Source organism: Mytilus edulis, chromosome 12, assembly GCF_963676685.1.
Source record: "Mytilus edulis chromosome 12, xbMytEdul2.2, whole genome shotgun sequence".
Classification (NCBI taxonomy): domain Eukaryota; kingdom Metazoa; phylum Mollusca; class Bivalvia; order Mytilida; family Mytilidae; genus Mytilus; species Mytilus edulis.
In genome coordinates, this window is record NC_092355.1 from 17,314,364 (window position 1) to 17,386,452 (window position 72,089).

Consider the following 72,089-nt stretch of genomic DNA (forward strand, 5'->3'; position numbering starts at 1 on the left):
AGAAAATTATGTTAAACTTGGTATAAATTGTCCGTCGATGAGATTAAATTCCAACGAGAGGTCAAATAGTTACCGAGAAATGCATAAACCATGCACCTGTCCTAAGCCAGGAATCTTATTTTCAGTATTTGTCGTTTGTTGCTTTTGTTCATGAAGTTTCTCGTTTCTCGTTTTTTCATTGATTGGAGCGTTGGTTATCCAGTAAAGATGGTTTTACACAAGTCATTTATAGTTTGCTGTTCGGTGTTTGACCTATAATGATTTACTTTTGCATGTTGAAACTGGGATTGAGATGGATTTACTTATAGATTTAGATTCAATATCTGATCATATCTCGGATATGTCTGTTTAAATTTTAAATTAATCTCATTCAACTGTTTACTTTTTTATATAACTTAATGTATATTATGTCTTTCTTGATCCTGACTTTGATTATAGAAAATCTCCTAACTGCAAGTAATATTATGGGAATAAAACTTCGTCTAATCATTTCACGAACGATCAAGTTCGTGTATTTCTTTTACAATGATCAGCTGTACTATAAATTTTCTCTCTTATATAGCAGTAGATTTGTAAGAAATCCCAGTCCAATTTTAACATCAATTGATCACAGGACGTAAGTTTTCATGATCTGAGGCACGTCATATCGGAATTGAAATATCAAATTCTAGGTTGACTAGTAGATTGAAATCTGTACGTCAGAGATCTATTGCTACTGTTAACTGTTAAAAAAATCATACAAGTTGTAGATATTAATTCGTGATATAAATAGGTCATACTGACCTTGAATTTTTTCTTAGAGTTCTAGATGTTATTTCATATGACATTCAAAACGAAGCGGAATAAACTTTTTAAAGCTGACGATCCTACTTTCTTACCCAAGACTCTATAAGTTTGAAATTATTTTAATGACAATATTGGTACTAAATTAATCAGTTAGCCGTTATAGCCATCTATAGTAGGTTTTTTTTGTAAGATCAACCATTTGTCTTGCTCTATGTTGGATCAGTTCGACGTTTATAATTAACTTTTATGCGTCTGTTATTCCAATCACGTCTAGGTGTGTTGTTCTGTGATTATGTATTTTAAAAGCTGAACAAGGCGAAAGTTAACTCTGTCCTTGTACAGAGATGAACGCGACAGAAGACTTGGACTTTTGTAGAAATGAGATTAAAATAGATGTAATCATCTGATGATTAAGCCTTTTTCAACTGGTGTTTATAGTTTTTCTTATACTGTACTGTAACATCACAGTTCTTGTCCATTCGTTTTTGATGCGTTTTGTTATTTGATTTTGCCATGTGATTATGGACTTTCCGAATTGATTTTCCTCTGAGTTCAGTATTTTTGTGATTTTACTTTTTTCCATGTTAGGGGAGAGTTGAAAGCCCTCTAACATGTTTAATACCGTCACATTATGTACTTGCATGTCCGAAGTCAGAGACCTGTAATTAAATGGTTGTTCTTTACTGCTGTTTAACATATTGGTTTTGTTCATTATTTGTACATACATTAGGTTTCCTCGTTTACATTTGTCATTTCGGAGCCTTTTATAGCGGACTTTATGGGTTTTGTTCATTGTTGAAGGCCGTATAGTGAACTTTTTTTGAAAATTCGATTTCATTTACATATACAGAAATAATACAGGGTCAACAGTATAAAACCTGATTTCCAAATAGGTGAGAAATTATTATAATGTAAAAATAATTTTACAATACAAGGTGCGCAACTCTATTTGTATGTGCTACGGTTTCAGACATCTTGTTAAATGACAGACTTGCACAGTGATTAGTACAGAGGTCGATTGCATGGGTGTTCAAATCGCTCGTTCGACTATATAAGACAAAATTTATAACAAAGTCCAAGCGCATAGAAAACAAAAAAAATCCTGTCTATAGGTCATCTTTCCAAAGGGTAAGAAAACACGTATATGGGATACATGTGTGAGGTTAAGATAGCTATAAAACCAGGTTCAATCCACCATTTTCGACATACGAAAATGCCTGTACCAAGTCAGGAATATGACAGTTCGTTTGATCTTTTGATTTTGCCATTTGATTAGGGACTTTCCGTTTTGAATTTTTCTCGGAGTTCAATATATTTATGAATTTACTTTTGATACTTAATAGTTTTAACATTTCATGAATCGTGAATTTACAGAAACTAATTACACTTACAAAATATGTACATACTACGGGTTACCCTCCGAGACGAAACGTCAGCCAGCAGTGGCTTCGCCCATGTAGTTCTTAAAACCGTCATCAAAGATACCTGACCAAGTTTATCAGTTAAGCAATGCAAGCGCCCATTTGTACTAAATATATAAAACTTATCGGTGATGGTAATACACAAATATCTTAACTAGATAGGAGCATGTGCCTGGGAATAGAAAAACTTTATAAAATTGAACATGTCAGCATTCATTTGTATTGATTTTGAATATACTTATTCATTATTGTATTGTATTGATTCATATATACATATTTTATCATTCATACATGTAAGATGTAAATTGATATCATTATGCCTTTAATATTTAGACAATAATAAAATATTGTATTAGTTGATAACCGTGTTGAAACCTAGAGCACGCACAAATGGCGCTATTGTTCTCAAGATTTAACATTCTTAATGAATTAAAATCTTTTCATCGGACTCTATTCATTGCATTGACATGGATGTTATAAATTAACCGATAAACTCTGTAATGAAATAAAATTTAACTAAATGGACGTGTAGCCATATCTAGTATACATTGTAACGTGCAGTTTAATATTATACTAGTGGTTAAACTTACCGAGACGTTTTGTGTTTACGTTACGATTTATTCATCAGAACTCTGACTATACATTTAGTTATATTGTGTAAGATTAGAAATATTTACTTAGTCAGCTTGTCATATATCATTATTTTTGGGTAGACTTAAATCTTTTTGGCACCGTTATTTCATCATTACAAATGCCAGCGCAACTTAATGAGCGGAGTTTTAGCGCGAGACTTAATTCAGATTTGTCTTACTGCAGAATTACCGGGATTGAGGTTTTGGATGATGGGAGAGTACTAATTTGTGACAACCATAACAACAAAGTAAAACTGTTCCGATACGACGGAACTTTTTTGTCGAGTTTCTTCGTGGAAGGTTTTCCACTTGATTTGCGAATGATAGGGCCGCATTCATTTGTTGTAACAAATGACTTAGGCAACAAACTAGTTGTGTTAATTATTGTTGGAGATGTCATTATGCATGGAAGGGATATTCTAATCAAACCAAATGCGGTCGGAGTTTGTTTTATGGACGGATACATCTACCTGACATATCCTTGGGGTAATCCGCCGGAAGTGGTCAAAATAGATACAGACGGCAAAGTCATTCAAACGATTAAGCGAAATGCAAAAAGAAAACCTATATTTTCCGAACGTCCAGTCAGTATTTGTGCATTTAGTGGCTTGATCTATGTAAGCTGTATGTCAATTGATGGCAAAAAAGACAAAATATACAAATTTTCGAAAGAAGGCAATATTCTTGCAATTCACGAACACCCTCAGCTTCAGGAAGCCAGGTATTTAAGCAAAGACATGTTTGGAAATATCTACGTTTGCGGTATGATAAATTCCAAGATAATTCGTTTTGACAGATCCGGACAAATAAGTCGAATTGTTATGTCCCAGAGTGATGGTCTGCGGGATCCATGTTCTATCGGTATTTTAGATCAAACTCTATTCATTGCACAGGATGGGCTGGATATTATCAAAGTTTTAACAATGGAATGTTTTAGTGAAACGGATGATGTTGGAAAGCTAGATAGAAAACGTGTATCTTTTTCTTAACAATAAAAATACTGTGAAATTGTATTGCATTGCTTTGTCACTGACATGTCGTTGCCTTATATGCTACTCCAAGTGCAGACGGCATTGGTTATGGGAGACCACTTTTTAAATCAGTAACGAAATGTATGTATACAGAATAAAAATAACTTGTTTTTTATGGAGGTTAAAAATAGATTGATAAAAACGTGAAAAATACAATCTGAAACGTGTCTTTAACATTTAGGGGTTTTACCCATTATACTGCTGCGGTAATGTTAACTTTTTTGTTGATGTTATGTTGTTTTGTGTTGTTATATTATATCAATGTTTTGTATTTGATGTCGCTGGGGTGTTTTTAATTACATTTTCCACAATATAAAAAAGATGTGGTATGATTGCCAATAAGATAACTCTCCACAAGAGAACAAAATGACGCAGACAATTAACAAGTATAGGTCACTGTACGGCCTTTAACAATGAGCAAAGCCCATGCCGCATAGTCAACTATAAAAGACACCGAAATGACAATGTAAAACAATTCAAACGAGAAAACTAACGGCCTAATTTATGTACAAAACTAGAGGCTCTTTAGAGCCTGTGTCGCTCACCTTGGTCTATGTGAATATTAAAGGAAGCAGATGGATTCATGACAAAATTGTGTTTTGGTGATGGTGATGTGTTTGTACATCTTACTTTACTGAACATTCTTGCTGCTTAAAATTATCTCTATCTATAATGCACTTGGCCCATTAGTTTCAGTGGAAAATGTTAGTAAAACTTTACAAATTTTATGAAAATGTTAAAAATTGACTATAAAGAACAATAACTCCTAAGGGGGTCAGTTGACCATTTCGGTGATGTTGACTTATTTGTAAATCTTACTTTGCTGAACATTATTGTTGTTTACAGTTTATCTCTATCAATAATAATATTCAAGATAATGACCAAAAACAGCAAAATTTCCTTAAAACTAACAATTCAGGGTCAGCAACCCAACAACGGGTTGTCCGATTCATCTAAAAAATTCAGAGCAGATAAATGTTGACCTGATAAACAATTTTACCCCAGGTCAGATTTGCTCTAAATGCTTTGGGTTTTGAGTTATAAGCGAAAAACTGCATTTTATCCCATGTTCTATTTTTAGCCATGGCGGCCATCTTGGTTGGATGGCCGGGTCACCAGACACATTTTTTAAACTACTTACCCAAAAGATGATTGTGACCAAGTAGTTTCAGAGGAAAAGATTTTTGTAAAAGATTACTAAGATTTACGAAAAATGGTTAAAAATTGACTATAAAGGGCAATAACTCCTAAAGGGGTCAACTGACCATTTCAGTCATGTTGACTTATCTGTAAATCTTACTTTGGTGAACATTATTGCTGTTTATAGTTTATCTCTATCTATAATAATATTCAAGATAAAAACCAAAAAGAGCAAAATTTCCTTAAAATTAATAATTCAGGGCCAGCAACCCAACAACGGGTTGTCCGATTCATCTGAAAATTTCAGGGCAGATAGATCTTGAACTGATAAACAATTTTACCCCTGTCAGATTTGCTCTATATGCTTTGGGTTTTGAGTTATAAGCCAAAAACTGCATTTTACCCCATGTTCTATTTGTAGCCATGGCGGCCATCTTGGTTGGATGGCCGGGTCACCGGACACATTTTTCAAACTATTATCCCAAAAGATGATTGTGGCAAAGTTTGGATTAATTTGGCCCAGTAGTTTCAGAGGAGAAGATTTTTGTAAAATATTACTAAGATTTACGAAAAATGGTTAAAAATTGACTATAAAGGGCAATAACTCCTAAAGGGGTCAACTGACCATTTCAGTCATGTTGACTTATTTGTAAATCTTACTTTGCTGAACATTATTGCTGTTTACTGTTTATCTCTATCTATAATAATATTCAAGATAATAACCAAAAACAGCAAAATTTTCTTAAAATTACTAATTCAGGGGCAGCAACCCAACAACGGGTTATCCGATTCATCTGAAAATTTCAGGGCTGATAGATCTTCACCTATTAACTATTCTACCCCATGTCAGATTTGCTCTAAATGCTTTGGTTTTTGAGTTATAAGCCAAAAACTGCATTTTACCCCTATATTCTATTTTTAGCCATGGCGTCCATTTTGGATGGTTGGCCGGGTCACCGGACACATTATTTAAACTAGATACCCTAATGATGATTGTGGCCAAGTTTGGTTTAATTTGGCCCAGTAGTTTCAGAGGAGAAGATTTTTGTAAAAGTTAACGACGACGACGGACGACGGACGACGACGGACGCCGGACGACGACGGACGCCGGACGACGACGGACGCCGGACGCCAAGTGATGAGAAAAGCTCACTTGGCCTTTTAGGCCAGGTGAGCTAAAAATGAACGAAAAGCAAATATGTAACACATAAACAAACGACAACCACTGAGGCTCCTGAAAATGTTTGTTTAATTTCGGACATGATATGACAAAGTTAATGTATTCCTAGTCAGTCAGCATGCAAAAAAGAGGTTTGACTGTTGGTCAACTTCTTTTTTTATAAATTTCTCGTATTTGCTATACATACCTTTCTCAATAGTCATACACAGCTACTTTTGCATAGGTATTATTTCTGTACTAAAAATATGTAGTACTGGAAATTTACTTTTAATATTTTAAATTAGTACTATTTCTTTACTTTAAAATTATTGTAATATTTAGGTACTTGTTATTTAAAAGTACTTGATTTGTACTAAATATTTTGGTACAGAAATAATACAATATTCCGTGTTTGAAAATCATGATTTTAAGAGATTTGAAATAGAAAAACTTTCAAAATGCTGAAAATGTAACGGTAGTAACCAAAAATCTGTAGTACCTAAATTTCAAGTACAAATTAAGTACTGTAAAATACAGGTACCTAAATATAACAATAATTTTAAAGTAACAAAATAGTACTGAATATTAAAAGTAAATTTCCAGTACTTCAGATTTTTAGTACAGAAATAGTACCTATGCAAAAGTAGCTGTGTAACATAAACTGTCAATTACCAATCAGTATAATTATATCAAGATATTGTTTTTATTATTTGATATCATATTCTATTTCGCGTACCTTTTTTTTATTTCTAAGAGTTCGTATTTAATGCAAGATTATCAAGTTCTTTCTCCACCTGTTCAACATAAGCCGGGAAACTTGGATCAGACAGACATAGCTTCAGTAAGACACCAATGTCATTTGTATCTGTAGGCATATTGTTATACACAGAAGGCAACTGGTTCTTACTTGTCCCGGTAACAACCTGTTTAATCAAAGTAAAAATCTAAAGATTATGCTGATACCAAGTATTAAAGGTTATGCTGATACCAAGTATTAAAGGTTATGTTGATACCAAGTATTAAAGGTTATGTTGATACCAAGTATTAAAGGTTATGTTGACACCAAGTATTAAAGGATACCAAGTATTAAAGTTATGCTGATACCAAGTATTAAAGGTTATGTTGATACCAAGTATTAAAGGTTATGTTGATACCAAGTATTAAAGGCTATGTTGACACCAAGTATTAAAGGTTATGTTGATACCAAGTATTAAAGGTTATGATGACACCAAGTATTAAAGGTTATGTTGATACCAAGTATTAAAGGTTATGATGACACCAAGTATTAAAGGTTATGTTGATACCAAGTATTCAAATGATCTGATAAATTGTCTTAGAAATGAAAGGTAAAACACATCTTTGTAGGACTATATAATTATGTAAAACAATTACAAGCACGTTGTAAATTTATGTTAAGGGTCCAGCTGCAAGGATTCTCCCGCTGTATTCAAGATCCATTGGTGGCCTTCCACTTTTTTCTGCTCTTTTGTTAGGTTGTTGTTTGTTTGACACATTCCCAATTTATATTCTAAATTTTATCAAGGGGCCTTGGTTCTGTATCACTAGCTTTAGCCTGTCAAAACTGATGTGTTGAGTTCAAATTCCGTATGTGGCAGTTGCGATCGACTCTTAATCTTAATTTACTAGGATTGTCAGTTTTCCTAATAACGTTCGGTGGTTCTCTCCAGGCACTTCTGTTTTCTCTAACAACAAACACAAACCGCTGCGACTTAGCACAACAATTTGAAAGTGGCGTTAAACAGCAAATAATCAGTCTATGAATTAACGTGTATGCGACATATGAATGTTTCTTCTTTTTTACATAACTCAGACTGCTGATTTTCTCGTCGGAATTGTTTAACTTTTTTTTTTGGGGAGGGGGGCGATTTCATAGCTTGCTATACGGTATGATTTTTTGTTCATTGTTGAAAGTCACACGCTGACCTATTGTTGCTAACGTCTACATGTTAAATCTGGAGAAAAGTGGTCTCATTGGCAATCATAATACATCTCCTTATTTAAAAAAAATAAGATAAGTGTGTCTGACAGTCAATTAACAGTGCAGTGGTTGTTTTACACAAAGAACACCGTATAAACATCAAACAATTTGTGTGTTTCCTATTTCCCTGTCTACACTATATTTCAAGCTTAGAAATAGCATACCCTTAAAGATTTTTTGTCATTTTGCAATAAGCGCTGTTTAATAAAGTCAGTAATTCTCTCCCGTAGACTTAATTTGTAAAAACATTCGTAAATATATAATATTCCCTACCTACCTACCTACCTTTGGCCTTAGATATTGAATATATGTTCTATTTTCTTTTAATCTTCCTTGATAGATCAATGTCTTATGAACAGTGGCAAATATTATATGTGTATAAAGAAAACCTCGACAGGATAATTCGTTTGAATGAGAACCCAGCTAAGCACTTTGTATCACACAAAGTAAGTGTACAAGGTACATGTAACAGTCTGTCTGAAAAAAAATCAAGTCAACAAACGGATCGAACTCACGATTTTACGCGCTTAAAGGTGAGCAACTTTGTGACTAAAAAGATTGATTGATTTATCGTTTGTTTAACGTCCAGTGGCAAATATTGCATGCATGTTGAGCGTACGTCAATGAGACAGCACTCCAACAACAAAACCGAAACAAGACCATTCAAAAAGCAATATAGTCTTCAAGAACAGAAAGTTGTCCATACAATGAAGCTGGCTTAAAATATTTCCAAGTCTTTTAAGTTATAAGATTATAAATATTAACAAGATCAATGAATGTTATGCTTATAACCTACAATTATCGGCATGGTGTTTTTTCACGTTTTTCTTTAGTAAGATGAGCACAGGCACTTGTTTCTATCCATTGGAAGACCCACTATCAACGCCACGGTATATTTACGTAAATATACGTTGATAGTGGGTCTTCCAATGGATAGAAACAAGTGCCTGTGAAGATGAGCTTGATATTCATTATACTTACATTTGCTAAATCTGATAGTGTTACCTCTCCGCGTAATGTGGTTTTATCTGATGGGTTTTCCAGGTTTACAGCCTGAAATATGAATTTATGAAATGAGATTCGAAGCTCTAATTGAGGTCTAAACATGAGTGTGTCAAAGTTACAACCTTGCTGGATGTCATACATATATTTGGTCGTACAATGTTGGATTTCTGTAAACATTCTAATACTGTCCATAGCTATGCTTTTTTGAGTATTTTAAACCCGTAGAACTTTACTGTGCTAGGAAGCGTAATTGTTTTAAACGCATCAAATGACAATCCTTTGTTTGGCTTACCTTATTTTTTGGATGAAATTATATATTCTGATAAAATCCATTTTAACTATCCATGCACATACTAAAAAATGGTTTGTTTTATAAACTTTTCGAATAATAATTAATACAAATGCCAAATACAACAAGCATTTCAAAAACGAAAGTGAAACCAACCCGTATCTCTGGAAACTGTCAGATATGTTTATAAATATCATATAATAAGCTAACCCGGCGGTTACAGATAAGAAAAATTAAGGTGTGTTTTGCCAGGTTCAATTCACAGAATAATGTAAAACATGAATACTGTAAAAGAACTTTAATTTAAAACCAAAGAGAAATAACTCTTTATTATTTCTGTGTATCATCGTAAATATTTAACTGGCAACATTGTTTTGAATTTTTTTTTCTTTCTTATTTTAAAGAAAATTAACTGTGCATGTTCACACACTATGACTCAGGAATTCAAACAAAGAGAAATAGAGGACCCAAAGCTAAGACCTTGTCACGTTTTATAGACATTGTTTTGTAGCCTAATTTTGCAACATTGACTGAGCTATTATATATAAACTGTCCGCATCGTGTACATTGTATATTCGAGTGTCTCTATTTTACACTCCCTATCTGAATTTGAAATAAGAAGAGCCTGAACGAAAGAAGAAAGCAACACATATTGATTATTCAAATTTGATTTTACCTCCGTCGTTACTATGGCTTTGACTGGAAAATATTTAGCCATTTTCTCTGCACACTCTCGGCAAACTTCGTGGCTAGTCTTTAATTCTGAGGCTGCAAACTTTATCCGAAATCTATGGCTCACGTCCTAATTATCCATATTCATATAAAATATTAGTTCAAAGTTAAAGATATAAAATAGCAAGCATACCGTGAGAAAACAAATAACATTTTTGGTTTGAAGCGCATAAACAATTTATTTGTTCTTTTCCAAGTTTTGTAATTCTATTTACCACTGTATTGTTGTTTTTGGTACAAACCCCTTTTGTTTGAAGTGTGATATGACATTAATGTTCCTCATGAATGTTCATGTAATAATATAAAATATTACTTAAAATTTTGATAATGTCTGAAAGACAGAAAAATAAGTTTTTCAACCAACAAATAAACACGAAGATAACTCGCAATAATTAGTATAACAATAACGTAAATGTATTCAAATGTTTTTTTCAATAATGCAAGCACATATTTTTCAATATACAGCCCGTAACAGAGTAGTGATCGAATTCGCGTTTCTTTACCGTCAGAATAAGTTACGTTATCGACAAACTTATTTCAGAAGTGATATAATTTAATTTTCTTCATCGACAAAATATTTCATGTCCAACGCGTAAATTTTCATTGTTTAAGTCGAAGTTTTTTTAACACAGTAAAACGTTTTTTATAATCAACCTCTGTCATTGGCATTGGCATTTTAACGGTAAAGAATCAAATACGGGATCTCCGAAATTTCTATCATTTGTTACGAGGAAATCATTATTCAATCGAACATATGTCTTTGTTCATGACACATATTATGAAATACAAAGGAGTTGAAATGATCAAATACTTTCGAACTGACGAAAACAAAAATACATAATCTTGAATGTGTGTTCTGTCATATGGCTTCGTCGTGCGAATCGACGAGATCATGTTACATGTAACTGATCTTAGCTGTAGAAACAGTTGGTGCGACCCGTCGATAAAATCGTTATCAATTTAATATAAGCGATAAATATTCATGACTACAATGATAATGAATTTAATGGAGTCAAATCCACTGTTTCTACTGTAAACATGAACTCGTCGGTTAGTGCAATGAAGACACTTTTAAAGATTGAGATCAATTTTTGTTGGTTTATTCTTTTCACCTTCGAGGTATTAAAATTATTTCAGTGTTTATGTTAAGTTAAATTTATTTTCAAATCTCTTCTGTTTAAAATTGTCGAAACTTCCGTTTAAGATTTCTGTGGTAAACTATCTATTCTATTGTTAGGACCATTTTATAATAAATACCCTTTTGTACAAGAATATTTTCTTTATAGAAGTATAGATCTGCTGGTTATAGATTTATTTTTATAACTCATTAGTGTGACGACGCGCTATGAAATTCAGATTAATTTATAAATGAAGTTGTATATAAATTTTTGGTCATAAAAGATTTACGCGTGCGTCAATGTTACAGTAGTCTGCATGTTTACTGTAAGTTACTAAGCTTGGCCCGATTCATCTGTCATTTGTGGAAACTAATTCACCACTTTCTGAGACATTCATTTTTATTTCACCATCAGACATGGAGCTACATTTGTAACTAAAGGAAAACTCTCAAATTAAAGAAATTTGACATGATATACTGAAACTTTCTTATAATCAATTAAACGACTGCTTTTCTTAGATATGTGATTTTTCATGGTCAAACTTTTTCCTTTTTAACGGACATTTTGAGATTTATTATTGTAAAAAAAAAGGTGTTTTTTTTCAATCAACATTCAAAATTTGGAACTTCATGGACATGTACAGGAAGCTGAATTATTGCACATCTATGTACTACTTAAAATTGTACTTCGAATTCGATCTGTTGCGTCCTTAAAATGTTCTGACCGTCCTAAGATTTAATGTACGGAAATGTTTCGGTAAATTAGATTCAAATCCGAATTGAATGTTTATGAGACACAAAAAGAGAAACCAGAATCTCTTGATGACCAAATGTATGTACACGTTGGGGCGATTTAGAGCTTTTCAGAAGGAGTGAGATTCCACCCTTGTTGAAAGCCTTGTGGAGACCTCTAGATTTTTAAATTCCCTCCGTTTTTCTCATGGATGGAGTGTGGTCTCTCTGTAAATTACCCCATACCTTTTCATTTTCCTATTTACCGAAGGTTCCATGTGAAAATTTCCATTGGATCATATCTGTTAAACTAAATGTACAAAACAGGCTTAAGAAAAGACGAAATTTTTTTTTCAAACCCGAACTAGAAATCCATTTTTGTCTGATAGAGCACTTTACATTATCGTCAATGAGTTCAGGCATGTGAAAAATTATATAATCATACACAAGAAAGAAACCCTGAACAGGCTTTCAGCAATAGTTTTTACCAATTTAATATTAAGTAAATATTAACACGTACATGTATTTGATAAAGTACAGATATAACAAAGAAACTGCCCGGTATCCGACGTAAGAGGACACTTTTTACTGCACGCGTAGTCGGGTATGTTCACTACTAGGACACATTGTAGTCCGAAAAAATAAAGGACTTCATTCCTATCAAACACCTTTTTACTTGTTTACCAGTATATTTCTTTTAGTTTTGGGTAAAATTGTAAAGGAAATAATACTATCAAGACGTCCTTCCATAAATCTTTTTTTTCTGTTCTGACTTTGAAGAAATGACTATTTTTCGCCCAATCGAAATGGTGCATGGACATATTTTGTTTCATATTATTAGAATTATTTTCAATATTATCGGTATTAAACTTGATTATCAACATATGAAAGTTTGTCAGCATTGTCAACCTTTTTAACGTTAAAGAACCAATAGTTCGGTCACTACTCAATTAAGTTTGTCGATAACGTAGCTAATTTTGACGGTAAAGAAACATCAATTCGATCACTTCTCTGTTACGGGCTGTACCCCAACAATGCCTTTTGATTTCTATTCATTACAAGTCTTTCTCAATCTATATTGACGTTAAAGGCACAGAGCTAATATATTGTCCAATTATTCCTTAGACGTTAGTTGACAGAAGTTGTCGTCATATCATGGACTAATGTCCTTGTTCGAATTGTGCTGTATTCTGAAGCCTATATATTGTCTTGAACATGCGTGGAACATTTGCCACTGGGCGTTAAGCAACAATCAGCAAAAATACCTATACAATGTATAACACTCATAACCAATTGTATGAAGGTAAAATAGCCTGATATGGTCAAAGACTTAATCATATTCAAAAGAAATTCAAATAAGATTGGAACCTGATCCAATCAACCAACGTACAAGTGTCTCAATGAAATTTTTTTAGTCCCTTTTCCGTTTGTAAATAATTTTTGTCTTCATACGTGTCTGCACTTTACTTAATTAAAATATAAATTCAAAATGCAAAACAAAAAGTATGCGTGTTTTTGATGAGGCTGTCATCAAAGTGAGAGGGTTAGCGCTATAAAATCCACCATTTTCTACATTTGAAAATGCCTGTACCAAGTCAGAAATATGACAGTTCTTGTCCATTCGTTTTTTGATGCGTTTTGATATTTGATTTTGCCATGTGATTATGGACTTTCCGAATTGATTTTCCTCTAAGTTCAGTATTTTTGTGATTTTTTTTTTTTCTGTACCCCTACCTACCCTATTTTTCTCAATGTAAAAAAATAATAATAAAAAATTATTTTTTTTAAATCCCTAGTACCTACCTACCCTAATTTTTTCAGCATGTGGCAGTAAACGCACATACTTTTTTGTTTAGCCAAATTACATTCTTGTGATAATAAACAATAACGTGTATACATGTGTCTTGTTGTAGGGATTATTACCTGCATATGATAAAATATAATCATACTGTCACCTTTACTTTGTCCTCTCAGGTATTTCTGCGACATTGCCAAATTGTAAGACTCCTGTAAGTTAATGTATTAAACCTATCAAAGTTAATGACATCCTTCATAATTATAATTCGTACATTTAAATCAAACGTGTGTATAAAAAAGAAGATGGGGTATGATTGCCAATGAGACAACTCTCCACAAGAGACCAAAATGACACAAATTTATAACTGTGTGCCTGGTTAATTTGTATGGTTTATTCTTTGTCTTTTGTCACACTTTTAGCACAAAGATAATCAATTATTGTAAATTAAACGACCAGTAAAAAATGATAATGCCGTTATGTTATGTATGACTTCAACCCATATGGGTAAAAAATTTGCATTTATTCAATAAACTTGATACTAATATATATATATAGACGTTACAATGTAACACCTACATTTACTGGGATTCTTTCCTTTTTTCAAGGTCAAAGTGCTTTAAAGTTTGAAAATCATAAACTTGATACATTCTGATCAATGTATGTCAACTTATTTTTTTGCTTTATTGAAATACGTTAAAAACTCTTGTTTAAATTTGAATTGCTTGGCATACGTATAGACTATAGCTAGCCAAATATTCGTCGAGCAAAATGGTAGAGCTCCTACCCGATAGCTTTCGTTTTACTACCAAAGTTCACCTGATTCCCTTAAATGTTTGGCACATATTTATATATATATATATATATGCATTAATTTTGAACCTAACATATTTAGAGCGTTTATGAATAAAGGGGCCTCAGTGGCCAAGTGGTCTAAGTAGTTCTTAAACTGAAATCACAACCAGTCAACGATAAGGTCGTTAAACTCCTTTCTTGTCTATCCAGTATAAGTAAACTCACCATAATAGTTGAACCATGACTGACAAGAAGATGTCCTCTGTCTGCCAGTGTCAGTTCTAGTGGAAACGGGGTATTATCAAAATACTAAAATATAAAAATTTCAAATTTTAAAGGATGTGTGGGGTAAACGTAAAAATAGACTGCAACCCAACTTGACAACTTTTACCATCACACATACTAAAGTAACTATTTTGTAATCATGGTACTGTCATCTAAGTTATCGAATACTATGGTGCATAATGCCACATCCGCTTGAGGTTTGAACATCCGAAAATGGGCTTTGCTTATTGTTGAAGGCCGTAAGGTGGCCTACATTTGTTAATTTCTTTGTCATTTGGTCTCTTGTGGAGAGTTGTCTCATTGGCAATCATACCACATCTTCTTTTTATATTAAATCCTATGACCTCGTCCGATTAATCATTTCATAATTTAATGTTGCATACATATACACTGTATATGCATTTTTGTTTTTGTCTAATTTTTGGCAGATCAAGAGACGTAAGCTCTTCGTAGTTTGAATTTGTTTCTATTCGTATTTGATTTTCAATGATTTAAAAATATATTATTAAATTAAAATCATTCTGGCATACATATTCATTACTTCTGGCGTCGCATTAGACCGCTGAAAATCAAATTCATCGTTGCAGTGTTAAGACCGTTTTCACGCAATAAACAATGTCATCAATGAATAAAAAATATATCTGTTTTCTGCTTTTATCGAACATTAAATACCACTCTAGTTCCATGTCAGCACACAGACACTTTTTATATTGAAAATGAAAAAAGTTTTAGTCAATAAACTGTTTGCTCAAACTTTGTTTTCATGCATTCTTCCAGAAGGCCCAGAACGTTCTTGCCTGTCAGAATATGTTATAAAATTTGACAGTTTTGAGAAAACCACTGCATCAATTATAGATTTTGCATGCAGTTGTTTGAAACTTTCAATATATAATATTTTTGCGATGAGCACATCCAACACAGTGCCTTATCTGTTACGCGTGTGATTGATTTAATTTGATTATTGTAATCTCAAGAACAGTGTTCACTGTGTGATAATCATTTTATTTTTCAAATACATATGAAAGACATGTTAAGATTACAACAATTTAAGGTAAGAATGTTATCTAAAGGGTCGCCCTTAGTACTCCCTGCATCTTATTTTATAACAAACAAAAAACGTATGCCTCATCCCTACTTTAAAAATCCTGAATTAATTGATGTCAGTTGGTTCATTGAATTTTCAGCCACTTTGATAGGGGGTTGCATACCAAGGAGAAAAAGGGGTTCAAACTATATGTCCCAATTCAATTCATTGGTCGTCCCAAAAAGGGGGGTTCCAAACCGGAACTCTCCCCCTGGATCCGCCACTGAGTTGTGTGTACAGACTGTACACATTATCTTTTATTAGATACCAGAGCAAGAATGTGTAGTTAGATACTTGTAAATCATTGCCCAGAGTAAGATACACACATTTAATATTCGGTGGATGGGAAGAGACAGATTTTGTAAATGAATATCTTCCTGCCAAAAAAGGACTGAAAATGAATACGAAAATTGATATTATGGCAGAGAAAGAACTGAAATTATCAATCTTCCTCAAGACAACTTTTAATTCAAATAATTATTGTCATACAAACTCTGAACAATAAGTTTGTGGCAAATAATGAATATTCTGCAAAACGAAATGCTACCAATTATGAAATATTTGTATCAATATATAAATGTTCACACATTCTCTCTACCACTATTAAACAGAGACGATGGGGTGTGTTGGGTGTCTGTCAGTCCTTGTGTCCTGACCTATGCATCCTATTCTGTAGTTGTATTAAGGTTGAAATAATTCAGAAATAAAATTCTGCCTGTTCCTTATAGAAAATCTCAGGTGACAGGCAAGTAAAAAATAACCCGAAAAAAATCTGGCATTATGTAAAATCAAAAACCATGCATAGCTAGAACTGGAATATCCGATCTCGTCATGAATACACAAGATGGTAATGATGTACTAACAACCAACGACAAAGAAAAGGCAGAAACACTTTCGAGTTTCTTTGCCAGCATCTTTACAAAGAAGGACGATGGAGACATTCCAAAACTTAAAAAGGACAAACTGTCAAAGAAGCCATGAATTATCTCGTAAGGCAGCAACAATTTGATTTTTTTTTTTGGGGGGGGGGGGGCTATGTTTTTTTTTCTGGACAAATTTTTTTCCAAAAAAAACCATACCCCCCCCCCCCCCCCCCCCGAAAATCAAATGGTTGCTGCCTAATTAAACAGGAGAATGTTCAAAACCGCCTGAAAAACCTGAACATAAATAAATCACAAGGACCCAATAATATTCATCCTAGACTATTGCATGACGTGTGTGGTGCACTATATATATATATATCAACCCCAATAACCATAATTTTCAATACGTCGCTGAAAGAAAAAAAAACTATACCTCAAGACTAGAAAGAAGGATGTATAACAGCCATATTCAAGAAGGGCAACCGAAAACAGGCATCAAATTACAGGCCAGTAAGCTTAACGTGCATACTTTAAGCAACACGACGGGTGCCACATGTGGAGCAGGATCTGCTTACCCTTCCGGAGCACCTGAGATCACCCCTAGTTTTTGGTGGGGTTCGTGTTGTTTATTCTTTAGTTTTCTATGTTGTGTCATGTTTACTATTGTTTTTCTGTTTGTCTTTTTCATTTTTAGCCATTGGCGTTGTCAGTTTGTTTTAGATTTATGAGTTTGACTGTCCCTTTGGTATCTTTCGTCCCTCTTTTTGTAAACTCTAAGAAACATTTGTAAGAGACCATATGGTGTCACACATGAGGCTAAATATACTATTTAGTGATTACCAGTTCGGATTTTTATCAGGAAGGTCGACTACATTACAGCTACTCCATGTTCTCGAAAAATGTACTAAAATTTTCGATAACGGAGGTTCCATAGATACTATATAACATGATTTCATGAAGGCATTTGATACTGTCCCCCACACACGACTGATTGAAAAATTAAAGAGTTACGGAATAGCAGAAGAGATAATATCATGGGTAACATCATTCCTTAGTGGTAGAAAACAACAAGCATCACTGAAGAGACATTATTTGTCGAAATGTGCATCTGGTGCAGAAAAATTGATACCGTTAATGTTATTACTACCACTGGGTCGATGCCTCTGCTGGTGGACTGTTAGTCCCTGAGGGTATCGCCAGCCCAGTAGCCAGTACTCCGGTACTGCCATGAAAATACGGATTTGTTGTTATTAAATTTGCTGCTACCATGTTAAAAATTATTATAAATTAAGGAATGTATCTCCCTCATGCAAAGCTCTGATTCCTTTCACGGATTTGGCTATACTTTTTGGAACTTTTGGATTATAGCTCTACATCTTTTATATAAGCTTTGGATTTTAATTATTTTGGCCACGAGCATCTGGTGCAGAAAAATTGGTACCGTTAATGTTATTCCATGTTAGTCAGTAAACTTAAGTTATGTAAAGTATACCTCCCATTCAGCTTTCTCTTCCTTGGTCACCATGGCTGATACATCAGACTGTACAAATCGCGCATACTTGTTCAATTTCCACATGCTTTCAGTTTTCATCTGTACTTTTAAAGTTCCCGCCTGGTAAAGTTTTTAAAGTCCGTAATTTAGTTTACCGGTGCCGTTTCGGATATTATAATCAAAATGGAAGGACGACGATCGAGAAATCGGAAATAAAAATAATATCTTTATTTTAAACAGATTTCTACAGATAGTTTATACAATGACAGACATGGAGGTAAAACAGAAAAGAATCTTTAAAGAAAATCATATTTTCGAATTATCTATTCCTTTCAAAATAGTTTTGTTTCGTTTTTATGAATCCTGGTGACCCCTCCTTTTGTCCTTTACATGTCAACCAGTTTCACTATTCTTTAAGGAATGCAGGCTAGTGGAAGACGATATGATTGGGGAATCACGAGTTTACTGAACATTATGATACTAGCTAAGCATACAATAGTGGTACAACATTGTTTTAGTTAGACTAACAATCACTTTTTCATGGCCAGCCTGACAAACTCACTGGCTGCTGATGGCGCATAAAGGTGGTATCATTTGGGGGTATCCCGAATCCTGCTTACTGTTTTGTCAGATTCCTGTATCTCGCTTATACTATGTACATAAGCAATTCTCATTTATTTTGTAATTTCCCAGTTTCCCGTTAGACTTCAATCATTTCCCGTTTTCACAGTACAACAATTTGACTTTCTTGCGTCACGCTAATCAGTGTTCTAGGATTTTTTTGGCACCTTGACTTACCACGGGTAAGATCAATAAAAAAATTACTTACCCACATCTAAAAGTTAAATCCGCCAACCAATGCGGATGGCGCAAAGCGCCAACCAACTTATGGCCGGGGGTCTGGGGTAAATGATGCAAAATCCTGCATTCTAGCCATTTCCTGGCACCTTTTTCATGCTTCAGAAAGTACCCTTTTTTGTGATGTCAAATGATGTTTTGTATGAAGCAATGATGACTAAAGTGTATTGAAAAGTATTTGAAATATATATGGCTTAATTGTAACTATATACCTATACCACCAGAAAAGTACATTGAACTATAACAGTACTTCACTGACTTTCATACCAATAATCCACTGTAAAAAAAATAAGGGACTTACATGCAACTCTTTTTAAAAATCAGACATGCTCTTTATAAAATACTGAATATTTTTCAGGCTGATTCACTGAACATTAATGATTAAGGATAAGTCATTTGTTGCACATAGATTTTAAATTTAAAAACTTTTATGACATGCTTTAAATTATATGTTGTGAAGTTTGTCTGAACAAAGCTGGATTCGGATACGATTGAATTTTGTACAAAATTTAAAAAAAACGATTTCTTACTAAATTTGACAAATATGTTATAGTTATTACTATGTCATTTATTAAGAGCTATAATAAATGCAACTGTAAGTTTATTTTCCTCCGATGACAAGAAAAAAAATCGTTTATGTCCCGATTTAAGCACCAGTTCAATCCGGATTTTCCGATTTTACCGACACCGTGACCGACTTTTAGAATGATAGGAGAAGAATGTGGTCTCTTTTGCGCTTGATTACACCTAGTAAACGAGTGCTTGAATAAAAGCGCCGATAGACATCGACAAAATCTTCGATCTTTTATCAAAGTTTTTACTCGTGATTTTAAAAAATAAAAAGCAGATATGGGAAAATTGAAGAGGACCGGGAAATTTTAAGAGTTTTTCGGCTTCCCCGAACTTGAAAATTGACTTACCACCGGGTGACAAAGGCTAAAAAATGACTTACCCGTTGTCCTAATCCACTTACCCCGGGTAACGGGTAATGGGAATCCTAGAACACTGGCCGCTTACAAAAATTTGGCAATCACCAGTCACGCATGGACCCTAATGAGACCCACCATAAAGAAAACATGCCATTTGTTGTTGAACAGTTGAACATTCACAAAAAGATATAATCATGATAATGCGATTTAAACCTTAAGTTATCCTGATAACCTGGGTACTTTTAACCTTACAAATATATAGTTAGACTTTTCATTCATAGAACATTAGCCCCTATCTTTTATAAAAAAACAATGAAAAAATAACAAGGATTTTATTAAGGGCTTAATAAAATATACATGATATATATATGGAATGAAAATATGAAGAGAAAAAGGGGGTTAATCATGTTAATGGGCAAAAAATTTAGAGGCACTTTGTTGGATAAAGTCAGGATTCCAGAAATCTGACGAAATGTCATAAAAGTGAGTAGCAAACCTCCTTAATGTGATTCACAAAAGAAAACCTGTTAACATTTTTAGAGGCTCACTTCATAATCATCATGATCATTCATGTTATTTTTAAACATGTTAAACAATAAAAAAAATTTAAAAAAATATTATGTTTATAGCAATGCACTGACTAAAGCATGATTGAAAGCTTATTCAACGCACACCCTTTATAAACCTGATAAAAAAGATCCAGAGTGGGAATGTGAGAGGGGGCGAACGAGAATTAGAAGGTACCAGGATTCTGTATGTACAGTGGTTGAAAACTTTGTACACTGATGTATCAATTTTTGAATTTCTATCATGGTAATTTTTAAATTTGTGTATTGAATTATATTATTGAACACTCATGTTGTGTGAATTTTTTTGGTTAGAATTATGCAAATAATGCAACTATTAATCTACCATTCTGCCTCTGATGACATGGATGACTGTCCATGAAGAACGAAATCTGGCAGGCTTTAATATATATATATATATATGGCAATGTAAATGATGTATGGATAAATGATAAACACCCAGCATTTTGACATGTATACTTTACTGTATTTTTTATTTGTCATATTTTTTCCTACTGTCAGATACTAATCTAATTAATAGGGCGTCCACTAACATGAGAGAGCGCGGAAGGACAGATAACTCTGCATGGAAAAATAACTATTTTCGTCATGCTTGAAGATATTATTTTTGACTTGATTCATTGTATTTGTTAAATAGTTTACACCATGCCAAGTTATAGATCAAGTTAGCATTTTGTTCCAGTACAATGAATTAATATCAGAATTTGTAACCGGTAGGGAACTAAGAATGGCCATGCAATACTCTCAGAATGCTTGTAAGACATAAGTCATTTTACATTTTAATTTCAGAATGCGTCATCTCATTTGAACAGCCTACCCTCAGATTTTTCTGATGTTCAACCCAAGACATATGACCCAAATTTCATTTCTGAAATAAGCAGCAGAATGCAAATTCCAGACAGACTGAATGCAGTGGAGGGAGCCCCTAATTCAAGGCAATATAATTATCCCACTCAGATGGCTGCTGTTAGTATGCAGGTTCCTGATACAATCAGTTTACATGGTAAGAAGTTTGATTCAGAAAAATTTATATACATGATGTAACATGTACAAATGATGTACAAATGGAGTTCATGATATTAACAATTACAAATTGTCTCGCCTCAAATACATGTATGCAGTATATACGTAGCAATACAAATAATTTTTGTTTCAAATACACTAGTTTATTTCATACATATTATAACTTTATGTACATATGTATATATGTGTTCTGGACCATATGACTATATGGACCATACGCGTATGGTCATGACCATATGTGTATACTCATATGGTCCTACCATACATGTATGCTCCGACCGTAGGATATGGTCGGACCATATGAGTGTAATACTTGCTTGGTTATTAAAGGGCCGGACTATATGAGTATTTGGACCATATAGGTATTTTTTTAAATTACATAATTATGAAAGTTTCAATAAAACAAAAACTTTATCTAAAAAAAAACAATGATGGTTACATGAAAATGTATTATTTTTATAATTCAAATACTAGGTAAAAATCAAATATTGATGCCATAGTTAATTTTCATCGCTAATTAATTTCTTGCATGTAGGCTTAAGTGACATTTACTTCCACATGGTATCATAGCTTTTTTGCATTGGCAAGTCTTGGTTGTGCACGATCCTTTTCATTTACACCTTTGTTTGTGAGTGAAAAACTAGCCTTTTTATAGCTGCCTACAGTGATACCGAGGTCTTGGGCCATTCCCATATGTCTAGGGTGTTTTTAAGAAGCTCTAAATCTCAAATATCTTAACATGATTGCAATACACCATATTCACAAGACAACTTAAATAAACTATGTTACTTTCCAGTGACTTTTTGTGTAACAGTTCAATATTAAAGAAATTTTTGTAATTTATTTTTTTAAGTCGACATATTGCCATTCACTCGTAAGAACAAATCAGTAATAACCATCGGTAATGACCATCAGTATAAAATGAACCGATGTACCGACTATATTTGTGAAACTTCTAATTTTCATTCAGCTAATTTTTTTTATTTATATAACATTATTCCTATATGATAGTGTCTTTTTAAGGAAACCGCGGTCATACCATATGAAGAGTTTAGAAGGAACAGGCTATTATTTGAACTTGGAATTATTTTTAATTATGGAATTTGCTTGATTTCTTGTTATTGAATTTTTTAATAAATTCCATGTTTATTCTGTGCTGAAATGTTCTGTGCTGCGCACAACACTATCTAACCAAAATACATTGTATGGAAAGTGTTATTAACCGCTCAAAAGATTATAATACCAAATAAACATGGAATTTAAAAAAAAATTAAACACAATATTTGAAAATAATTCCAAGTTCAAATAATAGCCTGTTAAGTATTAAAAGTACAATGCATAAGAGTGTTTATTACCCCGACCATACGCGTACAGTCTGACCATGAGGGTATGGTCGGACCATATGAGTATATACCCATATTGTCATGACCATACATGTATGGTCCAAATACTCATATGGTCTGGAACATATACATGGTATACATGTATGTTTGTAGATGTTGATCATGTTGATACAAGATGAAAATAAACAAATCTAGGGGAAAAAATTGGAAATCAAAATGTTCATATTCATTAAAAAAAGATTAATTTTAACTTAAGTTAATATATTTATGCCTCCATCTTAGCAGGGGGCATTAAGCATGTTAAGTGTTACCCATGTCCATCCGTTTGTCCAGCTGTTCTATCCCTCCCACCCCCAGAATTAATTTCAATTCTGTTACTTTAGCTTATTACCTCAAAACACAGATCAAGTTTGGAATTGGGTGGTGTTACATTTATCGTTCATGAGTTATGCCCTTTTATAAACATAAAAATTGCTGATTTTTCCATTTCCGTCCTCTTTATCATGTTTATGGCATCTTGCCCCATAGACACATTCTCCACTTATTCTTTTGGTAATTTGAATGTAATTTTTTTTAATATGTTTAACATGCATGTTTAATGGACCATATTCATTGTATAACATGTCATGCATGTATGTTCCAATATAAGGTAGAAAGTCACTGAAAGTACAGACCTCAAACCGAATCTTTATTATATTCATAATGTCCTGTCATGCAAATGAAAGGCATCCTCTTAAGGTATGGAATATATTGTTTATGAATTGGCTAAATTTTCAATACTCAATTAATACTGTAAATTCAGAAATTATTGCGAGGTTTTTATTATTGCGATAAATGCGACAGAGTTGTAAATGCAATAATTTAAACGTGCATTTTGAAATATTTGATATGAATGAATCAGTATTTTACACAAAATCCTAAAAATTAAAATGGCATTTAAGTCTATAAGGACAAAATGGCAGTAATAAATGTACACAATAATTTCTGAATCCCAATTTTATCAACATGAGACACCAATATCATGCTTACAAGCTAAGTGTAAGATATACATGTACATGTATCATGTATATGTTTGATATATCATATACATGTTTACATATATGTAAAATATGCATGGTTGTTTTTTATCAAGATTTCTGCTTAAATGCCTAAAATAAACACATGTTAGAATTTAGATTTTTCTTTCAGCAAATAGTCCTGCTCGTGACAACTTAGAAAGATTTGATTTTGGAGGAAGAGGAGATATGAATTATGTAGGACTAATAACACCACCTAGGACACTCACAATGGAAGAAGCTTTCCCAGAAAATTCAATGACAGACAATGCTGAGGAACCTGTTCAAAGACCGACACATACTATTTTACCAAATGGGTAGGTGTAAAATTATCTAGTCTTAACAGCTATAAGCATGATAAACTTGTGTAAAATATTTCTATTCACCATTTTCATCTTCTATATTTTTTTGTTTCACTGCAGGTCTCACTGTTGCATGCTTATATATAATTATCTCTTTGGATAACTTGGGTTAATTAACAAAAAAAATAATTTTATCATTATAATTTGGTTTTTTTTCTTGGAACTGACATAGCAGTTAGGAGTTATAAGAGCAAAGACTGGTTGTCACTAAGTGAGAATTGTTTGTTTAAGTAGCTATAGAGTGGCATTACTTTCTGCAGACTGTTACCTTCTAACTAACATCTTGCACATTTTAAAAATCGATCTCAGCGCTTCTGTCTATAGTACAAAGCACGGTTCATATTTATATCACATTAAAATGTTCTTATTCTGAATATGCATGTAATACTTGCCACTGACATGTACATAAAACGGTTATCTGATCCTTCCATACATATCCATTACTATCAATCATGTTATACATGTTAAATATAACATGCATATATTTTCAAACATTGTGATGTACAGAGGCGGATTTAGACGGGGGCGTGGCGGGCGTGCGCCCCCCCCTAAAATTTGCAAAGCATGGGTTGACTTCAACATATTTAAGTATCAGAAGTGACCTTTCAATCTTTTTTAACATTCAAAGTATATAAAACAGTCAGTTTAACAAAATCAACGTCAGTCTGTGCCAAAAACTTTTTTGACTACTAGTCCGATTACTAAATATCAAAACTTGTCCCTATAAACCTATATAAAATTTTGAAAATTTTCACTAGCCCCAAACAATATTTACTAGTCTGGGGCATCGTAATAGTGGCTAACGGTGCAGACTGCAACGTGATTACTAATCAACTGACCTACGCTTTATTAAAGTTCTATAAACAGGAAGGTGTCAAACGCGGAGCTGCGTTTGATGACAAATATAATAGGTTTTTATACGACCGCAAAATTTGAAAAAATTTTCGTCGTATATTGCTATCACGTTGGCGTCGTCGTCGTCGTCGTCCGAATACTTTTAGTTTTCGCACTCTAACTTTAGTAAAAGTGAATAGAAATCAATGAAATTTTAACACAAGGTTTATGACCACAAAAGGAAGGTTGGGATTGATTTCGGGAGTTTTGGTCCCAACATTTTAGGAATTAGGGGCCAAAAAGGGCCCAAATATGCATTTTCTTGGTTTTCGCACTATAACTTTAGTTTAAGTGAATAGAAATCTATGAAATTTTGACACAAGGTTTATGACCACAAAAGGAAGGTTGGGATTGATTTTGGGAGTTTTGGTTCCAACAGTTTAGGAATTAAGGGCCAAAAAAGGGCCCAAATAAGCATTATTCTTGGTTTTCGCACAATAACTTTAGTATAAGTAAATAGAAATCAATGAAATTTTAACACAAGGTTTATGACCACAAAAGGAAGGTTGGGATTGATTTTTGGAGTTGAGGTCACAACAGTTTATGAATTAGGGGCCAAAAAGGGGCCCAAATAAGCATTATTTTTGGTTTTTGCACCATAACTTTAGTATAAGTAAATAGAAATCTATGAAATTTAAATACAAGGTTTATGACCATAAAAGGAAGGTTGGGTTTGATTTTGGGAGTTTTGGTCCTAACAGTTTAGGAATAAGGGGCCCAAAGGGTCCAAAATTGAACTTTGTGTGATTTCATCAAAAATTGAATAATTGGGGTTCTTTGATATGCCGAATCTAACTATGTATGTAGATTCTTAATTTTTGGTCCCGTTTTCAAATTGGTCTACATTAAGGTCCAAAGGGCAGAAGGGTCCAAAATTAAACTTTTTTAACAAAAATTGAATCCTTGGGGTTCTTTGATATGCTGAATTTAAAAATGTACTTAGATTTTTAATTATTGGCCTAGTTTTCAAGTTGGTCCAAATGGGGGTTCAAAATTAAACTTTGTTTGATTTCATTAAAAAATTGAATAAATGGGGTTCTTTGATATGCCAAATCTAACTGTGTATGTAGATTCTTAATTTTTGGTCCTGTTTTCAAATTGGTCTACATTAAAGTCCAAAGGGTCCAAAATTAAACTAAGTTTGATTTTAACAAAAATTGAAATCTTGGGGTTCTTTGATATGCTGAATCCAAACATGTACTTAGATTTTTGATTATGGGCCCAGTTTTCAAGTTGGTCCAAATCAGGATCTAAAATTATTATATTAAGTATTGTGCAATAGCAAGTCTTTTCAATTGCACAGTATTGCGCAATGTCAAGAAATATCTAATTGCACAATATTGTGAAATAGCTAAAAAAAAATTAATTAGAGTTATCTTTCTTTGTCCAGAATAGTAAGCAAGAAATATCTAAATGCACAATATTGTGCAATAGCAAGAATTTTTTTTTAATTGGAGTTATCTTTCTTTGTTCAGAATCAACTTAAATCTTTGTTATATACAATATACAATGTATATTCACTTTTTACTACCAACTGATAAATTAAAATAATCTTTACCATTCAGTGATAACAAGCAGTTTTTTTACATCTTAATATTTTATGATGTATTTAAATGAGTAGTTATTGTTGCAAACTCCATTAGAAATTTTAATTGAGATTAGTTTTGGAATAAGGGAAAGGGGGATGTGATTAAAAAAATTGGGTTCAATTTTTCTCATTTGAAATTTCATAAATAAAAAGAAAATTTCTTCAAATATTTTTTTGAGAGGATTAATATTCAACAGCATAGTGAATTGCTCTAAGAGAAAATAAAAATTTTAAGTTCATTAGAACACATTCATTCTGTGTCAGAAACCTATGCTGTGTCAACTATTTAATCACAATCCAAATTTAGAGCTGAATCCAGCTTGAATGTTGTGTCCATACTTGCCCCAACCGTTCAGGGTTCAACCTCTGCGGTCGTATAAAGCTACGCCCTGCGGAGCATCTGGTTAGCAGTTAAAGTAAAAACAAATGTTACATTGTATTTGCGGTTTTTATAATCAATTTGTTTGATAATCGAAGTTCCAAAACATCCCTTACTCACTTTCACAATTTCATCATGACACGGTCAAGAAAACAGTGAGATTCTTTTATAATATCCCGGCGTAATGAAAGATAGAAATACTGTTTCAAGCGAAAGGTTAGTTTATTAATTTGTTTCTCTGTGTCTATATTTATTTCTCACTTGCAACCTAAATATTTAGCCGAATTCTGTACCGTATTACTGTATGCTTGGGATCCCAATAAAATAAATGGGGTCATAAATATAACTGCGTATATGCATCTCATTCTGAATTTAGTTGTTTGTGGCGAACACAGTGAAGTCTGGCACGACCTCCGAAAATCAAAAAAGTAAAAAACAGATAGTATGAAAGGACAATTAAAAATCGCTGGTAAAAGTAGAAATTTTCGTTTGAAAAATATATTGGTCAGGTGAGCAATTGTGATCTGTGAGTGTCTCGTCTCACTTTGCGTCCGTCTGTCCGCCCGTCTATCTGTAGATTGTTGTCAGGTGTAGATTAAGGCGGTTTCAGCTTGAAACTTTAATTTCTCGCTAATTTTACCACACAATAGTTCGAGATATCTACATTTCACCCCTTTAGAAGAATATTTCAATAGTTTTACCTAACAAAACCTCCAAAAATTTCTTTGTTATTACCCTTCAATCAATCCATTTAAGTTTTAAGTGGCCAGAATGAAGATCATACATAAAATACATGCAAATTCTTTTTAAAAAAAATCAACTTTAAATGTATTTGCTGAGTCTTTTCATGTCATATAAAAAGGCAAAAACACTCTCAATTCTTCTTTTTTTTAAATCTAACAAAGAAAGAAACAGCTGACAAAAATACTACCACGACTACAAAAAAAGTGTTGCCATCAAATTTGATAAACACTAACATTGACTACATTGCTTTTTAGTTTAAAAAGAAGGAGCATTGTATTATTAGCAAATTAAATAACTGACACCCTTTAAAAATTAATATTTGCAGCTTAAAATCTTTGTATGGCCTTCAACAATGAGAAGAACCCACATGAATTGAAAACTATTTAAGTGATAATACAAACTGCCTGATTGATCAGTGAACTAAAAAAATTGTTGGAAATATCTCTGAAATGCCACTCTAAATACAAGTTCATTAGGTATCCGACAGGGTTTTAAATAAGTGTTACCACCTGATATGACCAGCAATGGCTGTTTCACTCAGATTATTTCAATATGATTGTGAGTGTAGACCTTGAGTGTCCTGTGCATTGTTCATTGTTGTTTGATAATTTTTACATTGTTTGAATTTGTTTCTGCCATTGTTGTCTGATAATGAAAAATATTTTGTTTAACATGTCTAACAGACTTTATCTTTTGTAGAGATACCCGTGGCCCAGTAATGTTTACACCAGGAGCTTCACTTAGTGACTCACTGCTAATCACGGAAGAGGATGACGCAACACAGATACGTACACAGGTGGCGAAGCTGTCAAGACGTCTGGCAAGTCTAGAACAAGAAAACCAGAGACGTAGTACCAGAGAAGTGATTCTACACCTACCAGTCATCATATACTTGTGTGCAAAAATATACTCTTGGTTATTCAGATCGAAATGATGAAGTGACGAGAAAAAATTAAAATATGCCTGGTCACATAAAGGCAATTTATTACATTACGTTTTAAATTTTTAATAAGGCCTTTTGATATTCTGCATATATCATAAGATGAAATTTGAATTCAGCCCAGTCACTTAAAATTGCATTACATTTTTTACAATAATTAAATGAATAAGACCTTTTTATGATATGTTCCATCTATATATAAGATGAAATTGAAATTTTCCTTGTAATATATAAAGGCTATTTATAATATTACATTTAATTTTTTAAGATAATCAAATGAATTAAACCTTTTCATGTTATGTATATTACTAAAATAAATATAAAAATTGGTTTTCACAGTAAGATAAAGACTATTTATTACCTTACATCTGTATTGTTTAGACAATTAAAGAATCAGACCTTTATATTTCCTGTAAATTATTATGTTAATTATATAAAATATTTGCCTTGTCACATGAGGGCTTTTTAATTTCAATCTAATGGACCAAGCCTCTGTATACTCTCTATAGTTTATTTAAAAATTGATATTCTATACTTTTTCCTGCTTAAAAACAAGCTACAACTTTCAAGCTTATAAGACTTTTAATACCATAATGAAATAGTCATACAGTACAGTTGACATATTTAATCATATTTTTAAATTTATGTTGATTCAATTCTGTGTAGCTAAGCAATTCAAGTTCTTGTTTGATTAAAACTTCTTTTGTAACTCATGTGTTAAATTTGAAGTGGAAATTGTAAAATAGTGCTTAACCAGAATTTCTCATTGTAGTCACAAGTGAATAGACTTATCATGCATTGTATAAATTGCTTTTGCATACAAATTACTCCTTCAGTAAATATAGATAAACAGATTCAAAATATGTCAACACTCACATTTTTATTTTTATTCAGGTCTGAATATTGTTTAGTTTTGATAAAAAAAAATATCAATGTAAGTCTGAGGATTGACATATATGTATATTTGCAGTCAGTAAAAACACTTTTTCTCATACTTTTATCTTTTAAAGCACCAGTGTGTTTATGCCAGCTTTTCTTATTAGGGACCTTTTGATTATGAAAACTATCACGTTTGGATTAGAAAATTGGTTACTTAGAAAAGATGTACTGAGAAACATAAAAAAGGCTGAGGCTTATTGCATTCGACAAATAAAAAAATAAAAAATATAAAAATGCATAAATTGCTGTCAGACAGTAACTGGTATTTTATGCTTTGACCTGTGAATAGTATTCAACATGTTCTATGTATACCATACAACAACTATCCTGGATTTGAGTATTTTTTTGCATGTTTGATATTTTTCGCTTTTCGTAACTTCTTGCAAACTCATCATATAAACAGGATTCTTTTTACTTCAGTACACTTTTGAATGTTGTAGTTTTCAATTGATTCGAGGAAATGCACATTTTGTTTGATTTATCTTGAAAAATTAATTACTGTCAAACACTTAACCTTAGTAAATCAATCTGAAAAATCATGCTTTTGTAAATAGATAAATATGCAAATATATCTATCTATTTTTGTTTTGATAAAATATTGATTACTAAAATTATGTCATACATTGCAATTCATAAGTAGGAGATATAATAAGTGTTATTTTTTTGCTCATTTGTTGTTTTTTATTGAAAAAAAAATAATAAAAAAATGTATAATTAAGTGTCTTTATTTATTCATGGTCAAGCAGAGGCATAATGTAAATGATAATTTAACCAATAGCAACCACATGAATCGCTGACCAACATTGTCATTGATCATTTATTATCTTTTCATAAATAAAATTGGATTATATAAATAGAATATACACATAAGGTGTTACAGTTCTGACAGTATATCACATGGTCGTTAATCTGATTGTCAACTATCATCCTAATTTACAGCAAGTCACTTAACACAGGCAACAGTTATTTTGATTAAATATCATTGTTTGTATTGTTCAAACTATATAAGTTTGAAAATGACAGTACATTTAGTTTTTTGCAGACACTTGAGCTATCTGTGTTACTTTATAGTATCATTATTATTTAGTCAAACAGCTTCAATAGACAACACTTCTGATGTTTTTTGTTAGCAAATGTTGCTTCAGAGTTACTCCTCTTTGGTCTTAGAAAATAAATCACTGGTCAACTCAACTGCTATCAATGGTATGGCAAAGTACCAAAGCCTATTTTAATTTATGTTTTGTTAATGCTATGAATACCAATAGACATGAGTCACAACATCAAGAAGGCAGCTACCAAACAAGAAACAAAACTCCCCTGAAAGAGAAAACTTTAGCTCAAATGCCATTACTTTGCATTCATCATTAGTCCCTCTGTCTGTGAAACTACAGGGCAAAACTTTACCCAAATGCTCCTAATGGTATATTGTTTAAATTGGATTTGATTCATCAAAAAAAAATGGTTGTTTATGTTAAAATATGAACATAGCGATAAATCCCAGTTTTGGATTATATCACAAAAATTTAAAGAAGGTAGTTGTAGAAAAACTGACCAGGTAAAAATGATAATCGGGTCTAAATGTGTCGTGCAATTTTACAGAAAAATAAGACAACTCAATGAGGAGTATTGCTTCTAAAATATAATGGTTTGGATAATTTGTTTCCTGGGGGTACTTTGAAGTAACTGCTTCTGAAATGGTAATTTTTGTGAACATTTCAAAGTTTTTGGTTTTCTAATCCTAAAACCAATAGAAAGAGCGAAATCATAAGCAGCAAAAAGACTAGAATTGTCAGTTTTGATGTCTCATGGACAAAATCATCAATTCACCTCTTATAGGAGTAATTGTCATTTGAAATTACTTCTACCTTTTTACACATTTTACAGTTATAACATGTAAACAAAAAAACAAAACAAAAAATAATTTATTAGAGTCTCACCTCTTTAAAACATATAAAACACAATATAATATTTACAATTTATAAAATAACCATTCTAAAAAGAATTATGAGAGACTGTAAAACACAGATTAAAATACATTTATATTACATCTATAACATATATCACTATATATTAGCATAAAACACCATATTATTAAAAACAATTATACAAAAGAAAACCAACAACATTATATACACTTATTACGAGTATAAAATACACTTTCTCTTAAAAAGTACTTCATGGCAGATTTTGGCTGTAAAATAACAAACTCTATCATAATGAAACATAAATAAAAACTTTTCTTCATTAACTAAATTACTCAAACTTCTTTCTATATTACATACACTGTTAAAAAATATCGTTCGCAAATCTGCATATTCTGGACATTCTAATACTAGTAAAACATGTTTTTCATCTTCAATTATATTCAAATCATTATACCCCCGCTTTGAAAAAAAGGGGGTATACTGTTTTACCTCTGTCTGTCCTTCCGTCAGTCCGTCAGTCTGTCAGTCAGTCCGTCCGTCCAATGAATATTTTTCGTCACATTTTTCTCAGGAACTGCACTACCAAGATTTCTGATATTTGGTTTCAGACTTGATATAAGTCAGCTATACCGTGTGATGCGTTTTCAGATTCATCACTCGACAACTTCCTGTTTACCGAACACTTGTATGATTTTACATATGATTGCCAAGTTGAAAATTTTCGTCACATTTTTCTCAGGAATTACTATACAAGGATTTCTGAAATTTGGTTTCAGGATTTATACAAGTCAGCTATACCGTGTAATGCGTTTTCAGATTCATCACTCAACAACTTCCTGTTTACCGAACACTTGCATATTTTTACACTATTAAAATTATCCACTTGCGGCGGGGGTATCATCAGTGAGCAGTAGCTCGCAGTTTCTACAATTAAAACAAAACTTTTCATTTACATCTATACCTTCATATCTGCCAGTTTAATCGGAGCAACACCTCTAAAGGAGTAGGTCCAGTAAGACCCCTTTTTGGCCCCAAAATATAGCAGTTTTACAAAATTGTTAAAATATAAACTTTTAGTTATTCATTGTACAGTACAATGCTTCTGCTACATAAATATGGGCTGTTTTTGACAATACAATGCACATACATCAGGTATTAGCACCATTAAGTCATGCTAAATTACTAAAATCTTCACAATTCTAGCATTTTAGTTAAATTTTTGACGGTTTTCGTGTGAAACGAAAGTGGCCGCATTCGTGTTCATCTTTAATATTAAAATGTAAGTTGTATTTTATAATAATACATTACATATATAAAGATCGAGAATGAACACGGATGCGACCACTTTCATTTTTGACAAAAACCATCTGAAAAGTTACATTTTTCGGCATATTTGGTAGATTTTCATATTTGAGCTTGAATCGGGTCGTTTTTAATGACTAAATCAGTTTAAATCTTTCACATAAACTAATTGATTCAAATGAAATAGACACTTAATTTTTAAAAAAAATGGTCAAAATCTTTCGTCAGATGAACCTGAAATTTGAGGCCAAAATCGGTCCTTACCGGGCCTACTCCTTTAGCATATGCACTTCTATATTTACCGGGCATAGTAATACTTAAATATTTTTCTATACAATAATGTGATTTAAATAATCTGTAAGTACGCAATTTACTGCTTTCATTAGCTAGTAAATTCAATCCAATGCCAATTATGTTGGTACATAATAAATATTTTTTTTTCAATATCTTTAATAACAGACTTGCTCAAAATACATTCAATATTACAATACTGATTAAGATCAAGTTCTTTAAACTTTGTATTCACTGTACAGTTCCAATTTGTTACTTTATTAAAACTGAAATTATTACTCCAAAGAATTTTTTTCTTATTAAATCTACAATAAGACATCTTATTAAATCGTGACCATGTCCTAAACATGGAAGACCATTGTTTAACAATACATGGTTTCCATCCCATATCTCCATAAAGTGCTAAGTTAGTGGTATATCTACCCACTCCCATAAAAAATCTCATAGCCTTATGTTTAACAGCGTTTATACATGAAAATTCTTTAGTACCCCAAATAGAGGCACCATAGTCAATCAATCACTGACCATACAATTGAATTAAACAATTTTGTACATACATCATATTGAAAACCACCATGAGCTTTACATTTTGCTATTAGTAACCCTAATGCCCTACTGGCAGATTTGGCAACTGCTTTTCCCATATCCTCATAACTCAAATGTTGGTTAATAATAAACCTAAATATGTATAATTTGATACTTTATCAACACATTTCCCATTAAAAACAAAAGGAAAATTAGTACATGGCACAGAAGGTGTTCTAAAATGCATAACTTTTGATTTTTCTAAATTAACCTTTATCATGTTTCTATCACACCAACATTCTAAAGTATTCAAAATGATTTGTAATTCACTTTCACTTTCTGTTAAGAAAACTACCATCGTCTGCATATAACATTATACACACTTAAATTTTTCTTCACATATCATGCTAATATAATACCTACATTTAACTTTTTTGACTTCATCAATTAAATCATTAATGAAAAAAATAAACAATAATGGTGAAATTATACACCCTTGTTTCAAACCAGTATTAACAGGGAACCAGTCATTTAACTTAATACAAGACTGAACATTATTATACAAAGATCTTAATGCCTTTATCATTTTAGAAGCAATTTAAGTAACTCTAATTTGCTAAATAACAATGCTCTATTTATAGTATCGTATGCCTTTTTAAAGTCAATAAATGCAGCATATGTAGACCGTTTACGTAGTTATGCAATGACATACATTTAGTACTGGTCATGACAATCTAAAACTTTAAGACTTATTTAATCAATTTAAGAAGATTATTTTTCGTATTTTGACACTGGAATCACATATAAAGTGTTGATTCCCAGCATCTACATACACATAAGAGATTTTCGAAATGATAGAATTATAAACCTGTTGTTATTTGACAGACATTCAACATTAAACGAATAGAATAGAAATTAAGAATTACTGCGTCACTTTCTTATCTTGCTTCACTCGTTTCTAGCATGAACGACTGTTAATATAATGAGTATGATTACATTGTCGATATTCAAATAGAATATAAACTGAAAGAATCATAAAGCCCTTTCCCAACTACCCAAATATACTTTATATGGACTGACAGTATTTAGAGAATTGATACTGCAGACAGAGCGTACATGATCTTAGAAGTCACTGGCGTCGGTTACCTGCACTACGTTCAATATCACAATAGGAAGGTTTGGATCTATTTAGGAGTTTATTGTCTCAGCGTGTAGTTAGAAGGGGCCAAACAGGCAATTTTCAGGTTTGAGGACAATGATGGATATCTATCAAATTATATCACAATGTTCCATAATACTTCAAAAGAAAAGAGAAAATTGAGAATGGAAATGTGTCCAAGAGACAACAACCCGTTGAAAGAGAGGATAAGATTGATTTTAGGGTTCATGGCCAAACTGTTTTAAACTAGTAAGAGGACAAAAAAGGGTAACAGAGTAAGATTTTTCTGGTTTCTATACAATAGCTTCAGTATAAGTATAAGAATTGCTATTTAATTGTACCACACTGTGTTATACCATACAATGAAGTTTAAGTTTGGTTTGAGCGGTTATGACTCTATTGGTCAGTTTAAAAGGGACCATCACCAATACATTGTTGCTTATTTCTATTCTTTTGATACGGTTTAATTCGAAAGTCTTGGATTATTTGGAGTCTTTTATATGCTTTATCTAATATGGTATTTAATATTTGGATTTACAAAACTTCAATTGATTTTGAAAAAAAGGAGGCATGTGGTTGGGGTTCTATATACATACATAATCTAAGTCAGTTTTCAAGATGGTCCAAAATTGAGTCCATTTAAGAAAAGAAAAATTAAAAAAATGCTGTGTTAATTAATATCGTCGACCCAACAGTGTTTTATAATTTTGATTGTGTGCTTGGTTTTCAAAGTTGGTCCAAATTGGTGTGCAATCTAACAGTATGTTATTTATTTATTTTTTATATTGAGCGCCCTTTTTTCAAACTTTACCTTAAATATGTCTAAAGTATCCAGATAAACTTAGTTTGACTTAAATTTAAAATGAAACACTGTGGTTATATTTGATATGCTGATTCCGAACATGTTTTTAGAATTTGAATATTTGGTCATAATTGGTAAATTTCTAAATTCAAATATGTTATTGAACAATTTACAGATATTTACAGTTGGATTATAGTTTAAAACAGATATATCACCATATCTCATTTCAGAGAACTATTTTTTAGGCTTACATCACTGGTTCATGAAAAAAAGATTGGTTCACAGACGATAACTTAAGTATACATGGTATAAGAATGTGTAAGAAATCTTAGCACAAGGTTCCTTACCACCAAAGGAAGGTTGGAATTTGAAATAGTCAATTAAGCATTACATTTATGCATTTATCAAACAACTAATAATTGAGTCACAGTTTAAAATAGATTTGATTTTTTAGATATATTCAACGTGTTAATAATTGTGTGTGCATTGTGTTCTTTTTAAAAATGGTTAACATGTTTGAAAATTTTCATTTGGTTGAAAATTAAATTCCCATGAAAATAAAAAGAATCCTTTGTCCAATTATTGAAGTGGAAGTGTTGGTAAGTGATTTTCTTTTAATACAATTGTGCCATACATTCTGCTGTATTTGGCAAATTTTTTAGGGATTTCGGTCCTCAATGATCTTCAACTTCGTACTTTATTTTGCCTTTTTAACGTTTTTGGATTCGAGCGTCACTGCTTAGTCTTTTGTAGACGAAACGCGCGTCTGCCGTAAATACATAGACACTAACTATTTATTTAGTGTCTTTAAATATCAGCTGTATTTGTACGAGGCTAGGAACAAGGTGTATGCGAGCTTTTAGTGTACATTATCATTCAAAACATTTATATATATTTTTCACGTACATTATCATTCAAAACATTTATATATCTATGGTACAATGCAGGAGGTAACTATGGAAAAATAGATGACACCTTGTCTATAATAATTCCTTCTACAAAAGTTTATGAAATCATTTGTTAGACATGTACAGTTTGCAGTGATGAATTTCCTTCTTCCGTTTCTCAAACATTTGTTTTGAATTTTTTTTATCATATATTACTCTTTGAGACACAACTTTTATTCCTGAGTTTGTTGAGAATAAAGAAAAGTCCTAGTATTACGAAAGTCGTACATGCTCTTGTACGCAACATCACCGTTTTTGCAACGCAATGATATCTAGGTCCAAAGGTCATGTTTATGATTTACAGTGACAGATTCAAGGGGTCATAGATGGCGTACGTCCCTGTTTTGACTTGAAAATATAAATTGTTAAATATAAAATTGTTCCATCAAATTTCTACTCCCTCGTCAATTCTTCTTCCAGTTTGTTGGAACTACGATTCCCATTGAAAATTTGTAAAATCCGCCCTTAATTTAGGTCAAGAGACAGGAATATAACTTTAGGACATGCAACAACCAGTGTCTCATAAGTCGATAAAGAAGACAAATAAAGGAAACAAACCAAACCTGAGCGACGAACGTGAACAATGAAAGTGACACAATCCAATTTAAAATGTTACATGAATTTCGTGGTTATAAGAACTATGAATGAGTTTCATATAATAACATTGGACGACAAGACGGACAAGGGTTAACGTAATGCCCCATCCCCCAGGGTAGGGATATACACAAGTGATATCATCTGCGTCGTCAAGGTAAGTTGTGAATGCATAACCTGTCACCCTTACCCATACATAGTCGGGGAATAGAACTCAATCTAAAAAAATACAGATTTTATAAAAATGGGAAGATGTGGTATAATTGCAAATGAGACCACTCTCCACAATGAATCAGAAGAAAATTAGTAAGGTCATCATACAGCCTTCATCAATATGCAAACCACTAACTGCCTAGTCAGCTATAAAAAGGCCTCAAGTACTTACTTGCTTTTTGTTGTTGGGATAAACAACTACCCGGCACGTCGCATTTCTATTTGTATCCATCTGATGAGTTAAGCCTTTTTCAACTGATTTGTTTAGTTCGTTCTTCTATACTGAACTGTAACACCACTGTCCAAGGTTAGGGGAGGGATGGGATTCTGCTAACATGTTTAACTCATCCACATTCTGTATGTATGTGGCTGTCCCAAGTTAGGAGCCTGTAATTCAGTGGTTGTCGTTTGTTCATGTGTTACATATTTGTTTTTTTCATTTCTGTTCTGTGTGTCCGTCCGTCCTTCTGTCCGTCCGTCTCGCTTCATGTTAAAATTGTTGGTCAATGTAGTTTTTTGATGAAGTTGGACTCTGGACACATTCTTGTGTGTACCTAAATTATTCCGTTAGTTTCTCGTTTGAATTGTTTTACATTTGTCATTTCGGGGCCTTTTTTAGCAGACTATGCGGTATGGGCTTTGCTCGTTGTTAAAGACCGTATGGTGACATATAGCTGTTAATTTCTAAGTATTTGGTCTGACTCTTGTCATGCTTGTGGAGAGTTGTCCAATTGGCAATCATACCACATATTCTTTTTTATATTCAATTCAAACGTACATGATACGGATTTATATACAAAACAATAGACAAAAACAAAACGGATATGATAGACAGCAATTAACGACAACTACTGAATTACAGGCGACTGACTTAGAACAGGCATTACATTATATGTGAGTGGGGGTTGTCGTTGTGTGTGTTTTTTTTTTATAGAACCCAACCAACTCCTTAAATGTGAATTAAGGAATAATATTACTGTAGTTAAAGAGTTGCCACCGTCAATTTTAGATTTGACGGTCGCAAATGCAGTTTTACTGGCGACGCGTAACTCAAAATTGACGGTGGCAACTCTTCAACTACAGTAGTGGTATTCCGATTCAAATGCATTACAAAAAGAAATAATACGATAAAACTTGGAAAAATGTCCAATTTTGACAAAATCTGCGAAAATTCATGAATGATTTTGGCGCAAAGACGTCTTACAAATGAAAACTTACAAACTGGACGTTAACTGTATTCTTCAAATTCCGATAAAATTACATTAAAACGGCGAATTTTAGGTAGGTGTTGTTTTATTTTTGATTATATATTAGTTATCGAACATTTGTTGATTCAATCATTTCAAAATGGTTGTCCCTCCTTAGTTACGCCTGGTCATCTGTGGATTTGACGGAATCTTTTAGCCAATGAAAAAAAAATGTTACATACAAATTGCATTAGAATGTGGTGTAACAACACAGCATAACACATTTAGCAACAGTCAACCAATTTGTGCAATTTAACCATATTAAGAAAACATTGCTATTCTTCTTTGTAGCTTTGCTGCTTAGTCTTAAGTTTCGAATACAGTATTGTAAACTTAATTTGCTATTTTGTAGTAGGTCATTCTTTTAGTTCATTTTTTTATCGTCCTTTTTTTATGTAATATACATATATATTATATATATAAATAAAACGGTAGTGAATATAAAAGACACATTTAGATGTATATTTGCAAGACGCAGATAACAAAATAAGATATTTGAACAATAAAATGAAAAATGATATAGAAATTAAGCAGTTATTCATAATATTTGCAAAATAAACTCCATGGATATATAAGGCTTGTCATTTGGTACAGGTATTATCAAAAGTCTTAATATTCACATTAGCAACTGTTCCATAATAATTTCAAAATACCAGTGACAAGTGAAAAACTCCATTTTAGGGAAAGTGAAAGTAAAATCATATGACATTTGTGTTATACTACTTGACTGAACATATGATAATCGCGGACATTTGTGTTATGCTACTTCATTGTACTTGACTGTTGTAAATTATTTTAATCTGGTTTATTATATTTGTGTAAAAAATTGAATATTTTATTTAATATTTCATTGTATCTTTACTTTAAGCATGTTAAGTATTACTATTTCATGTATTTATCATGTTTATATAGGTGTAATCCTCCATCACATTAATATATAATCACATTTTCAATTTGCTATTTACATAAATTCTTAGATTTTAATAATAAATTGTGAAAATATTGTGCTCCTGTGTATAATAAGAATCCTTTCTCCATCGTTTTTTTGGTCTGACTCACAAGCACTTATTTCAGGAAACATCATATAGCAATGCCTTACCGCTGCTGTTTACAACTAATAATTTATTACTTGTTTGATCAAACTGTAATGCACGTGGATTTTTGAGACCATCACTAGCGGACAATATGTTTCTGAAATTTGTTCCATCGGAGCTAATAATAATAACAGTGGAGGAATTTCTACACGCTACATACACGTTTCCACTGACATCTACAGATATACCCTGTGGATAACAAATATTAGATGAATCTTTTAACTGCCATTCTAAATTTCCATTAATGTTGTGACATACTACAGCATTCGTGTCTTTATTAGTATAATAAACCCTGTTTTTATGGAATGCAACATAAGAAAACGATGGCATATTAACGCTTACTAGTGTCTGTTTGGATTCATCATTTAAATGCATTTCTATTATCCCTGAATGTCCTTCGCAGTAAACGATTGCATTTATTCTTATTGCTATCCCATATGCACTTGAAGTTACTTTCATAGTCTGCTTAATGCTTCTACTGTTCAGGTCGACTATGTGAATAACCGCTTGAGAAGAGTTACCACTGGTCACGAGTACGATATTTTCTGCTTCAATATACGCTATATCACATGGTTTTATTTTCAGTTTGATTTCGAAGTCAAACGTACCATTGCTATTCAATGCTACTATTTTCATAACATCATCAACACAAAACATCATTTTTCCATTTGGAAGAATTGCACATCCTCTAGTAAGCTTACTCTGCAAATCAATTTCCATTATTTTTTTAAGTTTGATTTTATCAATGTTTTTGGATACTGTATTGGGTACAGTCATCTGAGCTTGTTGTGTTTTGTTACCTGTAACGACAACTTTACACGATTTTGAATTCACAACAACGGACCCAAAATGTTCAATCCCAACAAAATTCCTTACCTTTTCGCTAACTACAAATGAAAAGGTTTTTGTCTTCATGTCCTCGCTTTTAACAACAAACTGAATATATTCCGCTTTGTCAGTAACATCTTTTTCAATATGTTTTAATGCTAAGAAGGCTTGAAGATCTGATGCGTGTTCCTTTATGTTAGTTAGATTAACTTGTAAATCCTTAATCTCTCTTTCATTCTCTTCAATCAAAGACAACAACTGCTTAATTTTCTTGCCTTCGTTTTCTTCGGTAAAAGCTAGTTCCTTAAGAAGATTATCTTGTATCTTATCAAGATAGTCGTTTATCTTATTACGGGTTTGCTCAATATCATGTGCAATCATGTCTCGCTCTTCCTTAAGGTCTTTTAGATTTTTGATACGATCATTTTGGACTCTTTTGATATTCTCTAACAATTCCGATAGCTGTTTTTCTAACTCAAGAAATGCATTTGATGATTTGATATCATGGATGATGTCGTCAATTGCTGTTAAATCTTTACACTCATTATGTGTCTCTATAACACATCTTCTGCAGCACGGACAATCATGTTTCTTACAGAATGTTTGATATTGCTCTTTGTGTTTTTGACATGTTTGTGTTATCGCTAATACGTTCAACGGTAGTTTCTGGTACTCAGTGACAGGGATAACGCTATGGTTTCGTGATGATTTTACGGCACTATGGTGTTCTTTACACTCGTCACAAAGTCCTTCGTCACATTCTGAACACCACACCACTGACGTTTTTTGTATGTTCCGGAAGTCACAGACGCCACACACAGTCCAATTACTAGCCATACTACAAAATAAACATATCTTTCAATTTCCATATGTTGAACATATGACCACGAGTGAATCAGGAACCTAGAAAACGTAATTATGATAAAAAAAATAATCTGATAATTCTCACATTTCCAACTATATACCAACACTACTAAGTAATACCAAGAACCGCAAAAGGGATATAGGGATATAAGCTCATTAAATAACAAACTGTTAAACATATGCTCTGTTATGAATTTATATAAAATAAAGAAATGTGGTGTGCTTGCCAATTAGACAAGTATCAAAATAAAATGGATTTGAGCAATCAATGTGACACACAAAAGTCTGTTAGCTGACAATGAACGAAAAACAAATATAACAAATACGGTATAATGCGCGCCAACCACTGAATTACAGACTCCTGGCTGGGTTAAACATGTTTGTGAGCGCTAATATAATCCCAGATATAGGACAATGGTGTAACAGAACCCAATAAGAAAAGACCCTAAACAAATAAGTTAAATATGAGTTGAAAAACGACAAGTACTTATGTAAAACACATGACGTACAGAACCCATCGCAGTACTCGTAGTTAGTTTCAATAACAATTCATACAGTCCTCTGTAGTTATTCATCCCCGTAATTGTGTTATTGTTCAATGGTAAATTTGTCTTTACAACTGCTTACAAATTATTTCAAATATTAAGCATTTTAAAACCAGATTACTTGATTTGGCCTGAACAATTGGAGCGTCACTTGTGTGTCGAAGAGGAAAAGTACACCTGGCTTACAAAATATGTATCTTGTTAGTATTAAAAACTTAAAACCAAATCTTGGTATCTATATAAGAATTTAGTAAAATCTTAAGGTAACCAATGGTAAGGAAAGCATATTCAAGATTTACTCTTTTGTTTAAACTGTCACTAATTAAACTTTCTAAAACTATATATAGGGAACCTTGTGGGACATGACATAAATAAATGAATAATTCATGGAGGCTTAAATGTATACTGATCTTAATACGGATTGGCTCTTTATCATGTTGATGCTTAATATTTTATATATTGATCTTCGTTTTTGTCGAGCCTGCGACTTTTGTCGTAGAAAGCTCGACATGGGGAAAGTGATCCGGCGGCGGCGGCGACGGCGTTAGCTTATTTCTTAAAAGCTTTATATTTTAGAAGGTGAAAGACCTGGATGCTTCATACTTTGTAAATGGATGTCTCATGTTATGAAGTTTCAGTCAGTCACATGTCAAATGTCCTTGACCTCATTTTCATGGTTTAGTGAATACTTGAAAAAAAGTTAAGATTTTTGTTATGTTAAATTGTCTCTTTTTATAAGTAATAGGATAACTGTATTTGTTTTCACTTGACATCGACCTTATTTCATGGATCAGTGAACAAGGTTTAGTTTGGTGGTCAAATCCATATCACAGATACTATAAGCAATAGGATAGTATATTCGGTGTATGGAAGGACTGTAAGGTGTACATGTCCAACTGGCAGGTATCATGTGACCTTGACCTCATTTTCATGGATCAGTGGTCATAGTTAAGTGTTTTGTGTTTTGGTCTGTTTTTCTTATACTGTATGCAATAGGTCTACTATATTTGGTGTAAGGAAATATTTTATGATATATATGTTTTGTTTGATCTTGACCTCATTTTCACGGTTCATTGCTCAGTGTTAAGTTTTTGTGTTTTGGTCTGGGTTTTTTTAAACTATAAGCAATAGGTCAAATATAGTCGTTGTATGGAAGAATTGTTAGCTGTACATGTCTGCCTGGCATGGTTCATCTGACCTTGACCTCATTTTCATGGTTATTGGTCAATGTTTAGTTTTCTTGGTTAATGTTAAGTTTGTGTGACAGTTGTAATAAAGTTTTATATTTAGGACTATCAACATAATATAAATGATTTGTTAAGAAGGCGAGACATTTCAGCGTGTGCACTCTTTTCCCGTAAAATGCTTATATTATTCCGTCATCATCCAATGACGTCGTGAAGCTCATTCATAAAAATGCATATGACGTGGGAGTATGTTCGGAAGAGCCAAAACTATATGCTCGTAGTTTACCACGGTTGTGTACTCAAAGCGTTTGAAGAAGGTCATATGAGAATATGTCTTAAAAATCTGTGTTAACCTTATTAACTATTTAAAAAAATAGACCAAACTTTAAAAATTTCATACGTCCAAAGTGCTTTTCTGGATTTACCTTGATTTGAAACGCTAAAAGCCTAGTATTTGAAAGCTGATGGTGTAAAAGAACCCAAGCATTTGGAGAGCTTGATCAAAAAGAAAACTGACAAGCCCCATAAATGCATACCAGTTCACAAATCACGGACTAGACCAGCAATAACAGCCTTATAGTACTTTACCATACACGATTGAAACCAAGTGCACTTCGGTCGACATGTGATTCTGGAATATTGCGCTATTATAGTTTGACAGGCAGCTATGAACATGAATGTTCATGTTCTATCATATTCATTATTATCTCATATATATTTAAATAAAAAGATTGTGATTAAATGAATTAGTCTATGTAACATTTTTATATTATATTAGAGGTCGGTCATTTAAAGACGTATCAACCGTATCATATACGTTTACGTATCCGCATCTGCAGATATACCAAAAAACAGTATGTGAACCCGAGCTTTTCTTTATGTACTTTCAATAATGCAAATGGGCGACTGATTAATTTCTAATGCAGAAATTTACAAAACAATTAGGAAATATCGAGTTTTTGTGGAATATGTAACCCGACTTTTAAAGATATTACGGAAAGTTGGAACAGTTAACTGACATGATAGGAGTGAATACGGTAAAATCGTCTGTTAGTGTATGAACTTGTGCTCACGTTGAACCAAATGGTTATTTGACAAATAGAGTAATACTCAGTACTTTTCTATAACCTTTATGATAAAATCGCAAATGAACAATATTCAAAGTTCCTTACATATATATAATTAGTACATTTGATTTTTTTTTTTTTTTTTATTCATGAAAGATCTTGAAATATTTTTTTAACTAGATTATTAAAGGTTTGTGTACGATATTTGTGTACCTGCCCTACATTGGCTCCTTTTTAAGGGCATGTAAAAGTTGTTTCTAGAACGCCTTATATTTTTTTTTACAAAACACCACTATGACAAATATTGAAAGTGTATGTTTGATTGTTGTGAAGAGATTCCAATTAGTTTTTTTTTAAGGTTCATGTGGATCTTTTGGCTAAAATGGCTGCATATTCACTTCAAAATTTAATCTGAGTACAGACAAACCTGTGCATCTAGACAAGATTCAAGGAATAGCATGCCCTAGATAACTATTATTCAAATGCATTGTATGATTGAGAAAATTCATAACTTAACTTGATTTTGCAGTTCAGAAGATGATAAAATTAACAAACAGTTGAGTTTTGTTTGATATGGTCCACTCCGGTACACAGTTTAAATCACCAATATTGTCAGGTATCGTTTGTCCATCTATTGTCCATGCCAAACCAAATAGCTCATTTCAAAAATTACCTGTGGGGAAGATTTCAAACCTCTTTCTCAACTTAGTTTATTTTGGTACCTTCTGGATGAATGAAAAAAAGTGCACAGCAAAATCCTGATAAGATTTTATTTTTCTAAAACATAAAACCTATTTGAAATGTATTTTTCTAAGGCATGCTATGCCTTAAAACTTTTCCAGATGTACAGGTTTGTCTGCACTCAGAGTAAATTTTAAGGTGAAAATACGGCCATTTTAGCCGAAGGGTCGAATGAACCTTAAATGAAGCATGGTCTTAATAGAGCATTTGCATTATTCACATATCAAGATACGTGCACGGATCGACGTATACGTATCGAACAGATTTGTTTACAATAATGACTTAACCCCGACCTCAATTAAAATTAAATGCATTATAAAATATTTTCATCGGGACCTACTTGACTTAATTTATCCTTTCCTCATAAACGTGTTATACGATACGCCGATACGGATACACCAACAAATACTTGATTAATGCAGACGCGGATACGTCAACGTATACGATACGGTTGATACGTTTGTAAAAGACCGACCTCTAATACAGCGTATAACCGTTGATACTATTGTTTGTTTAAAAAATTACAAGCAAACAAAGACCATTGTTGTAAGGACATTCATAATAAACTATATATTTAATCATACAAAATCTATAGAAAATGTATAACCTAGTTAGATAACACGTTAGTCATAAAAACTATATGTACACACATACATGTATACACACACACATGGTAAGGCTAATTAATGCTGTGTATGTAACGTGTCAATCGATTTAAAAGGGTTTTATATTAAGTGTAACAAAATGATATTAAAACTTTACAGATTTACTTGAAGATTATAATACCTTTATAATTGCCAATCAGTCGTCTAAGGACATAAACAATGTCATAAGAACATGGTCACATGATAACTATATTGATTTCAGAACTACTTCCTGAACTTGATAAAGTTATAAAAGCGCGGGTATTTTAAAGAATGAGTTTAGTGTTTGAAAACATTTAAGATTATACGATTATTACATCAGAAAGAGGCAAAACAAACCAGCATAAGATAATTATATTTTATTTTTATTTCTATTAAAGTTATAATTTCCGCGATTCGTTGATTGTCTGTAAGTAATGTTATCAACTTGTTGTTCGTTTCATCGTATACAGAATGACGTAACAAACAAAGAACACATTGATTTAACAAATCATTGACAAAAAAGGTAAGTATTTAATCTATACCGATATACAAAAGATATACTAAGTATTTAAATTTGCAGTTCTTTTATATTCACTCCACATTTTGAATAGTAATGAAAGGTACGGTTACTCTTGTATAATTCAAATATGAAACGGAAAAAGTTTAACCTATTCAAGAGCTGAAGTACAAAAGATGAAATAATTTCACATATTTTGGAATCCGTTTATGACTACTTGTTTTAAAAAAGTTAAGTACTACATCAATGTTACAAATGTTCTGATGACTTCCTCATATCACCTAGTACTTTTTTTTTTTTTTTTTTCGTGAAATGCAAGTTTTAAGGATTATGTACCCTTGTGTTGATTCAATGCTAAAAATATGGAAATTTTATAGAAAATCCACAGCATTTATCTTTGTACCCTCATATTTGGCAATTTCATGACTGATAGATATAAGATTATTGCATGCATTGCTAGTATTGATTTCCTTAAAACGAGTTTATTAATGTAGCTATTGGTTAAAACAAATATAAACATGGACCAAATCAAGTACACCTTTTAGGGTGTACTCGACTTTAGTGACTCAGCACGATGTTTTTTGGAATTTACAGGTTGCTTAGAAAAAAAACCCACTAGCACATCATAGAAAAGCAAGTGAGTAATCTATATTTCAAATTTTATAACAAAAATCTCTGTATTAAAGGCTATGGATTTTCTATAAAAATATTGGTTTATTTGCCACAAAGTACTCTTTTTCTATTAAATGCAATGAAACAATAAACAATAATGCTTTGCATCAAGTTTCCCTTTGGCATATGTGCAAAATGGCCTATCTCTATTATTCATTACATCTGTAGTTTTGATTCAATTGAAGTTTGAAAAATTCGTACAAAAATGGCTATAGAAGGGGTCATAAACCTTAAAGAAATGTATTAAGACCCAATGTTTTAACCATTTTTCAACATGGATGCGCCCTATGTTATGTTAATTCGTTGCAGTCTAAATACACTTTTTAGACGTAAAACGAACCGTAAGTGCATGAATATATAACATGACGTCACTGTCATACAATAAAGATACCAAAATTCCAATATTATTTTTATCAAATTGGCTGATAGTTTTTAAAATATGAAGCAAAGTATCTTGATTGTATCGTTTACTTTTTGTTGGGGAATATCCTAGATTCAGGTTTTGTATTCAAAATTTGTATTTGGCGTACATTATGATTATGAAAATGACTTGCTTCTTTCATTTTGTAAACAACACCGTGATAAAATTTTCGATAGATCTATACTGTATGAGGGTGAGAAACTGTTTGTGCCGAATACAAAAAGTTTATATTTTTTTATGAAATTGATCTTCTAATGTTTTTATACAGCTTTTAATGTATACATTGATAGTCTTATAAAATTATAACACACATTTCAAACTAATTTTCAACCCTGATTACGGAAAAGTGTTCCACGACGACATCGACATTGCACATAAAAATGCAGAATAAATAAAATAAACACATTTTGTTGCAGCATACATCATCGTTTTTACTCATTCCAAGCTAATTACGTTGTTGTTTTCGCGTGACAAAAATAACAAAATATTAATCAGTTCAATTTATTTTTAACAATATAAGAAAATGTTATTTTTTTGGTAATCGAATATAAAGTATAAAGTAGGTTGTTTAAAGGGGGCGTGACACGTAACAGCCCATTTTGTGCATTTTAATGCGTTTGTAAAAGTAGATATACTGTGATTATACTGGTTGACGAAAATAGGTATATTAGAATTAAAATCATTTGTAACCCACATTTTCATAGGAAAATAATTCTTACTGAACGCATATAACAGTCATGCATGTTTTTTAATGGATTTTTTTTCGAATGTAAGGGTATATTGTACAACTATTTTATCATTTTAAACGTGATTTCAGACGTTGACACGATCAAACGGTTCAGACTACAACGTACATTGCTGTTATGTTCTTATTACGGATAAATATGTTGCAGCTGATTTTGACTGACTGAGTTATAATATCATATTCTGTTAACTGTCTTCAAAATCAGTAGCTTTAAATAAGTACACTTGTAAAATAAAAGAACATAGAAAATGTTTCGACTCATGCAATGATCATAAGTGGTCGTACTGTGGTTTATTTGGCTTGGTATACATGATGGCGAGAGGGACTTTTACAAAACCAGTTATCATTGATACGGTAATATTTATAAATTAACTGTTTGCAAAATTTTGGTTAGAATTTTTGAAATACTAAGACTTTTCTACCTCAGGAATAGATACCTTAGCTTTTTTTTGCAAAACTTTGAGGAATTTTGGTCTTCAATGCTCTTCAAATTCGCACTTTATTTGTTTTGTTTTTTTACTTTGTGGAATTCGAGCGTCACTAATGAGTCTTTTGTAGACGAAACCCGCGTCTGGCGTAAATACAAATTTTAATCCTGGTATATATGATGAGTTTATTTGCAAGGATATTTAACAATGAATAAACTATTTACTTTGAAAATTGACGGTAAAACGTTTACTTTAACTAAATAATTATATACGTATTCTTCATGACTAGAATGTGTATGTTTCTTGTTTATCTAGATCTGTTATCATTGTATACTTACAAAACACGACAACATTTGTAAATAATAAAAAAAAAGACAATGTATCAATATCCTAACAATATTTTTAAGGATACTCTAAGGGAATAAAAAGTATGTTGCATAAGGGCAACTTTATACAAGGTGCACAGACCACGATAAATAATACGGTATCAAAAACGAATCAAATTAGAGATGATGCGAGCTAGAAAACCATAATGATAACAAATAGTAATGTAAATATTTGATGAAAAGAAACAAGTGGAAAGCCTCTTCAACTTCGTACTTTATTTGGCCTTTTTAATTTTTTTGGATTCGAGCGTCACTGATGAGTCTGTTGTAGACGAAACGCGCGTCTGGCGTATATACAAAATTTAGTCCTGGTATCTATATATGATAAGCTTTATACATATTTAAAACAAAATTTGATACATGGTAACTCCAGGCAATACAAGTATACATCAAATACAATTGTCAATGAGGAATACCACTAGATACTTTAATTTCCATAATGGATTAACGTATATAATCATAGAAAAACAATGGATGTTGTATTAACTCTTGTACATTGTTATACAAATATATACATCGTGTCAAACAATCAATACACAAGTGTTTTCTATAATAATAAAAATTAAGACAGCCGAATGTTGCCTTAGAATGAATTAAATAAATTTGTTAAATATTATTGTTATTACATATAGCAAAATATAAGTCAACCAATCGTGAACATTTAAAAAAAAACCGTCACCACAAGAGCTAGAGGAAGGAATGAAGGCAAAATAGTCAGACGCTAACGACTTCCAACACCATTACGTTATTATAGCGCGGGGATTCGAATATGATATCACTGCAGCTGATACATGTTATACATCGGGAAAAGTTAATGTAAGAGACAATACACATTGTAAAACAATACTAATATGCATATACAATGATGATGCCTAGGTTTTTCTGACGTAGTCGGCATAGTTTCGGTTTATGCCCTTTGAACTTAAGGACGCTTAACTATGGCAACAGAAAACGCATGCTCGAAAATCCTTTCTGTGATTGGACAAAATGCTGTCATGGTGGGTGATTTGGGTGTGTTTGAAAAAAAACGTCTCGTTAATTATATCGTGATGGAAAGCAAGTAAATATTTGAACTATATCTTACAAAGATTTATATTTTTATTAAAATAATTGTTTCTCCAATAGCTCTTTGCATCCATGACAGCTGTTTATTCGGGACAATTATAATAATTTTTAATGTTTACTTTGTTGTACGAATGTACATGACTTTTAGAACGCATCTTGGCGATTGAGATTTCCGCGGGGTTTTGGTGAATGTAAACAGAAAGATACGAGAACCGAGAATACTGAACAAAAACAGAGAACACGTTATTTAAATGGTAAATCACTTATTTAAATATAATCGGAATATTCACAAAACAATTTTTAACGTTCTTTTGTTGGTAATTCATTGATTTTGAGATAGTTAGAACATTCTTGTTCACAAGATGAAGGTAGTGAACGGGCGTTGCCACCAAGGACAAATTGTGTCAAACTATGCAGGTTAGTGCACTGCAATGTAGTTACATTCAGATGGAGATTTAATTAAAGAGGTGCTGCATCATTAAGTCATTGTGCTTTTGAAGGTTATCGAAATTATAGTTTTAATCATATAGTCAAATTTAAATACGTCGGATATTTTTTTTTTAAGATAGTTCTTGTTTTCTATATTGTTACATCAGTTGAAACTATATGTTACATTTGAAACAACATTGAAGTTTTTACAATGCATTTCTGTAAAGAAATAAGTAAACATCCACTAAATAGTGCAGGAGTAGATATTCAGTTTCTTTGTGATAAAGTAGAATATTTTACCTTACAAGTTGGTAAATTCAAACTCATTAGTCAACAACAAAATGAATACTGTAGGGAAAGAACGACACGCGACGAAAAGACAAACAACATTTCATAAAAAACAACATGTATAATAAAGATAGAACAAACACTAGGAGTGGTGTCAGATGCTCTGGACGTGATTGGTGTTGCTCAGTAAGTTTAATCCTGCTGATAAGTGAAATTTTGTGATAAGCATAGTTCGTTTTCATAGGGAAGCCGACAATGTGTATGGCTGGTGTATTCATTTATCGTTGTCGATATAATAACATTTTATGCAACTGTCAAACAACAGAGAGGTTTAGCTAGCTGTACAATTTAAAATATCTCAATACGTCATTGTAAATAGTTTAAGCATGTCACAAATTCAGGTTGCTCCGTTCTTTAACGCCAATTTAATAGTGCGTTTATTTATGAAAACGGCAAATATTTGCTTCCACCTAGAGCACTTCGTTCCAAGAGAATTGCCGTAATTGTCCTATAAGAATAGAAATAATTCGAGCCCCCATGAATAATGTCTTTAACAAAAAGGTTCTGAGTTTAAAGTTCACAGTAGTTATTTTAGGAAACATCAAATAGAAATGCAAATTTAGTTTCATTGGCAACTAAAAACTTGTTACTTGTTGGTTCGAAATGCATTGCACGCGGCTTACTAAGGCCATCACGAGAGGATAATATTGTCTTGCAACGCTTTCCATCAAGCGTAATGATGACAACGCTGTTTGTATCCATACTGGCCACATACACGTTTCCATTGTTGTCTACAGCTATACCCTGTGGATATCGCAGGTTTTTTGTATTCTTAAATGTCCATTTTAAATTTCCAAGGATATCATAGCATGTTACAGAATGGTTGTCTTTATTTGTATAATACATATTGTCACCATACACAGCAACATACGAAAAAGATGGCATATCAAGGCAAACAAGTGTCTTTTCTGATTCACCATTCAATTGCACTTCCATTATCCCTTTACCTTCCTTACAGTATACCAGGGTATTTTTCTTCAGTGCTATACCATATGGATTTGCACTAGTTTTTATAGATCTCTTTCTCGTTCTGTTGACGTTAATAATATGAATTGATTTTCCAGAATAACCAGTGGTAACGGCTATGGTATGTTCTCCTTCAATATACGCCATATCAAATGCGGCTGTATTTAGCGCGATGTCTAAATCGTGCGAACAGTTGTCTTTCAACGCGATTGTTTTTATACCCTCATTATCAGAAAACAGCATCTGCCCATTTGGCAGAATTGCGCAACCCCTTACATTCCCAGAAGATTTCAAATTTATTTCCATTTTGTTGCTTAGTACGATATCATCAATGCATTTGGAAATTACAATAGGTACCATCATCTGAGCTTGTTTGTTTTTGTAACTGTCAATAACAACTTTGAACGACTTCGACTCAACACTAACGGACCCAAAACAATCAGCCCTGTCAATGTTTTGTACGTCTTTGTTAACCTCCAAAGCCAGTGTTTTTATCTTCATGTCCTCGTTCTTAAGGACGGACTGAATACATTCTGCTTTATCAGAAACCTCTTTTTCAATGTGCTTTAATGCTAAAAATGTTTGAAGTTCTGATGCATGTTGCCTTATGTTATTTTGGTTACCTTGGAGGTCAGAAATTCCCTTTTCAATGTCTTCAATCTCACACAACAACAGCTTTATTCTCTTACTTTCATTTTCTTCATTAGCATATAATTCTTTAATTGTTTTGTCATGTATTTTGTCTAAGTGGTCGTTGATCATTTTCCGGGTTTGGTTTATATCACGTTCAATCTCTACCCTCTGATCCTGTAGACATTTTAAATTTTCTGTGCGATCGTTACGAATTCTTTGTACATTTTTCAACATTTGGACCAATGTTTGCTCTACCTCTAACCACGCATTCGATGACTTGACATTTTTGACGATGTCCTCTATTGCTGTCAAATCATTACAATCATTGTGTGTCTCAATAACACACCTCCTACAACACGGGCAATCATGTTTCTTACAGAATATTTGATAGTGTTCTTTGTGTTTTTGACATGTTTGTGTTATCTCTAACACATTTGGTTGTAGCTTCTGATATTCTGTAATTGACATAGTGTCATGGTTCCTAGTTGATTTTGATGCACCATGGTGCTCTCTACACTCGCCACAAAGTCCCTCGTCACATTCTGAACACCACACTACTGATGCTTTGTTGATGTTTCGGTAATTACATAAACCACAAACAGTCCAATTACTCGCCATTCTAAAAAACAAATGAGTCTTGAATTTTACAAATGGGTGACACTGTAGTTGTAACTTAACAAAATGTGAACATGATATATTTTTTTCATTTGGATGATTATGTTCGGCTTGTCATAGTTCACGGATTTCGATTGGATAATGATAGGTCGTTAAAAAAATATGCCACGGGTGTTGTTGTTACCCACTACCACGGGCCTTTTTTGTTTTGTCCAGTAGTTGTTATATGTGCAAACTTGATTTCGGTAGATTATCTATGATGTTGTTGGTTTTTTTCATCAAATATGTAAACAACTAACGATATTATCAGTGTATACAATGTCGTTAATTAGTGGGACTACTGACCTAGTTATGCAAATTACCCACGTTGATTTTCCGCTGTCTAAGACTATATTTAGATATATGTAGCGTTACCTTACATACGGTAAAAGAAATGTGGAATTGTAAAATTAATAATAACATTTTTTGATAAATTATTTTTAAAAAGTTGCTTTTACTTAACACCTTTTTCCTTAATTCTTTTAGAAATATCACCCGATTCGGATATAAACCGGGAACATTTTGTTATCTACGTTCATATTCGTGGATTACTCAATATATGTTATTGAGCATTTCCGTTATTGTCCCAATATTACCGACTTATTTGTTTGGGTTGTTTCCCTTCAGTCGACACTTATTGAAAATGTTATGCTAGTGTTAAGAGCGAAGGACGTGATTTATTTTTGCCAAATATATTGCCTTTTCTGTCATCATTTTATAATAATAAAAAAATAAAAGGTTCTTAAATTGATCTATTCCGAAGACCCAAGTGCTAGGGAACAAATGATTGTTTTATAAGTGAACATCGACGGCTCCATAACCCACAATTTTCATGTATAAGTATTGTCAAAACTGTGTGCTTTTAACGACATTTAATCTTAAGGAAATCTTAAGCTGCAATCTACGATCTATTATATCAAATAACCAAAAAGGAGTCAATAATTATAATAGATTCGTAGACACAGTTATTATCTGCTGCAGGGGTTGCAGCTAAAATGGATTACGCAAAACAAACTTTTGGTTATACATTGGTCCAAACTTTCAACACAAATAATGAATAATATTAATTCAGAAGTCATTATCAACTTATTTATGGCTCAGGTTGTTTGTCGGGTTTTGGCCCATTCATTATTATTTTTTCTTTTTTAAGCTCTTCTTTTGTTTAATAAGTTTTTGAAAAGAAATTAGGACCACATATTTTATTGCTCAAACTAGGTAGAATACTCGGCAAATGAACTGCTAGACCAGTAATCAATTACAATACTTATATGTTGTATTTTTTGGGTTTTTTTTTTTTTGGTTTTTTCATTTGTTCGACATGTTTAATAAGATATGGAACTTTCAAATATATAGCTTTGTTCATCACTGAAGAGGCATTTATGGTCAAAATGCGCATCTGTGCAGCGCAATTAGTACAGTTAAATGCCAACAAAGAGTTTATTTTGTATAAATACTCAAGTAGTAGATTATCTATGTCAAATATATAGTAATGAAACCCGATCAAAAAACGCATTAAAATTGTAGGATCTATTTATTATCAGATTATCAAGACTGGTATAGCAACTCTAAATCTAAAATTAAAAATATTATCCGACAATGTCAAATAAATCTTGTTTGTGTATAAACAATATTAATATATAAATCAGTTTTTCTTATTCTTTATTAAAAGTTCAGTTTGAACAAGTTCTGGAATGATCGATTTTTTAAAATAAATAGATCAAAACAATATGTTTTACACTTCAGGGTCTGGATATGGCTACGAATTATACATTGATGGGCGAAATAATGAAATAAAGAAAATATGGCTGAAAGAATAAAAATAACGACCATTAAGCACCCGCTTTCTAGAATATCATTCTAAAGAGGTCACAATGACATTTTTTTTTTAAGTTCCCTAATCTGACTACCTTTATCATTTATAATTATATTCTGTTTATCTGAAAATGAATTAATTTAACTGTCCCTCTGGTATCTTTCGTCCCTCTGGTATCTTTCGTCCCTCTGGTATCGTTTGTCCCTCTTTTGCATCTCTCTTTGCACTCACACGTTCACAGTAATTGAATTGACCATCAAACTGCAAACTAAACCAGTTAAGATATTTTTACCAATCTTACAGGTTAAGTTCTAAATCTTTATAACTCACTACTTTTTTATTATAAAAGTAACGTTTCACATTCTTTAAAAAGGTGAAAGTTCATGAATAGTCAAAATTGGTCCTAAGATTTTGAATGTTTTTTTTTAATCAGGCCATGATAAAACAAACAGGATAAAGAAATTGTTAATATGATATTACAAAAAAAAACTTAAGTTTTACACACCATTTTAAATATGACGATGTCTTGATTATTTCAACACTGTTGATTTTCAATAATTCTTAACCTTTTTTAGCATATTTTACTTTATCCGTCATCAAAAATCCAGAACGTTATTGTGTCTAGGGATTCAATCTCATCATTATTAGCAAATCTTTGTAACAGACCATTCGTATCCTAGGTAGAGCCAAAGAGATTCCCTAGGCTTTTAGGTCCGAAAATGCACACAATCATCGTATTTTGATTTTGTAGCTAAAAATGTACGCGTATCGAGGGATTTTTTTTTACAAGGAAGTAAATCATTTGAAATAGATCCATTGATAGATAACCAAATCTGGCCATTAGGACATTTTGTGATAAAGCTGAAGTTCAACGTTATGCATGGTTTGCATGGTAGATATTGTGTGTGTCTTAACTGAAATTAGTCTGAATAAACTATTACCATTCCAACTTAATAACAAACGAAAGCAGTGAGTGCTTTGGAGTTCGCTATTGTTTTGTTTTACTTTTTGGTATGCAGTTGATATGACCGGTCTCTCTATTTTAGTACATAAAGGTTAATTTGATCATTATAAGACCGGACAGGTCTACCTTACAAAATATTATTAATTTAAAATTGGTTGCATTTTCATATCAATGAGTTTCTCATATTAGTTTATAATGTTGAAGTGGTTGCATATCACTCTTTAAAAAGGACATTTAAAAAAAAGGGCGTGTGGGTACCCTTTGATTCTTTCTGAAGTGAAATAAATAATTATAGACAGTTGGTAAATATCATATTATCTAGCTATAGTACAGATTAGCTATGGCAAATCTAGATCTCTGAACACATATATACAAGGTTAAATGTGTGTGTAATGTAGGCGTCATTCCATTTCGTATTAAATTTACATAACAAACTGGTATGCTTTAGTAAATATGATGAAGACAGTCACATTTAACAATGGAATGATTAAAATGGATTATGTATAGATTATAATACCTGAAAAATCATGAAAAGACGTCAAAATGGTTACAAAAATAAAAACCGTCGCCACAACAAGGAAGGTTAATATGGTCACATGATAGCTACTTCCTGTAAACAATAAAGTTATAATGGCGCGGGTATTTAAAACAACATGTTATTGTGATAATAAAATCAAGTCAAAATACAATTTCATGGTTTGAAAGAGAATATCGACACTTTTGTATGTGAGTGCACATAAATAAGGTAACATAAAATATAAAGTGAATCAATGATGACCTGTCTGGTAGTATTCACGAGTATAGGAAATTATTCAGGGTTACATTTCAATTTTCGAAATATTTTAAAAAATTTTTGTATTCAGATATTTATGAGGTATATATATATTGAATACATGGTAGTTGTAATTCATTAAAGATGTTTGTTCCGATTCTACACTATAAGGGGGATGACTTTAAGGGAATTGAAAAATAAGTTGCCAATATATCATGTATATAATAACTTTTTGCAGTAAATGTTAAAATTTTAAGATTTTACAATACCACACAACTTAAAAAATTAAGATAAAATATAACGTTTTATGAAAAATAAGCTAAGATCTATCTATCCTAAACCAACATAAAACAAATATACAAAACTATTTAACGAATATAGGGTGTTCAAACTAGTTTACATTACATTAATAATAGGTTTTAGATAAGTTTTACTTTCTAATCCAAAAGAAGAAGTTGGTAAAACTTAAAAAATTCAAACGCTATCTATCAACAACCCTACCATATTCATTACTAAGTATAAGATGACGGGTTAAATCTGGTTTTGTAGCTAGCTAAACCTCAAACTTGTATGAATATTATGTTGACAGATAAACAACATAAAGTGACATGATAGGTTAATCTAAATTAAACATACATCACAAATATACAACACAGCAGACTAACAGATTCAGACAAAAATAAAAATTAATCCTGCCTAAAAGTTTTAGTCGTTGATTGTACATGTGTTCTAATCACAACTTAGGACACATCTATAACTGGGACTGCAATGCTGACGTCTAAGATATGATTCGATTTATCAGTAAAATACATTTCCCAAAATTGAAATTTTTCCCCGGATGCATTTGTCCTGATAATGTGGGAAATTTCTTTTGAAGTGTCGCTACGCGGCATGGATATTTGAAAAGGTGTCAAAATTTTAATCCAAGCTGCAAGTATTTTGATTTAACTGCTATAAACTAAATATCCATTATAAGTGAAATTAACAATGCGAGAACCTAATTATTTTTAAAATTTTCCTCATGATAATATGTACAAATTTCTTAAATTCCACCAATTAAGTTTGAAAAAGCACTGCATTCTTAAATTAGTCAATTCGACCAATTTGATTGGTCGTTTTGACTGTACTCTAGATGACAATGCACTTTAATCATTTTGACTCTGCTCTTAGTCGTTTGATTAGATGGTTAGTCACATTTAATTAAGTAGGGTGGTAATTATGAATATGTTAGGAAGTCCAAATGACTATATGTTGTACTCGTTATGACGATTTGGATTGTTCAATTGACTATGCAATTTGACAATTGAATGTAGTCCATATGTCTTATTGAAATGTCCGACCATGACCATGTTGGTTAGTCAACATGATTACTGTGAATAGTCACGACTGTTAGACTGTTATTTTAATTTGTGTTGTATTTTATTTTCTACCATTTTAGTTTTTGTGTGTGTCTATCTCGGTGTTTCGTACTTTTATGTTTTATTTCCTCTGTTATTCTACTTTATGTTGTTTCTCTTCCATAGGATTCACAAAAAAATCTGGAATATAATATCATTAAAAATACCACAGCAGCACTACTAACAATAACAAAAGTATAGGACCACAAAGCGCTCAATTTTCAAAACCTTGCTATATGTTAAGTTTCCATGTATTACCATTACTCATTGACATAATTTTTTTTATCAAAATCTAAAAATTAAATAAAAGAAATATATTTATTATAAACTCATTGTTACATACATTATGATATCCCAACTTAAATATATAGTTTATACATTTTCAGTATGTCAGAATTTGAAGTGTTTATTTCAGATATATTGTCTGTATCAACTCTGTATGTGTCAGTGTAATATTTTCTGCGGTCAAAAATCTCTTCACTGCAGTGATCTTATAAATAGCAATGTCTCCATTTGCTGAAAATTATAATTATATCATTTTAGAAGCTAAAATATAACAATAAACAAGTATATCAATCATGTTGAAAGTTTATAGAAAAAAAATCAAAATCTTTTATCTAGTGATTTAGTCACTCATCTGTATCACAACACTGTAATGTAACACCGGGATCTTGACAGCCACCCATCTTATACCACACCATTGTGATGTAAGCACCAGGATCTTGACAGCCTACCATCTTAGAACAGAACAGTGTAATGTAAGCACCAGGATTTTGACAGCCACCTGAGGTTTTTGTTTTTGTTAATATCGATTTCAGTGTTTATTTTTAACAGTTTTTGATCACAAGAAAAAGATATAGCTAAAACTCTTTTCAAACGACAATGCGTTGTAATATTTTCATTTCCGGGTGTTAAAACAAGGCGTTTAGAAACTGATGAATACTTGGCATACCTGTAACTTTAAATATTATATTTTTTATCGAACGAATTTTTGTTTGTCTTTTGAAAGCAATATAAAATTGAGAATGGGAATGTGTCATATACATTCCACAACTGAGATGGAACACATAGAGCATAACTAGGAACCAGTATGTAAACAAAATAAATTTTCTATGAATATTCAAGATGGTTTGAGAACAGCTGTATTTACAAAGTGCAACCTAAAATTGCGTATATTTCTTATGCATGTTGCTGTATTTTATTCTAATTAAAATGTAAATCAAAAAATCGTTCTCAATCATTGACAACGCATGTTTCATTGTCTTGCTTAGATTTTTACCTTGGCATATAACTCGTGTAATAAAGAAATGCATTCTGTGATGATATTTTGAACACTATTATCGATTGCTCTCGGATCTCTACATTATGTCTATTTAATATATCTCTTTGTGTTCCTGGTGAATATTAATCCAGAAATGCACTTCGGACGCATGGAATTTGTAATATGTTGTTTTCGTTCTTTTTCCACAACACGGAAAATCATTCTTTTTACGGACATATTTGTGTGAGTTAGTTGCAATCAACGGTAGTTAATGGTTCTCTGTAACAGGTATAATGCTATGTTTTTAGATGCAGTTACTGCACCATGCATGTCCTTTACTACACACTTAACTCATTAAGTTGGAACCCGACACGACGGACGATTTTCTATGTTTGGGATGTTACAAAGGCCACACACTGTCAAATTATTACCCAAACTCTAAAACAAAGCAAGAACTAATTTGACATGTTTTTGCATTAATAAAAGCAATAAACTCTTTTTTAAAGTACCTGTGGGCATTTCGACAATTACCTGTTTCAGTAACAGTCAAGGCCAAAATATTTCGAATAACAAAAATATGATTCAAAATCTGGATAATTGATAGAGATCTGTAAATGTTTATAATAAACATCGTGCATTTTTAGTTGGCCACGTTTTTTTTAATGATACTGTCAAGTTGACCTAATATTGTCTTCATACATGTGTTATGGTAAAACAGATTTGAACATAAGAAGACGATTCCTTGATATCAATCTGAAAATATAAGGCGTGGAATTTCCTGCTATATAACATAATTATTTATTTTTCCAATTTATTAGTTTATAAGATTTAAATAAGCCAACCAAAGCTAATAGAAAGGATAGCATTGGTACTTATGCAAAGTGACAAAAATACACCACTAAACACTAACAAACGACAGTTCCATGTCCTGTTAATAAATATACCGTAGAGCGGGTTAATTCGCGGGTTGTTTATTTTTGCTTATTTTGTCAGATAAAAAAATTCAGCGCAAATTTATGCATACTTCCGGTATTTTCTAATAGCTAAATCGTCAGTCGGTAGGCCAATAACGATATAGTTTGTTTAAGGTTTATGACCCCTTCTGTAGCCATTTTTGTAAGAATATTTCAAACTTCAATTGTATCAAAACTACAGATATAATGAATAAAAGAGATCAGCCATTCAGTACATATATCAAGGGGAAACTTGATGGAAAGCACAATTATTTACTGTTTCATTGCATTTACCAGAAAAAGAGTACTTTGTGGCAAATAAACCAAGATTTTTATAGAAAATCCACAGCCTTTAATACAGAGATTTTCGTTATAAAATTTGAAACAAAGATTACTCACTTGCTTTTCTATGATTTGCTAGTGTTCATTTTCTACAAAATGTTTTAACCAACCTGTAAATTCAACAATACCTCGTGCTGAGTCACTAAAATCGAGCGCACCCTCAAAGGTGTACTTGATTTGCTCCATATTTTTATTTGTTTTAACCAATAACTACATTAATAAACTTTGTTTTTATAAAATGAATGGTAGCACTGCATGCAATAATCCCATAGCTATCAGTCATCAAATTGCCAAATATAAGAGTACAAGGATAAAGGCTGTGGATTTTCTTTAAATTTCCATATGTTTAGTATTGAATTAACACAAGAGAACATAATCCTTAACAACATGAACAAAAATGGTATCGAACATACATGTATTTTATAAAAAATGAATGTCACGTTATATCTGTATTAATTAGTGTCAAATAGATTATGAGAGTAGGGTACTCTATCAGGTAATCCCCCTTTATAAATAAGTGTCAAATTGCATAAGAGATGTAAATCAGTCTTGAAAACTTTATAACCTAATTAGTAACAACATCAACGTTCCGGTTAAGTTCAATACAGAGGACGTCATTTAGGTAAACAAATCATTAAAGTTGCTTCTCGATTTTTCAATATTTTCTATGCAACAATTTCAGTATCCACCCAAAAAATTATTTGAGATTTTAAGAATCCACCAAAATAAAAACCATCAAAATTTTTCGTATACTTTTTTGCCCCTAATGACGAAATTTCACACCCGCGAAAATAACCCTCTATACCTATATCTAAAACATGGTGCATAAATTGGAAACATCCAAATGAGTTTATTGATGCATTAATGTATAATTGAACACACATGCTCTAGAGACCAATAACATGAACAGCTACATATATAAAATGATGAGAGTTGTGGGCATTCACACGATTGTCAAAAACATAACAATTGATACTTTCTTAATAAAATTTGTAGTTTTAAATTATCAATGGACATTGTAATAATAACAAACAACAAAGAAAAACTGCAGAATGGGAAATACAAAAGTCCTTAAAAAACCGGGGTGTTTTAATGTGCTCCGGAGTAGTGAGCTGATCTTACCAAACATGTGATACTCGTCGGGTTTCTCTTTTGAAATACGTTGATGCGTTATATCAACTGATTAGACATCGCGCAATAGCGGACTGTTTACTGACTTATTCAATATTAATACATTGTTAAATTCATAAACTATGGGTCATGTATATTTTCCAACCCTTTTATAGTAAATCAAATTCTAAATTTTGAAGTTAAAACATTTTTTTCATGACACAGGATAGATAACTGATATAAACATCCTATGCATCAAAAAAGCTCCCAAAACACATATAAAAACTAAAGCATACAAAACATAAACCAGCAAAGCCCGAAACACCAGTATTCTGCCTACTTTGAGTAAGTGTGCGTGTTGCTCATTCCTAAGAGTTCAATGTTCAATGCTTTATAGAATGATGTAAGTCTTTTATTCTGATTGCCTAGGGTGCTGTCTATTTTTCTCCGACTTTATAATTCTGATTGTCCTGTTTGTACCTTAAGGACCGTGCATTATTTATCAGGCAGGTGGGGACGGTGCAAATTCTAATAAGGACAAAAAAGTGTCCTATGACTTGAATGCAGAAAAAAGTGTCTGTCCTATAAAACTACAAACTGCACAGAGTCCAAAGAAACATATTTTGACTGGTCGAGCACTATCTCAACAGCACTCTTTGATCTTATCTTTATTTGATATATTAGTCTGATTGATGACTTCATTATCTTGGTATAATCTGAATATGGGCTCAACGATTTGGTAGATAATGTATAATTGAACACGCATGATCTAGAGACCAATAACATGAACAGCTACATATATGAAACGATGAGAGTTGTGGCCATTCACACGATTGTCAAAAACATAACAATTGATACTTTCTTAATCAAATTTGTAGCTTGAAATTATCAATGGATATTGTATTAATTGTTAAAAGTTTATAAACTACGTGTCGAACAATCATTACTAAAGTATTTTCTATAATAAGTCAAATGAAGACAGCACATGTGTTGGATATCATATTACCTAAATCATCGTCAATCAGTCGTCCTAAGGAATTAACTCGAAGGGAAACCATCTTCACAAGAACTTGACGAAGGAGGAATGCCAACGTAGTGATATGATTACAGCTGTCGCACACACTGACGTAATAATAGCCATTTCATCAGGAAGAGTGCATGATTTAGTATGAGACAACACACAGCATCAATATTTATATGACAGAAATATTTCTACCTTTTTTCTACAGGAAAATATATGAAAGTCTTAAGTTTATATAACCTGTATAACTTTCATATTTTCAAAAGAAAAATGTGTATAGTGCAGACAATCAATTGTCTGTTGGGGGCACAAACGTCGAAAACAAAAACATCTCCCGATTCAGTCTATATGTCTTAGTGATGTAAGTGTAGAGAGAATGTCACATAAACCATATATAATAACTCTTTAGTCTATATGCCTTAGTCATGTAAGTGTAGAGAGAATGTCACATAAACCATATATATAATAACTCTTTAGTCTATATGTCTTAGTCATATAAGTGTAGAGAGAATGTCACATAAACCATATATATAATAACTCTTTAGTCTATATGCCTTAGTCATGTAAGTGTAGAGAGAATGTCACATAAACCATATATATAATAACTCTTTAGTCTATATGTCTTAGTCATATAAGTGTAGAGAGAATGTCACATATTCCACATATATAATAACTCTTTAGTCGAAATCAAACTGACAAACGAGAAAGGACCAACAGACAAACAACAAAGAAAAACTGCAGAATGGGAAATACAAAACTCCTTCAAAAACCGGGGTGTTTTAAAATGAAATACGTTGATGCGTTATATCAAGTGATTAGACATCGCGCAATAGCGGACTGTTTACTGACTGTATCTAACATTAATACATTGTTAAATTAATAAACTATTGGTCATGTATATTTTTCAACCCTAATAGTAAATCAAATTCGAAATTTTGAAGTTAAAACATTTTTTTCATGACAGAGGAAAGATAACTGATATAAACATCCTATGCATCAAAAAAGCTCCCAGAACACCTATAAAAACTAAATCATACAAAGCATAAACCAGTAGAGCCTGAAAAACCATTATTCTCCCTACTTTGAGTAAGTGTGCGTGTTGTTCACTTTGAGTAAGTGTTCGTGTTGTTCACTTTGAGTAAGTGTGTGTGTTGTTCATTCCTAAGTTTTCAATGTTCAATGCTTTATAGAATGATGCAAGTCTTTTATTCTGATTGGCTGAGGTGCTGTCTATTTTTCTCCGACTTTATAATTCTGATTTTCCTGTGTGTACCTTATACCTGTTCTTAACTAAAATTATGGTGTCTTGTTGGTGACAATATCCTAAAGTTGGTTGATGTTGCATTTTTACTCATATATTCTTTTTAACTTTAATAACCACGAATCATGCGTGCCTTTAATGTGATATAAACATATATACAAACGTATCGTGTTTTTCTAAACACGTATTTGTAATTTATCGAAATTAAAACAAAAACGACTATTACTTGAGTATGTACAACTACACAAACAGTTTGAAAAGCGTCAACATTTTAGGAATGAAAGGAACGATACATGCATAGATTAAATCTTGGTTAAAAGAGATTGATTCTAAATGAAGCAGTTTCCCAAATTTGGACAACGTTTTTCAAATATTATTATATATTATCTACTAAGTATTCAAAACAGTGGTAATACGTATTTGGTCAATGATAATCTAATATTTTAAGTTAAAGTGTCGGTTAGTGTATATAAAGGTATATACTATGAAACTTAGAGCGAGGGGCTTGTCATATTTGTTACTCTTTATTTAAATGCAAGAAACGTTAAATCGATCCAAAGATTAAATAGTAGGATGTTTAAACAGGTCGGGACCACTACCTTATATGGAAATGCATAACTTAGCATACTTATGTTATCGCACATGTAATTGTTTATTTACATGTGACGCAATTTATTTTTACCTACGTGTTTTTACCAATCCATTAAATGAGTAACAATGCACGATGGACTACTACGTGTTTACAATCAACCGAGAACATTTTCATTTTGTGTATCCTCATTTATAGTTCGTGATACAAAGTATTCCTTCCATGCTCAGATTAACGAAGAGCTGTTTCTATGCGAAAAAAAAGGGTTTGAATTATCCGATATATAGCAATTAATATGTTTGATGATGGCACGGAGATTTCATGTATTCGTCCACCAGACAGCAACGAAACCACAGCGAAAAACAATTACCCATGCGAAAAACTTACTAGTGTAAAGTAAGCCGTCGATAACAGCCAATGCTAATATTCACGAATACAGCAATGTCCGTATAGATAATTAAAGGCAAATGTGTGATCCGTGAATTGTGTGTTCGTAAAAGTAAGAAATATTTACATACATGGCAGTGTTAACAAAATCTATAAGTATTCGTTTTTGTCACATTTCAGTATATGAGACTTCCAAACTGTTCACTTTGTTTTGAAAGTAGTAAAGCCAGCAACTGTAGTTTCATTTTGTTTTCTTTTTTTAACGAGATCGGACATTTGCCAAACAGAATAAATCATTACAGCTGATTTCCTAATGCTTGCAAAGTAAAACTTTGGTTAGCTTGCTTGCTTTGTGTGTATAGTTGTTTATACAAGCTTTGAAAATAAGATTGACATCTTTAAACAATATATATAGGCATAGTTTAACTTGTATATTTTATATTTGAATTTAATTGGTTGTTATCCTAATATGATTGTACAATATACAAACAAAGCAAGCAAGCTAACCAAAGTTTTGCTCTACATGCATTAGGAAATAAGCTGTAATGATGTTATCCATATGTATGTGCGATGAGGAGGAAAATTTGATGTGTTTTGTGAAACCGTACGGCCTTCAACAATGAGCAAAGCCCATACCGCATAGTCAGCTATATAAGGCCCTGATATGACAATATAAAACAATTCAAACGAGAAAACTAAAAAAAACAAATATGTAACACATACACAAACGACAACCACTGAAATACAGGCTCCTATATGTATACAAACCTATATATTTTATTTATTAGATAGATTTCTTCTCCTTATATATAATATATTGGGCCGGTTTTTTTTTGGTTTTTTTTTTGGTTTTTTTTTTGTTTATTGTTTTTCACAAGTAATTTTGGGGTCATTTATAGCGTACTTTTGGCATTGAACCTATGACTGCTTACTTTAATAGATTACGTCTTTTTTAGAAAGATGTCTTATTTGGCACTCATACCTCATCTTCTTATTTCTATATACAAAGCCACGTTTTAGAATAAAAATAATAGGTAATATGGCACCCACTGTGATCCAGAGGCTTTAAATATCATGGTGATATTTCACATACGTCAACATTATAGCAGCCGAACGATAAAAAACCTCTGAGATATATTTTGTTATAAAATTAGCAACAAACGGACTCTATCGATGGATGAAGCTATACAAAATGTATTAAGCTATATACCGTACACGCTCAGTGGCGGATCCATAGGGGAGAGGGTTCCGGGGGTTGGACCCTTTTTTTTTGAACGATCAATGCATTTGAATGGGGATATGTAGTTTGACCCTCACCACCTTTTGTTCTGGGTCAGGACCCCCCTTTTAAAAATGGCTGGATCCGCCTTGCCGCTTTCATAACACTTATTTTTAGCATACAGAATATTATGATGTTCTTACTTTTAATTCAGGTCCTGATAAAATTTTTACACACATCCAGTACTGAAAGAAGTGTTTCAATGAAAGTTTTCGTGTTTTTCTAGGCAGAAATGATTTTGGAATGACATTATACAGGTTGAAAAGAGCTCAAAAAATTTCATAATGGACAGTGGTCATTTCATCTGAAATTTCACTGTTTCAGGTCGTAAAATTATTGCACAGGTACAATTCATAACAATGAAAAAAAACTGTTCAACAACTTTTACAAAGCGAAAAAGAAAGTCGAATAGTGAAGCCCGTAAACAATACTTTTTTAATCTGAGCATGCAAGTTGAAGATTATGTTATACATTTTACAAAAAGCACATTCGCAGAACAAAAACATATATATTCCACGTGTTTTCCGGTTGTAGTAAAATCGTAGTACCCCACAATGCATTGTAGCTCATTGAGTCCATTGGTCAGTTTTTCAAGGCCGAATTGGCCTTGTGTTTGGGAAGTTACTATGCAAATATAGTCTGCCGTAAAGAAATCTAGAGTTCTCGACCTGTTGAAAATTAATATGAAAACTAATTACAAACTATATAGTTTAATTTGGAACACAACATATTTTTCCAAGTAGTCAGTGGCAATTTTTATTTCAATATCTTGATTACGATACAATGAAATCTTATCCGTGTGGTCATTCATGCGTAGTTACTTAGTACACGGGAAAAGTATGTACTATGAAAATTAGAAGGCACATTCAAGCAATTTGATTGGACGAGATGTTGTAAGTATGTGCTAAAATGGATATATTTAAATTGTGTTTTGATTTTGTTTTTGTTTCATATTTATTACAAATGTATGTAAGCTGCACAACTCTTTATTAAACAAGAATAAATAATTATTAATCAAATTAAAATATGATGTTCTGTGATAAAGACAACGGTTTGGTTATAATTATTTTCCCATGTTATTGCATAAAATCTTATAACATTTTACAATTATCTGAGAATATGTGCGTAAACATGGTAAATGATAAAAACAATAAATTACAACGAAGTTCGCAGTTAAAAGTCGACAGTTCTTTTTTCAAGAAACATCAAATAGAAATGCGATCTTGTGTTCATTTGCAACTAACAACTTGTTACTTGTTGGTTCGAAATGCAATGCGCGCGGAACACGAAGGCCATCACGAATGGACAATATTGTTCTGCAACGCTTTCCATCAGGGGAAATGATGACAACGCTGTGTGTATCCGTACTGACAACATACACGTTCCCATTGTTGTCTACAGATATACCCTGTGGATATCGTAGATTTTGTTTATCCTTAAATTCCCATTTTAAATTTCCATGGATATCATAGCATGTTACCGAATGGTTGTCTTTATTTGTATAATACATATTGTCACCATGCACTGCAACATACGAAAAAGATGGCATACTAAAGCTAACACGTGCCTTTTCTGATGCACCATTCAATTGAACTTCAATTATTCCTTTACCTAACTTACAGCATACCAGGACAGTTTTGTTCAGTGCTATACCATATGGAGTATCACTACTTTGTATAGTTCTCTTGATTGTTTTGCTGTAAGGGTCAATAATGTGAATAACATTTGAACCATAGCCACTTGTAACGGCAATGGAACTTTCTCTTTCAAAATATGCTAAATCAAATGCGGGTGTACCTAGCGGAATTTCAAACTCATGCATACCGTTGCTTTTCAACACAATTAAATTTTGATTATTATAATCACAGAACATCATCTTGCCATTTGGTAAAATTGCGCAACCTCTAACACTTACAGCAGATTGCAAATCAATTTGCATTTTGTTGCTTAGTTTAATATCATATATGCATTTGGAAATTAAACTAGGTATCATCATCTGAGCTTCTTTGTTTTTGTTACTCTCAATAACAACTTTGCACGATTTTGAATTAACACTAACGGACCCAAAACAATCAGCCCTGCAAAAGTTTTGTACGTCTTTGTTAACCTCCAAAGCCAGTGTTTTTATCTTCATGTCCTCGTTCTTAAGGACAGACTGAATGCATTCTGTTTTATCAGAAACCTCCTTTTCCATTTTCTTTAATGCTAAAAATGTTTGAAGTTCTGATGCATTTTGCCTTGTGATATTTTGATAACCTTGTAGGTCAGAAATTCCCTTTTCAATGTCTTCAATCTCACTCAACAACAGCTTTATTCTCTTACTTTCATTTTCTTCATTAGCATATAATTCTTTAATTATTTTGTCCTGTATTTTGTCTAAGTGGTCGTTGATCATTTTCCGGGTTTGGTTTATATCACGTTCAATCTCTACCCTCTGATCCTGTAGACATTTTAAATTTTCTGTGCGATCGTTACGAATTCTTTGTACATTTTTCAACATTTGGACCAATATTTGCTCTACCTCTAACCACGCATTCGATGACTTCACATTTTTTACGATGTCCTCTATTGCTGTCAAATCATTACAATCATTATGTGTCTCAATAACACACCTCCTACAACACTGGCAATCATGTTTCTTACAGAATGTTTGATAGTGTTCTTTGTGTTTTTGACATGTTTGTGTTATCTCTAACACATTTGTTGGTAGCTTCTGATATTCTGTAATTGAAATAGTTTTATGGTTCCTAGATAATTTTGATGCACCATGGTGCTCTCTACACTCGCCACAAAGTCCCTCGTCACATTCTGAACACCAAACTACTGATACTTTGTTGATGTTTCGGAAATTACATACACCACAAATAGTCCAATTACTGGCCATTCTACAAAACAAATGAGTCTTAAATTTTACAAATGGGTGACACTGTAGTTGTTACTTAACAAACAAAATGTGAATATGATATATTTTTTCATTTGGATGATTATGCTCGGCTTTTCATAGTTCACGGATTTCGATTAGATAATGACAGGTCGTTAAAAAAATACGCCACGGGTGTTGGTGCCACCCACTACCACGGACAACTTCATGCCTTTCTTGTTATGTCCAGTAGTTGTTATATGTGCAAACTTGATTTCTGTAGATTATTTATGATGTTGTTGTTTTTTTCATCAAATATGTAACCAACTATTAATATAAACGATATTATCAGTGTATGCTATTTCCTGGCATTCATTTTAGTTAATGCATCACTTGGTTACAATGTCGTTAATTAATGGGACTACCGACCTAGTTATGCAAATTACCCACGTTGATTTTCCGCCGTCTAAGACTATATTTAAATATATGTAGGGTTACCTTACATACGGTAAAAGAAATGTGGAATTGTAAAATTAATAATAACATTTTTTAATAAATTTTTTTTAAAAAGTTGCTTTCACGTAACACCTTTTTTCTTAATTTTTTTAGAAATTTCCCCGATTCGGACATAAACCGGGAAAATTTTGTTATCTACGTTCATAATCGTGGATCACTCAATATATGTTATTGGACATTTCCGTTATTGTCCCAATATTACCGACTTATTTGTTTGGGTTGTTTGGGTTGTTTCCCTTCAGTCGACACTTATTGAAAATGTTGAGCTAGTGTTAAGAGAGAAGGACGTGTTTGCCAAATATTGCCTTTTCTTCCAATATAATTATAATAATAAAAAAATTAAAAGGTTCTTAAATTGATCTATTCCAAAGGCCCAAGTGCTAGGGAACAAATGATTGTTTTATAAGTGAACATCGAAAGTTCCATAACCCACAATTTGGATGTATACGTATTGTCGAAACTGTGTGCTTTAACGACATTTAATCTTAAGGAAATATTAAGCGGCTGCAGCTAAAATGAATTAAGCAAAATAAACTTTTGGTTAAACATTGGTCCAAACTGAATTTCAACACAAATAATGAATAATAGTAATTAAGAAGTCATTACTGTTTTATTTATGGCTCAGGTTATTTGTCGGGTTTTTGGCCCCATTCATTATTTTTTTTCTTTTTTAAGCTCTTCTGTTTAAACATTTTTGAATTAAAAATATTTTTACTTTTGGCATCACTAAAAGGACAAGAGCGATCAAAATGAGCACCTTGAAGAGAAATTAGGACCCCGTATTTTATTGCACAAACCAGGTAGAATACTAGACTAATGAACTGCTAGACCAGTAATCTATTACGATACTTATATGTTTGGGTTTTTTCTTTTGTTCGACATATTTATAACAACCATGTCAATTTCAGCATGCATGTTTAGTGAATGTCGAGTCTGAAGCGTAGGACAACTCACACTTTAAATATCAGCTGTATTTGTACTCTGCTTGAAACAGGTGTATTAGCTCGCTAAAAGCTTGCATACACCTTGTTTCTTAGCCTCGTACTAATACAGCTGATATTTAAAGACTCTAAACAGTTATTGTCTATGTTCCTAATTTTTTGTTATTGTTTGACATGTTTAATAAAATATGGAACTTTCAAATATCTAGCCTTGTTCATCACCGAAGAGGAATTAATAGTCGAAATGCGCATCTGTGCAATTAGTACAGTTAAATGCCAAAAAAGAGTTTATTTTGTATAAATACTCAAGTAGTAGATTATCTATGTCAAATATGTAGTAATGAAACCCAATAAAAAAACGCATTAAAGTTGTAGGATCTAATTATTATTAGATTATCAAGACTGGTGTAGCAACTCTAAATCTGAAATTAAAAATAGTATCCGACAATGTCAAATAAATCTTGTTTGTGTATAAACAATATAAATATATTGATGAATTGTCGTATTGTTTTTTATTCTTTATTAAAAATTCAGTTTGAACAAGTTCTGGAATGATCGATTCTTTAAATAAATAGATCAAAACAATATGTTTTACACTTCAGAGTCTGGATATGGCAACGAATTATAAATTGATGGGCGAAATAATGAAATGAAGAAAATATGACTAAAAGAATAAAAATAACGACTATTAAGCACCCACTTCCTAGAATCTCATTCTAAAGAGGTCACAATGACATTTTTTTAAGTTCCCTTATCTGACTGCCTTTAACATTTATAATTATATTCTGTTTATCTGAGAATGAATTAATTTGACTGTCTCTCTGGTATCTTTCGTCCCTCTTTTACATCTCTCATCGCACATACACGTTCACAGTAATTGAATTGACCATCAAACTACAAACTAAACCAGCAAAGATATTTTTACCAATCTAACAGGTTAAGTTCTTTATAACTCACTACTTTTCTATTATAAAAGTAAAGTTTCACATTCTTTAAAAAGGTGTAAGTTCACGAATGGTCAAAGTTGGTCCCAAGATTTTGAATGTTTTTTTAAATCAGGCCATAATACTACAAACAGGACAAAGAAATTGTTATGATATTACAAAATAACTTAAGTTTTACACATTTTGAATATGACGATGTCTGTTGATTTCCAATAATTCTTAACCATTTTTAGCATATTTTACTTTATCCGCCATCAAAAATCCAGAACGTTATTGTGTCTAGGGATTCAATCTCATCATTATTAGCAAATCTTTGTAACAGAGCATTCGTATCCCAGGTTGGGGCAAAGGGATTCCATAGGCTTTTAGGTCTGTAAATGCACACAATCATCGTATTTTGATTTGTAGCCAAAAATGTACGCGTATCGAGGGATTTCTTTTTACAAGGAAGTAAATCATT

General features: G+C 32.2%; 5 protein-coding genes across 5 annotated transcripts in view; 1 reads left to right on the forward strand and 4 right to left on the reverse strand.

Moving 5' to 3' along the window:
• Positions 1–6,853: 6,853 nt before the first annotated feature.
• LOC139497358 (meiotic recombination protein REC114-like) lies at positions 6,854–18,508 on the reverse strand. The gene is made up of 6 exons (XM_071285570.1): positions 18,358–18,508; positions 14,859–14,942; positions 13,967–14,050; positions 10,139–10,264; positions 9,150–9,221; positions 6,854–7,092 (listed from the first exon to the last, which is right to left on the reverse strand). The coding sequence occupies exons 1-6, from the start codon at positions 18,454–18,456 to the stop codon at positions 6,919–6,921; spliced, it is 639 nt and encodes a 212-aa protein (XP_071141671.1). The 5' UTR covers positions 18,457–18,508; the 3' UTR covers positions 6,854–6,918.
• A 6-nt stretch (positions 18,509–18,514) lies between these two features.
• LOC139497357 (mitochondrial fission factor-like) lies at positions 18,515–30,713 on the forward strand. The gene is made up of 4 exons (XM_071285569.1): positions 18,515–18,634; positions 21,521–21,734; positions 24,286–24,469; positions 28,819–30,713. The coding sequence occupies exons 1-4, from the start codon at positions 18,620–18,622 to the stop codon at positions 29,051–29,053; spliced, it is 648 nt and encodes a 215-aa protein (XP_071141670.1). The 5' UTR covers positions 18,515–18,619; the 3' UTR covers positions 29,054–30,713.
• A 9,103-nt stretch (positions 30,714–39,816) lies between these two features.
• Positions 39,817–46,186, reverse strand: LOC139497359 (uncharacterized). Its single transcript, XM_071285571.1, has 2 exons — positions 46,116–46,186; positions 39,817–41,763 (listed from the first exon to the last, which is right to left on the reverse strand). Exon 2 carries the CDS (start codon positions 41,760–41,762, stop codon positions 40,074–40,076), a length of 1,689 nt encoding a protein of 562 aa, XP_071141672.1. The 5' UTR covers position 41,763; positions 46,116–46,186; the 3' UTR covers positions 39,817–40,073.
• Positions 46,187–49,436: 3,250 nt separating this feature from the next.
• LOC139497361 (tripartite motif-containing protein 2-like) lies at positions 49,437–56,592 on the reverse strand. Its single transcript, XM_071285572.1, has 2 exons — positions 56,514–56,592; positions 49,437–53,184 (listed from the first exon to the last, which is right to left on the reverse strand). The coding sequence occupies exon 2, from the start codon at positions 53,181–53,183 to the stop codon at positions 51,498–51,500; it is 1,686 nt and encodes a 561-aa protein (XP_071141673.1). The 5' UTR covers position 53,184; positions 56,514–56,592; the 3' UTR covers positions 49,437–51,497.
• A 10,746-nt stretch (positions 56,593–67,338) lies between these two features.
• LOC139497362 (uncharacterized) overlaps positions 67,339–72,089 on the reverse strand; it is a 5,498-nt gene continuing 747 nt past the window's right edge. Inside the window, exon 2 of the mRNA XM_071285573.1 lies at positions 67,339–69,253. Coding sequence (XP_071141674.1) covers positions 67,564–69,252 — 1,689 coding nt within the window. The 5' untranslated portion in view covers position 69,253 and the 3' untranslated portion in view covers positions 67,339–67,563. The remainder of the gene's footprint in view (positions 69,254–72,089) is intronic.

Bases quoted from the DNA above. Each gene is read 5' to 3' on its own strand.
- LOC139497358 (XM_071285570.1), bottom strand. From the start codon at position 18,456: ATGAAAACTGAAAGCATGTGGAAATTGAACAAGTATGCGCGATTTGTA. The intron at 14,943-18,357 runs GTATACTTTACA...TTTATATTTTAG, and splicing joins AAGAGAAAGCTGAATGGGAG to TATTTTGATAATACCCCGTT. The intron at 14,051-14,858 runs GTGAGTTTACTT...ATTAACTTACAG, and splicing joins GTCATGGTTCAACTATTATG to GAGTCTTACAATTTGGCAAT.
- LOC139497357 (XM_071285569.1), top strand. The intron at 21,735-24,285 runs GTAAGAAGTTTG...TTTTTCTTTCAG, and splicing joins TGATACAATCAGTTTACATG to CAAATAGTCCTGCTCGTGAC. The intron at 24,470-28,818 runs GTAGGTGTAAAA...TATCTTTTGTAG, and splicing joins CATACTATTTTACCAAATGG to AGATACCCGTGGCCCAGTAA.
- LOC139497359 (XM_071285571.1), bottom strand. From the start codon at position 41,762: ATGGCTAGTAATTGGACTGTGTGTGGCGTCTGTGACTTCCGGAACATA.
- LOC139497361 (XM_071285572.1), bottom strand. From the start codon at position 53,183: ATGGCGAGTAATTGGACTGTTTGTGGTTTATGTAATTACCGAAACATC.